At 36.2% G+C, this 72,089-nt stretch overlaps 1 protein-coding gene across 2 annotated transcripts; it reads right to left on the bottom strand.

Annotated features, from left to right (window-relative positions):
- Positions 1-24,555: 24,555 nt before the first annotated feature.
- Positions 24,556-57,363, bottom strand: SLC35F5 (solute carrier family 35 member F5). Of its 2 annotated transcripts, XM_032479326.1 has the most exons (16): positions 57,073-57,363; positions 56,127-56,217; positions 55,831-55,972; positions 51,950-52,093; positions 49,445-49,507; positions 48,360-48,441; positions 47,379-47,569; positions 44,169-44,250; positions 43,327-43,414; positions 41,312-41,376; positions 38,788-38,892; positions 35,310-35,469; positions 32,592-32,682; positions 28,906-29,060; positions 28,298-28,391; positions 24,556-25,407 (listed from the first exon to the last, which is right to left on the bottom strand). In XM_032479326.1, the coding sequence occupies exons 1-15, from the start codon at positions 57,110-57,112 to the stop codon at positions 28,316-28,318; spliced, it is 1,575 nt and encodes a 524-aa protein (XP_032335217.1). In that variant the 5' UTR covers positions 57,113-57,363; the 3' UTR covers positions 24,556-25,407; positions 28,298-28,315. The 2 variants fall into 2 exon arrangements, with proteins under 2 accessions (XP_032335217.1, XP_032335216.1); XM_032479325.1 differs by lacking the exon at positions 38,788-38,892 and having other exon boundaries at positions 57,073-57,262.
- Positions 57,364-72,089: the final 14,726 nt, after the last annotated feature.

The raw sequence follows: 72,089 nt of genomic DNA, 5'->3' as shown, positions 1-72,089 counted from the left end.
ATTTTCCTGGATCCTGGAAGTGCTGGTTCTTGAAGACTCAGGAGAGTCCCTCCCCAGAAATTGTTCTCAACAGAATGAAGCTGCCTGCTCAGGCGATGCTGTTTCCTGGGGCAGCGCACATACAGTGACTGGTCCACATAGGACCAAGAAGGCTGGCCCCTGAGTCAGTGGACGACAACTCTGAAGGCCCGCTCCAGTTCCAGGTGACCCATGATTTGGCTGAAGCCTCTGCTGAACTGCATCCTGGCTCAAATTTCGCTCTATCCAATCTTGCTTCCCTTATCTCCTCCCAGGCGTGGTGTCTGAGACTACTCCCCATAAACTTCCTGTATGCAAAGCTCCATTTCAAAGCCTGTTTCCCAGGAGACCTGACCTTAGATGTTCACTTATAAGAAAGAATTCAAAATACATGTCCCATCACTGTAAGCCAGTACTGTCCAGGATAGGCTTTATGGAAACTTAAAGGCACACAGAACTGTGATTTTGGAAAAGCCAACTTGAAGCATGCTGGATAACGAACCACCAGGAAGCCTCAGGTCAGAAGCATAGATGGTCATAGTGAGCTGGGGAACCACTGCTCAGATTGGTCTAACCAGAGCAGAGTGGCTCTGCTGGGAAATAGAGACATGAGGTTTCAGAGGCCAATTAGGGCTGGTTGGAAAAAAAAGCCTTGGCTTGAAATTAACACAAGGAACCTGGGGTGATTTTTCAACAAGTGCTTGACAAAGGTAAAGCTGCTTTCGGATGAATCTAGCAGCGAGGTACAAGGCTAACTGCAGGTGAGAGTGACAGCTTGACGGCCAGCATGGCAGCTGGGGCCACAGTCCCGGGGAAAGGCACAACATGTCCTTCCTGCACACAGCCCACAGGGTGTCCCTAAGATGAGAGCTTTCCTTCCCATCTGAAGGAGAAAAAGGAATCGGCCTTGCTCAGCGGGGCAGCACCAAGCTATTGAGGAAGCAAACATCAGTGAAATGCAAGGAGACGCACAAAACCAGAGAGCTGCCAAAGCAGTGCCTTTCTTTGACAGAGGTGAGCTCCCATCCCTGGAGATTTTTAAAAAGAGGCTGGTGGTTTCTTATTAAAGATAAGAGGAAGCCTGCAATGAGTAGAAGGTTAAACCAGAGTCCTTTAGTCTCCCTTTTAAGTCTTCTGCAAAAATGAAAAGAAAAGCTTAACTCCACCAAGAGGAAAACAGCCACATCTTACTGACACATGGAACTAGCGGGTGAAAAAGTGTCCTCAATTGCCTCCAAGTTTTCGAACCCAGGGAAAGAAATGCAGTTGGTAAAATTGACCCCAATGTGAAAGTTAAATGATGGGCCTCTCCTTTTTTTAATAAGAAAGTATCCTTATTAAATTATTTATTTGTTATTTATTTTTCGGAGGCGGAGGGATTAGGTTTATTTATTTATTTTTATTTTTTAGAGGAGGTACTGTGGGGATTGAATCCAGGACCTGGTGCATGCATGTGCTCTAACCCTTGAGCTAAGCCCTCCCCCCACCAAGGGCCCTTTTTTTAAACAGTAAAGTAGAAAGTCTGACTCAAGTTCCCGTTGAAGTAGAAATGATGCATGTGGTGTCTTGCCTCAACCACAAGACAGGAGTGGCACAGTAAGGTTATACGCCTCACTTCCACCCAAAGCTCACTCCCAATTTGCAAAATGGAGCTTCCAACTGCCAGCCGGCTCACAGCGGCTCTTTTCCCCTTCATAGCTTCTGCTCCGTTAGAGGAGAAAAGGGATTCCTAGCAGCAGCAAGCCAGGAGTTCATAGTCTCCCACTAGTCCCTTCACCCTCACAGCCCCATGAAGGATGGGGAGTATCCAGTACTTCCATCATGAGAAGGTCGGCATCTTCAGGCTTAGCTAAACAGCTTTCCTCCAGGTGCTGGTTACAACTGGGCTCACTCATCCCAGGTCTTTTAAAGAAGCCATTAATTTGTTGAGAGCATTTTTGGGGACTCGGTTTTACTCTGGAGTTTGTCTTTTGAAAATGTAACTTTATCCAGAGTTATCCAGAGGATGTTATTTTATTATATTTATAAAATATTTTTATTGTATTTCTAAGATCGGTTTCTTTCTTTTTGCTGAAGTTCTTTTGCTCTCTCAAGTTGGGTTTTATTATACTGATCTGCCCTGTCCCCTTTCCCCAACCACTTCTCCGAGGACTGTAATTCTTCATGGTTTCCCACTTATGGAGCTGATATGTTTGGTTCATATTCAAAGGAGGATAAAAACAGAGGGAATTTGACTCACCCCTATTTCACAGTGTGCCTCCATCTTTTCCATGTAAGACTTTTGTTCCCGGAATGCCAGTCCCATTTGCAGTATCGTTCAGAATCACAGGAGAGCACAGGTCATCTGGTCTACTACACACTGAAAGGGTTAAAAGGCACACAGGCACCATTGTGTATTTTGGGGTTTCCTGCCTCCAGTTTGCATGTCTGAGACCAGTTTTGCTCCTGCCGCAGAGCTAACCATAGGCGTCGAAAAGGGGAAATACATGTTTCAATGGAGAATATCACATTGAAGAGGAAGGCACCATTTCAGCGAAAACAGAATACAACCACAACTGTTTTTCAAAGGGTTGAGAAAAAATCACCAAGAGACAGCTTTAGAAATGTTGAAAGACAAGAGCAAGCTCTCCAAAACTGCCGTGAGAGTCAACTGGGGTAGAATATCCATGGTGAGGTTTTCATCTCTGTCTGGTTGCTCCAGGCTAAAGGACAGATGTGCACGTGGTAGGGAGGGTCTCGGCTTTCAAGGGCACCTACCCGCCACTGCCCTGGGCTAGGAATGTAAGGAATCCAGTGTTAGGGTCCTTGCTGGTAAAATGGTGAAACGGTGTCTTCACAAGTGTTCGTGTTCTTTCCATGGGAGAAGTTCTAGAACAACTTTTTCCTGTAGAATCCTTGAAGGGTAAACCTTCTGGGTGATGCTGGCTCATTACTGTGTGAATGAGGTCAGGGCTGTTAGTTCCGCATCCGAGGGACCAGTTTGCTGCTCTGTTTCATGGCCGAAGACCACAACTCCAACCTCAATCAGCAATGGTCTGACTGTATTTAGGATGTTGGCAGTCACGAAAAAAACTGGCAAGAAAATACTTGTGTTTCAACTGGAGGAAACTTTGTGCAGTCCTCATGACAATGTGACTTTCTTGCCACATCCTCTTTTTCTTCAGAAGGTACTTTTTACAAAATTTAACATGTTATTTATCCAATCATTTGGCACTACATTTCCATTTTTTAACAACTGTGATCAAATGTAGACAGGAATATGTCTCTTCACTTGTCTACGCACCCAGTGTCCACTTGTGCTACAGGAATCTACTATACTTGATTTTTATGAAAACTTGCAGTTTTTCTATGTATATAAGCATACATAGCATATAGCATATCTACAATTCTATGTAGATACATATTACAGTTTTTATACACAAAAAATTCGGTTTTTCATTGAATTGTATTTGGTGGGGAGCATTGCAAATCAGCACACAAAGCCTTGTATTCTTTTCCATGGCCTCATAATATTCCATTTGGTAGCCATTTAGGTTATCCATAATGCTTTGCATTTTTTAAAAAGGTGCAGTGAATAACTTTATACATACATCCTTAGGATGTTTCTGTAGGGTAAATTCCTAGAAGTGGAAATTGAGAGGGATGTGCATTTGTTATAGGTATTGCCAAATTGATTTTCATGATCTTAAACATATGACATGGAATTTTAAGAAAGGACTTACCCTTACCTCACACTAGATAAAAAATTAAGATGGAACAAAGACCTAAATGTAAGAGCCAAACTATAAAACTCTTAGAAGAACTCATGGAGTGAATCTTCATGATCTCAGATTTGGCCATGCATTCCTAGATATGGTATCAGAAACATAATCCACAAAAGAAAAAAATAGATAAACTGAACTTCATCAAAATTTGAAACTTCTCTGCATTGGAGAAAACTACTAAAAAAGTGAAAAGACAACCCACCAAATGGGAGACAATATTTGCCAACTACATGTCTGCTAAAGAGCCATGATCCAGAATATATAAAGTATAGTTTACAATTCAACAATAAAACAGCACGATTTAAAAATGAGTAAAGAACTTGTGTAGACATCTCTCCAGGGAAGATACACAAATGGCCAAGAAGCCAGGGAAAGATGTTCAACATCATTAGTCATTGGGGAAATGCAAATCAAAGCCACAATGATGCACAATAATTGAATATACTTTATAGCCCTGAACTGGACACTTAAAATGGTTACAATAGTAAATTTTATGTTATGCATATTTTGCCACAATAAAAAAATTAAAGCATAGACCCTTAAAAAAGAAAAAAAAAAGCCACAATGAGATAGCAATTCAACCTACTATATGGCTATAATGAAAAGAAAAGAAAAAGAAAAAGAAAAACAAGTGGTATTGAGGATGTGGAGAAACTGGAACACTCTTACCTTGCTGGTCAAAATGTAAAATGGTGCAGCCACTCTAGAAAACAGTCAGGCAGGTTCTCAAAACATGGAACAGAGTTACCATCTGACCCAACAATTCTACTTCCGTGTATACACCCGAGAGAACTGAAAACATGTCCACACAAAAACTTACATGCAAATATTCATAGCAGTGTTATTCATAATGACCAAAAGGTGGAAACAACCCAAATGCCCATCAACTGCTTAATGGATAAACAAATCGTGGCCTATTATATACAATGGAATATTATTTGGCCATAGAAAGGAATGAAGTACAGATGCATGCTATAACTTAGATGAACCTTGAAGACACTGTGTTGACTGAAAGAAGCCAGTCACAAACTACCACATGTTATGTAATTCCATTTATATGAAACATCCTGAAGAGGCAAACACATAGAGACAGAAAGGAAATTAGTGATTGCTTAGGCTGGGGAGGTCGGAGGAGGAGAAGGTTAACAGCAAAGCGGTGGATGAAAAGTTCTAAAACTGACTGTGGTGATTGATGGTTGCACAATTCTGAGAATGCACCAAAAATTGTGAATTGTTCACTTTAAATGGGTGACTGGGGTAATACATGAATTATATCTCAAGCTGCTACAAAACAAATGTCATCTAATTACAAAGGAATCTAGTTACCTGTTCATGGTGGGATAGTGAAAGTTGAGCTTTCATGATGATCCTCACTTGAGAACCTGTTGAATCTTATCAGCCATCACCGTCCAGCACGACCTGGACAGTCTCTGAAAACGCTCCATTTGAAGCACTGGGAATTCAAGAGCACTCCCTGCCATTTGGTAATTTTCAACCAATAAAAATGTGCCAACCACCACCTTCACCTGATCTGTCACCATTTAACTTTTGGCTTTTCTCTATATTGAAACGAACTATAAAATGAAAGAGATGGGCACTCTTGAGGAAAACACTTCTACACAGTACACCACCCAAAGGTGTTTTAAAACAGTAGCATTACTTTATTTTATTTTTTATTTAAAAAATTTTTATTGATATGTAGTTGACTTACAATGTTACTTTCAGGTGTACAGCAAAGTGATTCAGTTATACATATACATATATTTTTTTTCTTTTCAGATTCTTTTTCACTATATGCTGTTACAAGAAATTGAATATATTTCCCTGTGCTATACAGTAGGTCCTTGTTGTTTATCTGTTTTATACATAGCAATGTGTGTCTGTTAATCCCCAAGCCCTAATTTATCCCTCCCCACCCTTTCCCCTTTAGTAACCATAGTTTGTTTTCTATGTCTGAGAGTCTAAAGCAGTAGTTTTAGACGCATGTCAACAAGTTATGTGATTAGTGAATTAAGTGAGTAGGTAGGGAGGGGAATGCTTTGAAAGCCATGCATCATTTATCTCCGAAAAAGCACAATTCACTTATTCTATTGTTAACTAAATCTTTTGACTGACCTCATAAAAAAAAAAAAGCTCCTAAAAATTAATAAGTAGAAGACTAGTAATCCATTGGGGAAAGGACAGGAAAAGAGTTTTCAGAAACAAAAAATGTAAAAATAAGATTTAGATGTGAAAAAGTGTCTGTCCTCCCACAAGAGAAAAATGCAAGTTAAAACTATCCCCACATCCCATATTTCCTCTGTCAGAGTGGCAAATATCAAAAAGCTTACTGATACGGTGGGTTTTCAGAGGTGTGAGGAAATAGGAACCTCGGATTATTGATAAAAAAAAATTAATTGGCACAGTCCCTGGAAGGCGATCGGACAGCACCTAACAAAATGTACAACGCCCGCATCCTGTGACCCAGAGATTCCCCTTCGAGGAGTCGTGCTACGAATGCATTTTTCTCTTTCCTCTGTCTTTTCTCCTCTCTCTTCTAATACCCGCTCCATGCCTCAAGTGAAGTCAATAAATAGTAATAATTCCCTTAAACTCTACAGAATTAATTTCTTTTCGACTACAGGAATTGGCAGCTCAAAAAAAAAAAAAATCCCCACAAAACTAGATGCCTTAGTAATTGAAGAGAAACCTTAAAGGTTCCCTCTATCAAGGTTCACAGCTATAAAAGCATTAGATGAAGCTCCCAGTATACTGCACTGTAGGTCGGGTTAAGAATCCTATTCAGTAAGAGCTGGCATGACTACTGGGTCCAGGAAGCTGAGCCCAATTATCAGCATATGTGCTACCCTAGTGCCCCCTGCTGGTGAGATGCAAAAACAAACGTATGTGGTAGTTTTAACACTTTCTTCAATCGCTGCTCTGAAAACTCGGCATTTCCTGCGACTTCTGACTTACTGATTATTACCTCTGCTCTCTCCATCTCACACCTCTTTCTTGAATCAGACAGGCTTGCCTCCTACGTCTCAGTGAAGAGCGAGATCCCTTGATATCCCACCTTCTAAGGCTCTTTTCACTACTCTTTCCTGGCTGTTTCTCCATGGGTCATTGTAGCTCTACCTCTTCTTCTCCTTCAGTGTGTCTGTCTGCCTCTGCATTGGCCACGCCCCATGTACCCACGTGGCCCCTTGGCCTCCCACCCACAGAGGACCCGCCATCCCCTCACTCACTGCCCAGTCTCATCTACACTTGCTCGCTCCCCACTCATTCCTTAATTCAGGGTTTCTTACAATGAGATCTGTGGACCATCTACATACTATTCACCTGACTGCATGTTAAAAATGCAGATTCCTGGCTCCTGGCTCCCTGAATAAGATCTTCTGGAATCCTGGAACCTACAATTATAACAAGGAACCCAGAGAATTCACACACACACACACACACACACACACACACACACACCCATAAAAACCACCCTGATTTTTTTACCAAAACATATGCTCTTGTCCAGAAACTTACCATACCTCCTAACCATCTAAAGAGTTAAGTGCAAAAGATTCATTCTTGGCTTTCAAGGCTTTTGGTAAATTGTTCAAAAGATCTGCTGTTCCTTCCTGTAAGAGGATTATATATTCCTACCCACCAATGGTAGGCTTGGCCGTCTGATGTGCTTTGGCCAATGAATGTGGGCAGAAGTAACACAAGCCTCTTTCAAGCAGATGCTGGGAGAAATGTCGCAGAGTTCTGCCACATTCTGTTTTCCCTCAGCCAGAACTGATGCCACTTCAGCTGGAGCCCAAAACCAAGATGCGAGGAGCAGACAGAGCACAGGCGACCCACAGTGGAAACCTGATGTAAGTGAGAAATAAGCTTGTTGCATCACTGCAATTTGGAGTCCTTCGTTACTGCAGTCTGACTTTGCCTAAGCTGACTAATACAAAAACTGCACAAGTTGCTTTCCAAACTTTATTCCTCATTACTCTCCAATACTTAACTCCAGCCAACTCCTGCCAAATTGGGTGACTTGCTTTTCCTCACTCAAAAAGTATGCCAATTCTACTGTTCACTATCTGCTGTCTACCAACCACACTTCTGAAAATTTGACTTCAACCTTCAAAGTCCAGCTCAATTGTCATACCAAGTGAAGTAAGCCAGAAAGAGAAAGAAAAATACCATATGATATCACTTATTTGTGGAATCTTTAAAAAGGAGACAAATGAATTTATTTACAAAACAGAAACAGACTCACAGACATAGAAAACAAGCTTGTGGTTACCAGGGGGATAGGGGAGGCTGGAGGGATAAACTGGGAGTTCGAGATTTGCAGATACTTAGTACTACATATAAAATAGATAAATAACAAGGTCATACTGTACAGCACAGGGAACAATATTCAATACCTTGTAACAGCCTATAATGAAAAAGAATATGAAAAGGAATATATATATTGAATCACTATGCTGTACACCAAAAACTAAAATTATAAATCAACTGTACTTCAATACAAAACAAAAAACACACTCAAAATAAAAACAAAGTCTATCTCAAGAGTCACTTTCTGCGTGAAGCCTTTCCTCATCTCTGGATGAGCTAGGAACGCTCCTTTCTTTCAGCCCTACACAATGCCAACTACTGTAACCTGTTTGTTCTTGTTGGTCTTTTTTAATACTTTAAAAAATCATATCTCCCCCATAAATTCCTTGAGATTAAAGATCATCTTATTCAGAATTGTATTCACTGAAGCTTTGCCAATAGCAGGAACCCACACATACATTTGTTGAATTATATCAGCACTTTCAGTTAGAGAACTGCTGTTTAATACATTCTGATGTTTTGAAAGGTAGACTTTACCAAACATTTAACATACTCATTGGGGAAGCAAAATTAAGAATTATTTCTAATAGCAAATGTTCCTGCTGAATGAAGTATGGCTCAAAGTTTAATGAGCCTCTGTGTGTGTGTATGTGTCTTGTAGTCGTCTGCAAAAATAACCAGGTCTTGACCTTTATCCCTTTCTCTCTCTTTAAACCCAAAAGGTTGCAAAGCAAAGCTTCATCAAAGAAATATAATTTATATAAAGTTATTATTCCTATTGTTACATTCCATGTGCTAAGGGCAATTTTTATACCTATAGCCCAAATTAGCTATATATTATTTTCTCACATTCAGGAAGATGTATTTGCCTGCTTATGATTAAAATTCCACAAATATAATTCCAATATCAAGACAAATACACTTACCAAACCCCAATAAAAAAGTGCTGCCCCTACAAACCCTTGGAGCAAAAGGAGTCCTTATTCTTGGTGACGAGCACCTGTCTCCTCTTCCATTCCTCTCCAGCTTCTATTAACCCAGTGCCCTCTGAAATATTTTCGCAGTAATTGCAATCCCTTTTCAGGTTTTTCTGAATCTAATTTTAAAAGGATAGGAGACATTATTTTTGAACTGCTCATCAATTTCATGCGGCGTGAGGTTTTACTCTGAGCTAAAGGTAAAAATACTTTATACTTATTAGAGACACGAAGTTGCTTGCCAGAGCACCTCAAATTGGCCATCTGTGCTGGGAAAAAATGCCATCCATTCAACCTCTTCAATATTGCAGGAAGGGAAACATTTCTTCTACCAAAAACTCAAAACGCCACAAAAACACATAGATTCCTGACCTTCTGTTAGTCATTTTGCTATCTTCAATATGAGCAATTTCTAAACCATATGCTGTGGAACAGAAGCTATCTCTACATATAGAGATAGATGTTTAGTGAAAAAAAAAAAGCAAGGGTTTATGAGGGGGATCAATGATCAAATCAATTTGAAGAAAACTGCACATTGGACCTCAACCCCGTTAGGAAGTTGTTTTTTACTTAGGGTATTACATCTCTCATGCGATCCTGCAGAGAGGCAGGAATGTGTAAGCATACTTCTCAATTTATCCAACCATGGGATCAGCTTCTGTTTTTATGGGATTTTTTTATTTTGGAACACACATTGAGTTAATCTTATGGGACACTGGTATTAGTAGGACTTGAATTGAGAAATAGTTTCAGCCAGGTATGCTTAAGAATCCATCTAAAATAAGTGTCAAGAAAAAAAAAATGACCTGAGTTGAAAATTCAGATTTACACAAGCACATCCAAGATTGAGTAGTTTCTCAACACTATCCGAGAAAGTAGGGTTAATAGTTCTGGATTAAATGCACTCAAAAGAAAGGGTTTCATGGTTATGTCCTTAGCTTGATTTTTTTTTTTAAATGGACATACTGTGGATTGAACCCAGGATCTCCTGCATGCTAAGCACACACTCTACCATGCAGCTATACCCTCTCCCCTTAGCTTGACTGTTGAAGTGCTTCAGAGCATTCTTGGTTGAAATTCCGAGATTTTTTCAGATTGGGTTTAGTGCAGCTCAGACTAATGCTGATGGTCAAGGCCAGTCTTCTTTTTCTATCATATTTATAGAAGTTTCATAATTGAATTTTGGGGGGGTAGGGAATTAAGTTTATTTTTATTTATTTATTTTCTTTAATGGAGGTACTGGGGATTGAACCCAGGCCCTCCTGCATGCTAAGCACACACTCTACCACTGAACTCTACCCTCCCCCCTCATAACTGATGTTTTTTAAAGCACACTCCCCACACTCCTCACTGGATACATTACTCATGAGACTCTTTGCCTGTATAGGCTCATGGAATTTATCATCTGGTATTAGGCCTAAATATTTGCTTTCTTTGGGGGCATATACCAGAAATGTTTCCTGTCCCAGGAAGTGATAACTACTACCTCATTAAAGCAATCTTTAAATGCACCAACCAACATCATATTTTTTTTAAGGACTCATCATCTTGATTAGGGTCCAGATCATCCTGGAAGAGTGCAAGACACTTAGAGATGATATGGTAATTGGCCATTTAACAAAAGCATGATTACTTGCTATATTTTTCTTTTAAGGCACAGTGACTTATCTGTTAAGGCTTTTTTCTTCATCATTATGAAAGCAGTACTTGTATATTTTAGATTCCCTTCGCTCTTGGGGTGATTTGGGTCTATGTGGCTAGATTTGATTCTGATGTTTCTCCTCAATACCATTTTAAAACTAAATGTGTGTGGTAGCCAGCAAGATCCAAATGGAGGTGCTCAGACAAGGAAGTCCTGAGCAGCCCAAAGGCCCCTTAAGAATGTCACACAAAGAACATCACCAAGAAGGCTAGAGGGGAGGCTCCAGACCTATAGTAGATACACAAAAGATAAAAAAGAAAGGAAGAAAAATATACAACTACAGAAAAATCATCAAATCATGAAAGAAGAGAGCAAGAGAGAAGGAAAGGAACAAAAGAACTACCAAAAAAGTCAGAAAACAATTAACAAAATAGCAATAGTAAGTCCATATCTATCAATAATTACTTTAAATGTAAATAGACTAAATTCTCTAGTCAAAAGATAGAGTGACTAAATGGATTTAAAAAATAAAAATAATAATAACAGTTATATATGCTGCTAAAAAGAGACTCGTTTCAGCTTTAAAGATACATATAGACTGAAAGTAAATGGATGCGGAAAAAGACTATCTCATGCAAATGGAAACCAAAAGAAAGCAGGGGTAGCTATACTTACATCAGAAAAAATAGACTTTAAGTGAAAAACTGAAGAGAGGCAAAGAAGGTCATTATGTAATGACAAAGGGGTCAATTCATCAAGAAGGACATAAGGACTGTGAATATTAATGTACCCAACATCTGACTGAATAGGTATCAATATTATAATAGCAGAGAACTTCAACATCCCACTTTTAACAATAGATCATTCAGACAGAAGATCAATAAAAACTGCACGTTACAGATGAACATAGCAAACATACAGAACATTTCATCCCAAAGTGGCAGAATATAAATTCTTCACAAGTACACACAGAATATTCTCCAGAAATTAACAAACGTGAAGATTAAGTGTCACGCTCATGTACAACTGATGGGTCAAGGAAGAAATCAAAAGGGCAATCAAAAAATATCCTGAAACAAAGAAAAATGAAAACACAACATACCAAAACTTATGGGATAGAAAAGCAGTTCTAAATAAGAATTTTATAGCATTAAACGCCTACATTAAGAAAAAAGAAAGATCTTAAATAAACAGTTTAATCTGATACCTCAAGGAACTAAAAAAAGAACAAAATTAGTAGAAGGAAGGAAATAACAAATTTCAGAGCCAAAATAGATAGATTAGAAACACAACAGAAAGGCTCAGTGAAACTAAGAACTGGTTCTTTGAAAAGATAAACAAAATTGACAAACCTTTAGCTAGACTAAGAGGAAAAGAGAGAAGACTCAGATAAATAAAATAAAAACAAAAGAGAAAGAGAAAACATTACTACTGATACCACAGAAATATTAAGGAACATAAGAGACTACTGTGAACAATTACACACCAACAAACTGAACAGCCTGGAAGAAATGGATCAATTCCTAAAAACACACAACCTATTAAGACTGAATCATGAATAAATAGAAAATCTGAACTGACCAATTACTAGTAAGGAGATTGAATCAATAGTCAAAACCTCTTGATAAAGGAAAATCCAGGACCAGATGGTGTCATTGGTGAATTTTATCAAACATTTAAAAGAAGTAATACCAAGCCTTCTCAAACTCTTCCAAAAAATAGAAGAAGAGGAAGCACTTCCAAACTCATTTTAGAAAGCCAGCACTACCCTGATACCAAAGCCAGAAAAGGACACTACAATAAAATCTCCTTACCTAATGTCCTTGATAAAAAGAGATGCAAAAATTCTCGACAAAATGTTAACAAATTGAATTCCAGGGTGCATTAAAAGGATCATACATCAGGATCAAGTGGGATTTATCCCTGGGATACAAGGATGTTTCAATCAATAAATATGATACACTACATTAACTGAATGAAGGATAAAAATCATACGATTATCTCAACAGATGCAGAAGCAGCACCTGACAACACCCACTATTAATAAAAACTCTCAATAAATTTGGTATAAAGGAATGTACCTCCTTAATAAAGGCCATTTTTGACAACCCACAACTAACTCCATAGTCAACAGTAAAAAGCTAAAGGCTTTTCTTCTAAGATCAGAAACAAGATAAGGATGCCTACTCTTACCACTTTTATTCAACACAGTACCAGAAGTTCTAGTCAGAGCAATTAGGGAAGAAAAAGAAATAAAATGGCATCCAAATCAGGAAAGAAGAAGTAGAACTGTTTCTGTTTGCAGATGACATGATCTTACATATTTTAAAATCCCTAAAGATTCCACCAAAAATTTGTTAGAAATGGTAAATGTTTTCAGGAAAGCTGCTGAATACAAAAATTAATACACAAATTAAATATACAAAAATCAGTTGTGTTTCTACACACTAACAATGAACTATCAGAAAGAGAAATTAAGAAAAAAAATCCCATTTACAACAGCATCAAATATGGTAAAATACTTATGAATAAATTTAACCAAGGAGGTGAATGATCTATATGCTGAAAACTGTAAAACATTGATGAAAGAAATTGAAAAAGACACAAATAACTGAGAAGATAGTCCATATTCATGGACTGGAAAAATTAACTGTCCATACTTGCCCAAAGTGATCCATGAATTCATTGTGATCTCTACCAAAATTCCAATGTTGTTTTTCACAGAAATAGAAAAATCATTGCTAAATTTGTATAGAACCACAAAAGACCCTCAACAGCTAAAGCAGTCTTCAGTAAAAAAAGAGCAAAGCTGGAGGCATCACATTTATTGATTTCAAACAAGATTATAAAAAGTGATAGTAATCAAAACAGTATGTTATTGACATAAAACATAAAACATAAAATAGACACACAGATCAATGAAACAGAATGACCAGAATAGAAACAAACCCACACACATCTGGTCAATTAATTTTTGGCAAAGGCACCAAGAATACACAGTGAGGAAAGGAGAATCTCTTCAATAATTGGTGTGAGAGAAACTGGGTATTCATAGGCAGAAGAACAAAATTGGAACTCTATCTTACACCAGACACAACAAATCAACTCAAAATGGATTAAAGACTTGAACACAACATCTGAAACTATAAAACTCCTAGAAGAAAACATAGGGAATAAGCTTCAAGACACTGGTCTTGACAGTGAGTTTTTGGATTTGACACCAAAAGCAAAAGCAACAAAAGCAAAAATAAACAACTGGGACTACCACCAAACTAAAAAGATCCTGCACAGCAAAGGAAACCATCAACAAAATGTAAAGGTAACCTATAGAATGGAAGAAAATATTTGCAAACCACATATCAATAAGGAGTTAATATCCAAAATATATGAGGAACTCATACAACTCAACAGAAAAAAAAATTAATTTAAAATGGGCAAAGACCCTGAATAGACACTTTTCCAAAGAAGACATACAAATGGCCAATCGGTATATGAAAAAGCAGCTCAACATCACTAACCATAACGGAAATACAAATCAAAATCACAGTAAGATCACCTCACACCTGTTAGGATGGCTTTTTTATAAGACAAGAGATTAAAAAAAAAAAAGGCTGGTGAATATATGGAAAAAAGAAAACCCTTGTACACTGTTAGTGAAAATGTAAAATGGTACAACCACCACGGAAACAGTAAAGTTTCTCAATAAATTAAAAAAATAGAACTACCATATGATCCAACAAGCCTACTTCTGGGCATATATCTGAAAAGACCCAAATCACTATCTCAAGTCGATATCTGCACTCCAGTGTTCATTGCAGCATTATTCACAAAGGCCAAGGTATGGAAACAGCCTAAGTGTCCATCAATATATAAACAAATGGATAAGGAAGATGTGAAATATTATATATATTATATATACATGTAAAATGGATTATTATTTAGACTGTAAGAAGGAAATCCTGCCAATTCCAAAACAGCTGAAGCTAGAAGGCATTATGCTAAGTGAAATAAGCCAGACAGAAGGAAGACAGACACTGCACAGTATCACTTATATGTGGAATCTAAAAAGGAAAAAAAAAAAGTCAAACTTATAGAAACAGAGAGTAAAATGGTAGTTCACAAGGGCTGGGGAGGTAGGGAAAATGGGGAGAGGATGGTGAAAGGGTACAAACTTTCAGTTATAAAATGAGTAAATTCTAAGTATTTAATGTGTAGCATGGCAACCATAGTTGATAATACTTTATGGTATAATTGAAATTTGCTGAGAGTAGACCATAGGCTTTCTCACAAAAAATAAATAAACTACATGAGGTGATGAATGTGTTAACTTTATAATGGAAATCCTTTTACAGTATATACATGTATCAAATCATCACATTGTATACTTTAAATATATTAAAACTTACTTTATCAATTATACCCCCAATACACCTGTAAAATGAAAATAAAAACAAATATTTGCTGGTTAATTTGTTTCTTAATAATAATAACTGGCTTATGGCCCTAGGAACAAAAATTTGGGCCAACTGAGTAAACCAGATAATCTGGTTCTTCACTTACCTTCATGAAGTGTCTTAACATTCTACTCTAGGAGGAAAACTGATTCAAGGTAGGAGTTATATTCTGATCAGAAGACCCAAAGACTGTTGGCCAGTATTGTTTCCTTTATGCAAGCACACAGGTCTAGTGTAAAGAGCACTAGATTGGGAGTCAGAAACTGTGAAATTTGCCAGCAGCCTAGTTGTCAGGAAACATGGAGTACATTAGGGTGGTCATATAATTTACTGGATGTAAATTAGATTCTTTATTGGAGCACTGTCAGTGACTATACTAGGACAACAGTCGTAAACCAGGACTATCCTTCAAAAACTGGGACACACAGTCATCCTAATTCTGTCACTAGATATTCTCTAGAGATGCTTCCAATTGTAAAAAATGATCTTTTTTTTTTATTGAGTTATAGTCAGTTTACAATGTTGTGTCAATTTCCAGTGTAGAGCACAATTTTTCAGTCAGACATGAACATACATATATTCATTGTCACGTTCTTTACTGTGAGCTACCACAAGATCTTGTATGTATTTCCCTGTGCTATACAGTATAACCTTGTTTATCTATTCTACATATGCCTGTCAGTATCTAGAAATTTTGAATTCCCAGTCTGTCCCTTCCAACCCCTCTTCCCCCGGCAACCACAAGTTTGTATTCTATGTCTGTGAGTCTGTTTCTGTTTTGTATTTATGTTCGTTTGTCTTTTTCTTTTCTTTCTTTTTTTTTTTTTTTTTTTTTTTATTTAGATTCTACATATGAGCAATCTCAAATGGTATTTTTCTTTCTCTTTTTGGCTTACTTCACTTAGAATGACATCCTCCAGGAACATCCATGTTGTGTAAAACAATGATCTTATGATTAGTGAGCCAGTTAAAAATTGTTCTCTCTCATGGTTAGAACTGACAAATGCTCAATGACTTTTCAAAAGAATTAAGATGAAGAGTTTTAAATAGTCAGAGCAAGGTTTGGGGAACACTATCTCCTTCAGATTCTATTTTGTCTTTCATGAGTCTTTCAAGAAATTAAGAAATTATTGTTCCTTGAAATTTGCAGATACTAATATATAAAATAGACGAACAACAAGTTTATACTGCATAGCACAGGGAACCATATTCATTATCTTGTAGTAACATATGGTGAAGAACATGAGAACGAACATATGTATGTTCCTATATGACTGAAGTATTGTGCTGTACACCAGAAATTGACACAACATTGTAAACTGACTGTACTTCAACAAAAATATATTTAAACTTTAAAAAAAAGAAATTACTGTTCTTAGTTCCTCTTTTCCAACACTTCCATGATACACTATCCTGAATGCTTTAGCTCTTATCCTCTCAGTCACTAAAAAAATATTTTTCCTCTTCTATTTTTATGTTTGGTTTTAAAGAAGCCACAGAGGAAAAGGGAAAGAATGGTGGCAGGAAGTAGAGGAGGAGGGATGGGAATGATGATGGAAATCCAGGGCAGGCATTTCTCCTCAGTTCTCTTTCTGGAATGGACTTGAGATGGACAAAACCAATCTGGGTTTCAGAGTATTTCTACAGTGATATCTTCACAGATTGTGGTTCTGTTGTTTAAAGATAAGTGTTTTCCACACAATCTTGCCTCCAAATGCAAGCCAGCTACTAGTGCCTGTGCCAGCCCTGGGTCTGATCCCCCTCTGCTCTCTGACTTGGAGGAGTTGATACCGTAAGGCTCCATTTCTCAAGCTCCGGTGGCAGCTGGCTCCCAGTCAGGTCCTGCAGTGTGAGTCAATGGCAAAAAGAAAAGGAAAACCTCAACAGCAGGAAGAAAAGGAAAACCAGAGACTGCTTTTGTCTTCCAGGCCTCAAGCTGCATCCCGGGCCCACCTCCTGCTCTTGGGGTCTGAGGTTCGCCTTCCTCTTGTGACCCGGCCATGGGCTTAGCCCCACTTTCCCCCTTTGCCCCACCTGCCTAGGGAGAAGATTGGCTTCCTGCTGTTGCTAATTTCTGAGCTGCCTCAGTCTTTTGCTTGTCCTCTCAGCTCTTTTTACATCTGAGCAATCAATTCTGTTTTAAATTCCCTGATAAAAATACTCAAGTTGTTTTTGTTTTCTTGTGGAACCCTGACTGCTATAATACTCAATACAATAGCAAGCTGTTCCAAGTTTGGAAGGGCCTTATCATGAGATGGAAAGTAGCTCTCCTACTTGGAACCTTCCAAAAAATACTTCAATTATTCAAAAATTTCAACTTTTATGTTGGCTTTAGACCTTAACAAGCATAATATTCAACTTACTGTGCTTAATGTTTGGTCTCTCAAAGCTAGTTGTTCCACAGGAAGATCTATTTTATCAAATACCTGAGATACATTTTGGAGATTCAGGCATGAAAGAATGAACGAATGAAAATGCTTTAGTAAAAGGAGACTTTCGAAATCACCTTGGCATATATCCAGAGGAAACTATAATTCAAAGACACATGCACCCCAATGGTCATAGCAGCACTATTTACAATAGCCAAGACATGGAAGCAACCTAAATGTCCATCAACAGATGACTGGTATATATACCATGGAATACTACTCAGCCATAAAAAAGCTGAAAATAATGCCGTTTGCAGCAACATGGATGGACCTGGAGAATGTCATTCTAAGTGAAGTAAGCTAGAAAAAGTAAAGACATATATCATATGATATCACTTATATGTAGAATCTTTAAAAATGAGACAAATGAACTTATTAACAAGACAGAAACAGACTCAGAGACACAGAAAACAAAATTGTGGTTATCAAGGGGGAAGGGGAGGGGTGGAGGGATAAATTGGAAATTTGGGATCTGCAGATACTAACTACTATACATAAAACAGACAGCAAGATCCTACTGTATAGCACAGGGAACCATATATTTAATAACTTGCAATAGCCTATAATGAAAAATAATAAGAAAAGGAATATATATGTATATGTATAACTGAATCACTATGCTGTACACCAGAAACTGACACATTGTAAACCAACTATACTTTGATTTTAAAAAATGAATTAAAGAAAAAAAAAGAAATCAAATACTTATTTGCACAAGGATAGATCTCAACTTTTCGTGTATTTTTACTGAAATGGAAAATACACAATATAATTATATAAGTGGAATATACAATTGATTTTACACAAATGCATTAAAATAAATCATACATATTTTACATTAGATTATTCATAATCTGTAAAATAATCTTTCCCATATTATATAGTACAAAAATAAGCAATGTTTCAAAATGCCTCCAAAACTGGGATTGTTCTGGCCCCAAATTATAGCGGAATTAGTAACATAAGAGGATATTAGAATTAATTTTATAATTATGTTTAAATTTAAAATATGCCAGGATCTGAAAATATTTATTTTATTAAATAGATGGAAGAATAAAATTATCAAGTTTAATAACAAATCTGAGGTAAAAATCTGCATTAAATTACTCACACCACGGAAAATATATCTAAAAGATTGTTTTCTTAACTTATTAACATTTCATCTTTCTTAAGTACTCTTTCATTACCTCTGGCCTTCTGGATCTAGTAATTAAGGTGACTTATAGAAAATGATCTCTACTACAAGTTTGGGAGTATTTGCACGCAGCTACTTATCACTCAATACAGACCTATCAGATGATAAAATTAAAATTTGCAACTTGATCAGAATGACGCATCTTGCCTTATGTAAAAATACAAACATTATATGTTGACACTTGATAATTTCAACTGTAATTTACTAGCCAAAGGGGATTAAGAATATACTATAATTTTTAGTACAGTTGACCTTTGAACAACTGTTCAGGTTTGAACTGTGTGGGCCCACTAATACATTGCTATTTTTTCAATAATAAATACTAACAGGACTACAAGGTCTGTGGGTGGTTGACTGTACATTTGGATACGGAGGTCAACTATAAATTATACTTAGATTAACCCCCATGTTGTTCAAGGGTCAACTGTACAAAAAATACCTTGGGTGCAAAACAAACCTTCACAAGAATTTACCAGGATGACAATAAAGAAATGCAAAATAACTATATATACCTGGTCCCACAGAAGTATTGCTGCCTAACCTCTTACACTAATCTGAATATTAAGACTTACTTCAGATTATACTAATTGAAATTTATCCTACGTTGTATCTTGGCATTTGACTTTTTTTTTTTTTTTTGCCACTATTAGATATTTCATGTTATACTAACAAAAGGAATTAGCATTTTCAATGTCCTGTCTGTATTGTTTCTAGCCTCTTCCTGCTCAAGTATTTTAAAAATAGATATTTCAAATGCAGTTGGAGCTTCCAATGTATGGGGCAAGCTCTCCCACCCATGTCTCCTTTGCTCATTCTGCAGGCACTCAAGCAGTCAGCAGTTAAGGAGACCTTCCTGGATGAATGCAAATGCTTTATTCAACTTCCACATATGTTTCCAGACCCCAACCAATTAGCTACATACACTTTTCGTTGTATGCACTAATCCTCATATTTACCGTATAGCAGATATAGATGGCAGGGGAAAGGCTTTTAAAAGGACCCCACTTGTGATTATTTTCTTTAACAAGATGGAATTAGACAATGAAAAAAAATTGAGTAGTATTTTAGCCTAGTACATTTAGCATCCCCAGTTTTTAAGATTATAAATTCACAACAGTGAATAAGCTAGTGACTATTTTTAAATAAAGCACTGAGTAATTTCATGCTATAAAAAGTATACGCTCACAATTTTAGCTTGGATTTGTTTTGCAGCTTATTTATGCTGTCTGAAAATCAAGCAGGTAATGAAAACTATATATTTGAACACGCATTGTAGGATTCAATGCAGTGGAGACTCTAACAAGGCCAGTCACTGAGAAAAGTGTGCCCATTTATCTGATATACTTAGCCTCCAGAAAATGATTATGGATTCCAATATAACTTCCTCAATGCTGCTTTACAAGTTTGACCAAAACTTCTTTTTTAGACACTGAAAATCTTATTTCATTGTTTGGTATTTTTATTGTTTTATACTGTTCTGAAACCTTTTAAAGACTCTAGATGCTAAGCCCTGACAAGAGCAAAAATGAAGCTACGGTCTATGCAGGCTCACTGTTAACACCCCACCACCTTCACTATGAAACCCCAAACACGCATATGGTGTTTGGCACTGTCTCTTGCTTGAACTAGAGAACTGTCAGAATTACAGAATTTGAAAGCTGAGAAAACTTGGAACACACTGAGTTTAGTTTCTTATTTTCCACGAATAGGAAGGGGAGGACTGACCAAGGGAATCAGCATTTATCAAGCACCCAGGCACATGGGACTGAGCACATCCAACTTTACTCTCTCATTTCTCACAGTCTTAGGTTGTAGCATCAAGTTCCATTTTACAGCTAAGGAAATGGAGACTTACCTGGATTAAATAATCCCTCCCCTGACCAATAAATCCACTAACGGGGAATAGGGGGATTCCAGCTTCAAAGTTACTGCTCTTCCCCCAGGGTAATGATTCACAAAATGTGGTCCGTGGACCAGCAGCAGGGGCGTTACCTGGAGACTTGTTAAGAAATGCAAATTCCTCAGTCCTCCTGAATTGGAAGCTCTGGGGTCGGGCCCAGCAAGCCCTCAAGGTGCATCCTCAAGTTTGAGAGCCACTGGTGTTCAGCACGTTTTCTCCCTGAAACTTTGCTTGGAACATATATATTAAAATACACATAATTTTACACTAAGCTACTACAGAGGTCAAAAGAACTTAGTATATTATACTTTATACTAGACTATTGTGACAAGGATAGCTATCAACAAAATTTTGCTTTGATGTTACATGGTCTGATATTGACACTGAATTTTCTCATAAGAAAGAAAAAATGCGAGAGCTATTCCAAATAAACCAATACTGGCAGTAAGATTCTAAAGAACTGTTTTCACCTTAGGTCCAAAATAAGACTCTTGAAAGAAAAATCTTCTGCCTGCCTTACAGGGACCCACTGAAATTAACAAATACCCTTGCCTGACTGACTTTGTTATTACTTGACATAATTCATACTAGGTATAGGGAAACCAAGTAGGGATATACTGAATGTTTGGCACACAAGGATCTAAGTTAAAGTTAATAAAAGTACATCTTAAGAAACAAACCACATGTAAAACTAAATTAAAAATTGAATGAAGTGCCTTGTTAAAAGTTTCAATTTGGAAGTTTTACTTCAAAAGTTCCAATCTGGAAGGTTTTCTTTTCCAACTTCAAAATATCATGAAGGAAATGTTGTCTTCATCTGAGTGCTTCTCCACCCCAAATCCACAAATGAAAAATAAAGTCATTCATGTTAGCAAAAATTCGAAAATGTTCTCATTGAATATTTTGCCATTTCATATTAGCCTTTCAGCAAATATGCCTAACCAGTGAATATTAATTACTTTTCAAATGTAACTTTTCCTTATACATGTCAGTGATTTAATCAGTTGGCATTCTACTATGTATATTTCATACAGGAAATTTTCTAGGAAAGCATTGTTTTTTTAACTGCAATGACATTAAAATTATGCTTAGTTTCTAAGATACATAAGCCACAATTTTTTTTTTTAGAAAATCAAAAAGTCAGAATGAAAGTTATCTAAATAAAAATTAAAGTTAAAATAAAGATATCAATTATCATGTAATCTTGATGCCTCATGGCAAAACAAAAAAGCTTCATATTAATATAACAGTATATTCCTAATGGTCATTATTCGTTTCAAATTTATAATAGACTCCTTTTCTGTCCTCAGCTTTTTAAAGGCTCCTAATATCTAAAGGGAAATTTCCTGTGTACTATAGCACACAAACTATGAAATACTATAGTATCTATTTTTCTACAGATGAATGAGGCAGATAGTATAAAAAAAGGAAATGTGAGGGGTCTAAAAATACAAAGTCTATGTAAACAATGAACCTCAATTTATCTAAGTGGATTTTTGGTATATGACATACCAAAACAGAACCCTAACTTCAAATTCTGTAAACAGAAAATCTCATATACGTCATGTCACCATTAAAATCAGCACACAATTATGTTAGCTATATATGCTAAATCTGCAGATGTCATAGGTGACAGTCATCTCTTAATTCTTTGAATTCTTCTGGTAATATTATTTAGTAACAAAGACTATTTCAAAAGGAAAGTAGGAAGAAATGATGCAGGTTTATAACAATTAGAATTGCTTAATATAAAAATAACATTTCATTTACTTGCTAAGATGATTCTGGAAAAAAAATTTTCTAATTCCTATTTTATCCTTCTTTAAAGATATTTTGTTTCTGCAGCCAGCACACTGAGGATTAGTGCTACAGACCTTACCATTGTGCCTTATGAAAAACCCTGGCTTCCAGAGAAGTCATACCTTGCAACCCCAAACTGGCTCTGCATGATTGATTGTAAAGCAGGCATCAGCATTATTGCTGAAATAAGACTGTATACTTTTGAGAACATTCATTTAACCTTGTGAGCTCACTTCTATAGAAACAATGAATTTTATTCATTGGCTGCCAGAGGGAAAATCAGTTTAATTTAAGGAATTAATTAAGTCAGGCTGATAGAAGCCAACATACCAATTTTTTTATATCAAAATTTATTTAAAGGAGTAAGTATAGATGTATTACATATATCTAATGGCTTTTCTAAGCTCCAAAAAGCATTCATCTAAGCATTTTTAAGGCTGCCTCATTTTTCAGCTTTGTTTTAGTAGAGATTCTGATGTTCATCTAACAAAGTCTGACAAAACAGCAGACTCCCTTTCATCAAGGTCATAATTTGAAACATTATACAATAATGGGATTTAAATTATGTATGGGAAGAAAAGTAGGAGCCTGAAACAAGGTATTAGAAATCCCTACTTAGGCCTTTAGATTCAGAAAAATATAATCACGAGCCAACACTGCCCTAACAGAGATGAAGGACATTAGCACTAACTTGAACGTAGCCTCTCCCAACATTTTCAAAGGCCTGCAATGTGGTTGCTGTGGTTCTAGGGCCCTGAAACCTAGATTTCTGGGTAATCACAGAATGGAAGTAATCTCCCATAGCTTAATTTCTTGAGAAGATGAACCCTTACTACAAAGGCAGCAGAAAGGAAGTCTCCAATTGCGCACCTGCCATGGCTACAGTATTCAAATACAAAAATCACCAAGATAAATAACCTGGGAGAAAAGACAATATGCAGGTGGGCAAAGCAGCAGTAAGTCAGGTAAACAATGTAATAGTGCTTCCTTCTAAAGAAGTTGCTCTTCAACAACAAGCACCAGCCTACTGGAAGAAGACCCTCTCAAGATTTATCTCGCATGTTAATGAGGCTTACTACTTCTGGAATCCTGAGTGACAATGATCTGTATGATGTGAACATAGAGCACATGGACAACCAAAAAATTCTAAGTTCAACATCTTTTCCCACTATATTTATAGAATAATTTAAAGCTTGAATTTCACCTCCACTGTTCTGACTCTTTTACCCTGTAAATTGCTGAAAGGTACTGGTGAACTGTCAAAACAGCCAAAACAAAAAGTAGAGGAGTATGCAGATAATAAATTTCAACCAAACTTAGTCTCTGAGTAATTAAAATGTTACTTCATTAAGTTCTTTTTAAGAGAAAATTTCCTAGAAGTCCACATTCTTTACATGCCTTTAACCTGTGTCAAACTAACAAAATTAATATTATTTTTAGCTTAAGAATTATTGGTGGCAAATAGGAGAATGGCTGTCTATTTCTTTAACTTAACATTATCAACAAACAATCTTTTAAATTAATATAATATAAAAGGACAAGCAGAAAGATGGATAAACTTCATTTTAGACTTACAGTAACACCAAAGCAATTTTAAGAATGTGAGTAAGACAAGCTGAAGCTAAATACTACACAGGGAACTGTTAAAAATCAGATTTGTTAAAAATCCTGAAGAGACATGATCTACTGCCACAAATCTTGAAAAGGAAATGGGTTCTAATTAGTCAAAAGCCTGGAAGAATCCTGAGACATATATTCATTCTCTGAAGTCTACAGTGAATAGAGTTCACAATAAGGACACACAAAAGACCTAAGTTTAAGAGTTAAACTTATAAACTTATTAACTTATGTAAGTTAAACTTGTAAGAATATTTTATATTTTAACTTGGTAAAGGAAAAATTCAAATGTAATTTTTAATAAAAGTAGAATTTCTTCTCACCTTCCTTCTTTGGTTATTAACCAGAAAAATTTATTTAAGAAAACTAAAATTATTTAAAGACATGGCATCCAGTTCTAGAATAATATTGCACACTTATATGTGAAAAAAAATCAGATACCAATTGATAGGTCTATAATACACACATATATATAAACACTTTATTTTAATAATACTCTTTATCACTTCAATTTACATCATTCCATTATGAAAATGTTTAGAGAATATTTTTTCAAAACTCTAAATAAGCAGAGCTTTATCAATTAAATTTACAGCAATTCAGCCTTTAGAAATACATAATTCTTTATTTTACAATAATACTTCTCCTTTAAAAATCTGTCACGGTTTGTCACAGGTTTAAAGTACAAGGCACCTAATGCTATGAAAGGAAAATACAGTATATGTAGTGTAAATGATCCAGATCTCTTGTCAAATATCAGTTCTTTCTAAAGTTCAAATTTGTGTGAACATATTTGTTGCATAAATTAAACACTTTGTGTTGTTAATTTGTAATATTCTACAAAACTCAAAAAAGTAATCCATACCTATTATAGGCAGCTTATTTTAACATTTTACCTGTAAGAAACATTGATCTATATAGGTAAATGATTTCTTGAAAACATTTTCATAATATAGTCTAGCATTTAACAAATCATATGTGAAAATAAAGTCTCCAGAACATTAAAATTTTATTCCTTGATTAATTCAAATTATTTCATCAGCTGAATTCCTTGAGATGTGTAAGGCAGGTTGGTCCTTTAGATGGACTGTAGACTGAAACTTCCTATAACTGTAGTGATATGTACACAGCTACACAGCAAAGTACTTCATTATGAAAATGAAGAAATCAGATATGAGGAAAATATATTTTAGAGTTCCAAAGAACTGAAACTGTTATTTTTCAGACTAGGCACTGAAACATTTTTCTACAAAAACTTGCCAGAGATTGTCTCTTCGCTGTATATTGTTCCAGTATCAAGCTAAAAAATAAAACAAACACAATCACCATTAGATTTCAACTGTCATAGCTTTAGTTTTCTATAGTTTCTATTTTCAAAAGCAGATTATCTTAACATTGATATATGTATATATATCAAACACCATACATAGTTAATAATCATATACTAGAACTTGAGGTGAGTACTGAGAACTCATGAAAGTGAGTTCTACAGCACTGTCAAAGGCTGACATCCAATACTACTTCAAGATCACACAGTAACAGTTTCATTCAATTCCACCATTAGCCTTGTTGAGGCTGACTCATGCCCAACCTGCCCTACTTTATTCTACTCTACTGGAGTTTATCTCCTTTAGTCTTCTCTATCTCCCCTTTATTCAGCACTCACTTCCAAATATATCTAGGTGAGGGTGGGTATGAGTGTGAGGATCAGAATAATGCCCAGTATACTAGGGAGGGAAAATGCATTGATTATAGTATAAAAAGCTTTAAAGAGTATGTATTTGCATTAAAAAAAATTAAATATGACATAAAATACATATTTAGTTCTACTCTGTCCCCAAAGCCTCAAAAGACAATAAAGAGATTTGTTTTTAAGGAATAAACCACATGGACAAAGAGAAGAACAGACAAGAAAATAGCAGCTCTTAACTAGCAATGAAGATATACAATCAGATATCTCTGTAAGGAGGAGTAAGGAAACAACTAAAAATAGGCAGATCGGTACAAAGTTTATAGAAGAAGCACTTGGACATTCAGATATCCCCCCCTCACTTTTCACAGCTGATCAAGTGCCTCTTTATTTCAGGAGATCTGAGGTTTATTCTCTAAAAAGAATATTAAGAGAGGGTTTCTGGACTGGGGAAATGCCAGGCACAATCCTACATGGCTCAGGTAAAAGTAATATTTACATGGTCATAACCATGTAAACATTGATTACATGTCCATCCAAGACCACAGGATAACTGTACCGGGATGATGAGGATGTAGGAATGATACAGGGTTGCAAAGCAGGCAAGCTGGGTGGGAGCAGAGGAGGGGAAATTGCAAATAACCTCTCCTCATGTACCACAGTGGGAAAATCAACTGAAGGCGCCTGAAACTGAGAAATAAGAAACAGAAGTATAATCGTGGTACTTAGATGGGGAGGAAGATATCAAAAGAATGGATGAAGAGTTTAAAGTGTTTTCTCAGGGCAGGAAAAGAATGAAAGCAATATAGGCAGGGCAGGGGAAAGCTACATTGTGTAAGAAATTTTGCAAAACTCTAACCTTCCAACTATGTGCATGTATAGCCATCATAACAGTAAAAACTAGAATAAAAAATAACCAATCAAAGAAAAACACAAAACTAAGCCAAACAGTCTTAGGTTAGAAGTGAATTTACCATGAAGATAAGCTTAAGCTTCATAGCCAATTTGAGTGCAAAGAGTTGAGAGAAGTTGTTCAATGTTCTGGATGTGGAGAGGAAGCCCAGTTGTAATCAGGAAACATTTCAATATAAATTGTCTAAAGTTATCTCAGGAGAAAGTGACCAGAATCTACAGAATTTCAGTAATTTATTGTGATCCCTCACCCTAAAAGAATTTGCTTTTGTACCTAACAAAAATATGTGTTGGATATATTTCAAGCACGCATTAAGAGAAACACAAACTATCATGTACTGTCATGTAAGAAATACAAAAGACACTATTTCTTAAAATTCAAAAAAATGTGGAAATGTTCTTGAAACATTGTTAAGTGAAAAGCATAGTTAGAGAATCAGGATATATATTGTGCCAGTTAAGGTAAATACACACACATGCATAGAGAAATGACTGGATATACACCAAACTACTACATTTTTTTCTTAAATTTATACTCAGAGAAAAAAATATTTTTCTAAAGTATATCATTAAATAAAATGATTACCCTAAGCATGAGTCTAAGTAATAGTTAAAACTTGGGTTCACTTGTGGTGATCATTTTGTAATGCAGAGAAATACCAAAATCACTATGTGTATACCTGGATTTAATATAGTGTTGTAGGTCAATTACACATCAATTTTAAAAAAGCAGTAGCTAAAAATTTTTAAATTGCTTTGATTATTTGATGGCATCATCTTGCCAATTTCTGCAAGAAAGCCTATTAGAATATTGATTGGATTGCATTCAATCTATAGATCAATTTAGGGACAACTGACTTCTTAATAGTAGGTCTTAACGGGTTGAGTTATTCAGTCCATGAATACATTATTATATTTCAGCATTTGTTTAAATCTCTAAATTTTTCTCTGAATTGTTTTTGTTTTCCATCTACAGGTCTTGCACAATGTCTCTTAAATGTATCTGTAAGTATTTTTAATAAAGTCTATTGCTTATGGAATAATTTTTCTTAATTTCATTTAATTACTGTTCACTACTACATATAGAAGGATTAGGAAGATATTCTATATATTGACACTGTATCTGTAACCTTGCTAAACTCACTCCAGTAATCTTTTTGTAAATCCCCTAGAATTTCTAAATATAATTGTGCAATCTGCAAATGAAGATAATTTTACTTTTTCCTTTTCAAAAAACAACAACAAAAACTTGGGAATCATTTAATTTGAGTCAGGTACTATATTGTTTGTATTTTAAACCTACCAAGTATTTAGTACTTCTCACAACTTTGTGAGGCGTATTTTACTGCAACCCTATTTCACAAATAAGAAAACTGAGGCACAATGAGGTTAAGAACCTTGCATAGGGTCACAAGCTAGTACACAGAGAAGCGGAAATTGGATCCCAGGCAGTCTGACTTCAGAGTGGACTCCCTTAGCCTCTGGCTATACTGCCTCTCAAATGACTAATTATAGAAAATCAGTTCTGTATTTGAGCAGCGTAAGAATTAGAACCTTACTCAACACTAACGCCAGCCAACGTACAAACCTGGACTACAGACAACAGCTAACTAGCTCCATCCTCCTGAGAAACACCGTGCATAGGAATGAGACTCTCACATTGTTCACTATCTTCTGGAACCCTTAAAAAAAAAAAGGCAGTAGTTAAGGAAAACTTTAGAGCTGAAAGGAACTCTTAAAAATGATTTATTCCACTGGCTGAGGCTTGAGGTCAAAACTAAGACTAGGGCAAGATTTCTAAACAAATTATCCCGAGTTTTTTTAAAAAGTAGAACATAAAAAGCTTTCTCTCTTAAAAAGAAAGAAATTGAAAAAAGAAAAAGTTTGAGGCAATGTTATCATATTTCATTATGAATTTTGTTCAAACCAATAAACATTTTCTACATTTAAATTCATTACAACAAAATAGTAAGCACTTTGGTTTTACCTATGAATCAAAACTTTAAAAAAAAGAGCAATTATGAAGGAACTATCTTATCACCCATAGAATCTGAACAAATCATTTTATCTGACATTGTATATATAAAATTTTAGTAATTCTTCACAGAATCGCTAACAGCTAGGCCAGCATGACATGATTCCCGATTTACTCAGCAAACATTATTTTCCAACAATTTAAACGGGAGCTTAACCTACCTCTGAATTCGATGTTTCCTGCATATAAAGGCAAAAATTCTTCTGATTCCTACCATCACAGGATCCCAATTATTATAATGGCATAGAAGAGTTACAATAAAAAATGAAAAAAATACAGGGATAGCGCCTGCAAAAAATAACCAAGAAAACTGCACCTAAAAATAAGAGATAGGAAGAAAAACCCCACAATTAACAATAAGACAATTTCCCCTTGAACATAAGTTTTCCATTTGTGAAAACTTTCAGGAATAAAGTAAAACAAGAAAATAATACTAAGCATTGACAATATATTAAATATATTATTATTACATATTAAGATTCAGGACTTCGACATACTAACCACTTGCTTAAATTACCTACAAAAATACTTCTCTCTTGAAATACAGCCTAAAGGAAAGGCATGCTTTTCACTTATTAGTCAATGTACATCGGAACCAGAACTATGAAATTTTAAGCTTTTGTCTTACACATCACGTTGCCCATTTTTTTCTTTACTGCTTACTGCCAATTCTCAAGTTGATGCTTCCTGTTCAGTTTCTGAAGTCATCTTCCAAAATTCCCATTTTAAAAACGAGGTTATGCTATTCTGTGATATGTTGTGTTATGTTACAGCTCTTTTCTTAAGACATAAAACTCCTAAGTGAAACTTTTGCAAACCTTTTATTGATGAAATATAGCTTGATTATCTAGCAACAAATGAAAAAGATTCAAAAGGAAATCATGACAAAGTCTACAAATAGAAATACTTTTCCTAGGAAAACTGAGAAGAGAGGCAGCAGGCGGAGCCTCAGCAGCGAGGGTGAGAAGTCCTTGGATCACCAAGCCCGACCCTCCGATCCACCATTTTATCAGGGTTGTCAAGAAAATTAAAAATAATGAGATGCCAGAAAGTTACCAAAAAAAAAAAAAAAAACCCCAAAAAAACACTCTTTCCTTTCACTAGTTTACCTGTACCATCTAGATTCAACAAAGGAAGAAAAACAATTGCCAAGAAAGCCAGCACTGATTGACAACTGAGACGCAATACACTGGTGGTCTGCTTCCAAAATAATGACTAAAATGTAAGTCCTCTCTTTAAAATAGGGAAGAAAGTGTTTGCCTGTGCTTGCCCTCTTTAAATGTTAAAAAAAAAACAACCAAGGATTAGAATCAAAGGTAAGACTCCCTCTGGTGGGAAACATATACTATTCCATTTCATAGCACCATTAGTCAGAGCAAAGGGGCTTTGTGAGAATGTTTTTATTATGAGGGACTCATGATGCGTAACACAAGAATAACCACTGACAACATTTAATGTGCACATACTGCTTGTATGGTACATAATGGTACATACACACAGGCTATCAGCCTAAGAACACCCAGGAAAGAGCACTCAGTACTAAAAAGCCTTCACATCATCATCAAAGTATCGGTATAACATATTCTTGGAATCTTTGCCAGAATATTCTGTAATCTAGAAAAAACATGATGATCTTAAATGACCTAAGAACAGAAAAAGAATTTAAAATATGAGTGATGAGAGTTAAAAATGTGGATATAGTTGATAGAATGATTTCATGAATATTCAACTGCAAACCTATTTTATAACTGAATAAAAGCAAACGTTATAAAGGTAGGTAAAACCCTAGGTGACTTTTAAAGGCAAAGTTCACTTTTAACAATGCAGTTATTTATGTTACCACATAATAAAAAATTTTTAATTTCCAACAAGTTATGAAGGCAATTTTTTAAAATGAAGATATTCATTAACAACGAAAGTTGCCTACATAAACAGAGAAGTCTAATTCTTGAATATATCTGAATATAAAGCTGAATATGATCAGGGATGCTTCCTGCTATACCAAGTATCAATAGGTTTAAAAAAATCTATTTTGCGCACAATAAATATTGTCGATTAAAGCTAAAATTTCAGAAGCTATATATAAATATGCTTGGCTATTAGAATCAAAAAAACCTATGAATGTAGCTTTCAACTATCACATCTCTATTGCAGCCCTGGGGCACACCCTGCTACTTTTCCCAAAAGGTATCTTCCTGCGCTCAATTTCCACCAACAGCCCAGCCTACTCATTTAACTGATTGCCTAATTCTGGATGTGAAGACAATCAAGAAAAGACCGTTGGTTATGCTTTTTTTAATCAATTACACATACATACTTTTTTTTTTTCTTGTGTCTCTTCCTCTTAAAATGTTTGAACAAATAAAACAATCATTTAATAAAATTAGGTCCCCTGCCACAGTTCTTTTTTAAAATAATTCCCTAAATTTCATCTTCAAGTCTTACTTTTCAAATCTGCAAAAAAGCTAGTACTTTCAAAATATCAGTATAGTAAAGTTCATTCACATAGCCATCTACCAAAATCCTCTAATAAGCAGCACTTCCCCAGTTTCACTAGAATAATTCTAGTTGACAGTCAAGATTATGACCCTGTGATGTGGAAGGACCCAGGTATTATTTAAATCTACAAGAGAATCTAATGATGTACAACTTTAGTGTTACATATATTTTATAATATTCACATTCTTTGAAAATACATGATATATGTAAGATAATTTTCAATTATGGAGATCTCCATTCTTAACCACGAGAAATAAATAAGAACTTACTGAACCATAAAACAAAATTAAGTATCAGCACAGAATTGTTTTTTAAATAAAAGGGTACATATCACTGAAAGTATTATGCCTTTATCCTAAAAACTGCACAAAGATCTAAAGAAAAATAGCTTTAAAAATCTGATTATAACTTCTACACAGTATAAGCCTTTGAGCTTTAAATTCTATTAAACCAAACCACACACACACATCATTTTGTTACTTACTAGTTAGCATTAAAAGCTTACAAATATTGAAATGAGTGATAAAAAAACTAAACAACGTCTTTCAGCATTAGCCAGTGGTACACACCTCTTTTCTCCCTGGTACTACAGCACTAAAGAAACTTCTCCCTTCAGGCTGCTGGGCGGGACCTCCCCCACCACCCAGACTCTCTTTTCTGCAGCATTATTATCGTTATCAGTATTTATCACGAGAATCCCGCATCCAGACCAGGACTTCACAGAAGAGGGAAGGAGCATCTGCCCTGCTAGGCCCAGAGAGAGATGGGCATTCACTGAGAAACGACGTTATTCCTATGCTGCTCACGTCCACGGGATATTAGCATAGTGTTATGGAATCTTCGGGGTTTACTTAGAAATCAAAACACTACTACTTATATGATAAAATACATCCTCTGCTCCATCCATATCACTGACTTACCAAAGGATGTTGAGAACAGAATCAGCTCCAGAACTGGAGAACTACATATAAAGATATTGTCTTTAATTCAGAAATTAAGGGCAGGTGGATATAGCTCAGTGGTAGAGTGCATGCTTAGCAAGCATGAGGTCCTGGGTTCAATCCCCAGTACCTCCATTAAAAAAAAAAAAAAAGAATTTAGGAAAAAAACTGAAAAACTAAAGATGTATATAAAATTAAATTAAATTTAAAAAAAGAAAGGCTAAAGATGCAACAGATTATCCATTTCTCTGGTACTTTCTATATTTCTATGTAGTAAAACACCTTGGAAGAGAAGGCATCAAGTATTACTCATGGTCATTTCCCTTAAAATTTAGTCACATTCCTTAACTTTCATTAGCTCAGTTTTAATAATACACCTAAAATATCTAATAAATAGTTTGCCTTACCTTTTGCATACACATGTCGGCTATTATGGACAGAGGTATTGTGAGGCTTAGTGCAAGTGTGCCTATCAATGATGAGGTAAGAAAGCAGCCCCTAAAAAGAAAAAAAGAAAATTCATATTTCCACATAAAAAAAGTAAAAGAACTAAAGAAAAACAATGATCAAAGACTATCTATCCTGCAATATAGGTGAGAGAGATCAGGAGCAAAAACAACAACTTAAGATGGACTAAGACATAATAAAAAATAAAGTTACTAAGATGATTCTTAAAATTTATCTTCAAATATTAAAAATCCAATATATAATTATAAAAATTTCAAAAGACTTTATGCTACTCTCTAGTACTTACAGATGTTATTCAACTTTGAATGTATAGCTTTTATTAACATTTTTTAAAAAACTGTCAAGAGCTCTTATGGTTTTGTGACAATGATACTTAGCCAACAAAGGAAACAGCTGTACTAAAATTTCAGAATACTTCACAAGATAGATTTTAAGAAAGTAATATGCCAATAGGTGAGTCTGTCATCAAAGCAAAAATATCTCACCCTCACCAAAAACTGAAATAGTCTTTAGATGCGTATTGCTCTTTTGGTTTGGCTTAATAATAATAAAAAAAAAAACTGAATAGTTTTTATGGCTATTTCCTTGCTATTTTCCATTTTTCTAGCAACTGTCCTAACCAAAACCTAAGCTCTATTTTCACCTTGAACTATCAATATGGGTATCAAATTCTGAAATACCAACTGCATATAATTTTGTCTAGTTGAAGGGGAAAATGAAGAAAAGTATCATATTGAGTACACAAGCCATATCCATAGTATGCTCCCGTTTGTATGTTAAAAGTAAATCCAGTAGGAAGGGGTAGGATTAAGAAACTGGTATCTATGGACAATTTTGTAGAAGGCTTAGAAGTTAATCTTGGTTGCCTCTGGGGAAAAGGTATGAAAATTGGGTAGAAGGGAGATTATCTTTTATTGTAATCATTTTGTACACTTTGGTATATTATTACTCTTTAAATTTCAAAAAAGTTAAATACAAAAAAATTCTAAAACATGTTATTTATTATTTCTTTAAATGTAAAATTTTCCAAGGAAGCAAACTCAGAAAGCTCACATAACAGAAAGATTGCATGTGTCACAACTCTTATTTATTCATCCTCAAAGCCTACATTAAATTCTGCTGAATATAATAAAACTCAATTGTACATGTTCATTAAAAATACAAAGCTCTCGACAAAGAATGAGTATTTTAATATTTGTAAGTGGCAGTCCACGTTTACTGAGTCTCAACGTAATAGGAACCATACTAACCACTTTTCTAGTCTAATATCCCCCCAAAATTGTTATTTCTTTCAAATACATAAAAATTCCTTGCTTTGATTTAAACTAAACTTAGACAAGTAGAGAATACAAATTTGTATTAAAATACAGTGAGTGAATAATTATTTAAAGCATATGGTTCACTGGGTTGAACCCTATAAAACTGCCATCAGAAATGGTTGAAAATCAACAATTCCTTGCAGTTCAACTAAGTTCAATCAAAACACTACCAGGTAGTAGTTCTATCTGCCAGGAAGGAACCAGGAGTGGAGAGAGGCAAGAGAAATGACAGAACAAAAAAAGGGATAGAACAAAAGAACAAGAGACATAAGATATATATCAATATATATATCAAATCAAGTATGTAATACTTTTTGGTTAAAAAAATAAGCGCCTAAAATAATTGGAACACAGTGAGCAAATGGACTTTGATATCAAAGAGTTTCAGATCAGCAAAGGAATATAAGATAATTACATAAATTACTACAATATAAAGTAAATCTTTAAGTACTACTTGAAAGGCAGTGAGTGTGGAAGATATGAAGAAAATAGAGGTATTTCCTTCATTGGCGAGGGGAGAGAAGTGTAGGCAGAGAGCATTAAGGAAGTCTTCATGGAAAGGCTATTTCTGATGCAGTCTTTTACAAAGGAAAACTAGTCAGTAGTCTTCACTGGCATATAATAAAATTCATTTCAGAGTTTAAGTACAATTTCTGTTTCTTTTTAAGTTCCTATTAGATGGAAACAGGACTAAGTTATCAAGCGCTATATTTGAAAGCTTTCTTAAACTCCATATATGATATCACCTTCAAACTACTTTAAGATCATTGTCACATATCCACATATTTGATATTACAATATATCAAAGTATGCTAAAAATCTCAAGTTAATCAGAGTTCAGGGTTTACATATCTGCCTAACCCAAATGAAAAGCCTTAAGAATCAACAATACAAAAAAGTCTATGAACAACCAGACATTCCAAAGTCTCTTGAATAAGCAAAATCTCCTAGATTCTCACTTAGGACTCACGTATTTCTACCTGGGATATGCACCTAAGTGTGGATGTCCATTAGATAACAATGCCTTTAATTAGCATAATACTCTACTTTCTAAAACAGTCTTACAAATTTAGATCATTCACATTCATATATTGATTCAACAAATACTTATGAGCTCCTTCTATGTACAAGCCACTACTCTATGCAATGAGTACACAGAAGTTAAAACACAACACACAGCTCCCGCTCTAATGGAACTACTCTATTAAGTGGTAAGTATGTGGGGTGGAAGGTGCACAGGAGGGGTCGTCAGAAGATAGAAGAAATACAAATGCTGAAACTAGCCAAAGGTCAATAAACTCGTAACTAATAAATTACAGGGTAATAAACAGTACATACCACAACCACAGGAACTCTGAGAGAACTGTTCCAATAAGGCCATTAATGATAATGCACATCAGTACCACTTTATTGGGAAACTCAAAGTCCTCAAATCCAGTATAATGAAGTAAAAAGAAACCTGGCCATAAGAGCAGCAGATTAAAGAGACCCACAAAACCTGAATATATATAAAAGAGACAAAAGTTAGTAACTGTGATTTATCTCAATTTTCCAAACTTATAACTCTATAATCAGAAAACATTAGATTTTGCACAAAAGGCTTCAACAGGTTTCCTTAAATGGAATGTCTGTTACTTTGTTTTTAAGTAAGTCCTGTGGAGAGATGAACATGAGAAAAAACTTTTATCAAGCAACTGGTGGTCACTGAGTCTTTGAGGTTCAATTATCCCCACTGCGTGGAGTAACTATTGCAGAATAAACCATTTACAACAATTCAAAAAGAGTGGTTGTTAACCTTAGACTTAATGATATAGTATCCTAGAACTTGAAGGAATAACTGGTGTGTGTATGTTGTATATTCAGCCTAATTATTAAGAGGAACTAGATGGTTTACTCTCTGATTCAACTCATAAGTATGTTTAAAGCACCCATGCTATGCTGGGAACAATGGAGAAGGGTTCCAAAAATAAGATAAAATTATTGGTTCTTGCCTTCCCAGAGCTTATAAACTAGTTTGTGAGATTATATACATACACGTAGCTATTTAAGTCTGAAGTAAGCATGGTCTGACTATGTGTGAAGGAAGGCTATAACATTTAGTGGGTAGTGTGTGCTCTGACTGGCTTGGGTTCCAATCCCAGCTTTACCATTCACCAGGTACTATAATCTTTAGGTAAACTTTAGGCAAGATGCAGAACCTCTTTAAGCTTCAGTTTTCCAATCTATAGGTGTACAATACGATTTAATTAGGTTACTAGGAAGATTAGGTGAACATACAAAATACAGCACAGTACCTGGCAAAGAGTAAACAGTTAATAAAGGCTAGCTATGGATTATTATAGAAATGAAGCTTTAGATGACTACATACATGTGAATGTAAAGAAAAGATAAACTTTTATAGTAATTTTTATTGGACTTTCTATATAGTTTAACATCACAGTTCTACTAGGAGATCCAGTGGTAACTACAGAGCTTTCTTAAAAGAAAATTAAATTACAGTAGATAAGTATTTAATAATTGCTGCTAAATACTAAATATGTATTTAGGGTGCCTAGTTAAATCCTGATAGCACTGGAGTACACACTCTCAATCTGCTGCTTAAGACACACAGCACGTTCCTTCTCTGAAGTCTTTAGAGAGCAACCAAATCTGCCTTTCCCAGGAAGTTCCCCCAACGTCCCCACTCCACAGCCTCTGCAGCCAACAACTGATAGATGGGGGATTCACAGGGCCAGCCCTCAAATCCTAATGGCTCCAGGACAGGACAGCTCTGAGAGTGCCTAGACATACGACCCGCTCCTGTTCCCGCTATGCTCCTCGCCCTGGCACCTGCAACAAAATGGACCAAACCCCAACTGTAGCTGAGATCACATGATTCTCTCCCCTGCTCTATCCCGCTTCTCTTACTCCCCTGCCAGTCCTTCCTGGGGAGCACCCCCTCAATGCATCTCCCACACCAAATCCCCGTCTCACACCCTGCTTCTAGGAAAACCAACTTAAGACGCCTGGTGATAAAAATTTTTTAAAAACAAAACAACACACAGAAGGCTCGTATAACATTAAAAAGTTGTTCTAATTAAAACACCAAAATTTGGCATTATCAAGAACCAAATCTCTTTTCTGTTCCCTGAACTATCAAGTCTATGAGATCCCACACAAATTAACAACCTTTGGATCTAGAGATAAAAAGTCCAAATCATTTCACCTGTTCTCCAGACCCTCCAGAATGCAGCCCACATACCTTCCTATTCCTCCCTAAGGTCAACGCTCCAGCACAATCACACGGATCTACTCACTATTCCTGCTCTGCCCAGCTCACTTCCCCTGCCCACAGACCCCTCCACATCCCAAGCCTGTCTATTCTAAAGCCCAGGTCAAATCCATATTGCTTTACATATCATGTCACATATGAAGAAGATCAATCAAGCTATGTGTCTATGTGCACTCCTTTCCAATAAAAATAAGCAATTTATCCTGAAGGTTGCCAATCTTAAAAAAGAATACTGAAAAAATATTAGTATTTCATTCCATTCCAGATGGAATTTTTTTCTAGGACTCTAAAAAAAGACATCATTAAAATTATTTCCATATTTAAGGTATATTTGTTGAATTCTGTACTTGAAAGGAACTTAAGTGATCACCCCATCTGGTGGCTTTTCAAAGGTTTTATTTTTGTTAATCTTTAGGTGCAGATATCCAAACTATTTTTAGTAGAAAAATCTCCTCTACAAATTAAATTATAACAAGAAAAATCTTTTCTACAAATTAAATTATAATGCAAAGCAAAACAACAACAAAGCTGAACTGCTCCAGCAGAAGCAGCAAAGGAGTCTGAGAACCAGACTCAAACGTGCAAATCCACCTCCTTCCAGTCTTCCCAGGATCCTCCGTAAATCAGTTTGGAACTTACTAATCTAGTCCAACCTTCTCGTTTTCAAGTTGAGTATGAGATAATGAAGTTGTAACAGCTAGAGTCCAGGTCTTCTGTTTCCCTGTAGACTGTACTTTGAATTCTCATCACCAGGCTTCTTTATCTATTGATATTCAGGTATCTTATGGAAGATAATATGCTCTTCTTTTGCAATCTTAGATATCACAAGTTCTTACTGAGCTGATTTCAGGTAAAGGAGAATTCATAAATCCTATCATGTATTCACCAAAATTAAGAATTGATGCCAGAAAATGTAACTGGATATTTTGAACATCTATGTTATAAAAGAGTCTGAATTTTAAAGATAAAGTGCAAGTGGAAAACTTTAAGTCACCTAAAATTTTCAATAAAAATAAGTACACAGACTGGAACAGCATTACACATACCATTTTGGTACGTATAATGCTTCAATCCTATGCTTCTAACAATTCAAAAATGGCAAAATGTATAGTACAACAGGTATACTCTCACACGCTTCTAACAGCACAACCTGTCATATCAATGAAGAAGATACCCGATTCATGGGCTGAAGACATTAATTCGAAAAAGGTGTTAGAAGGAGTTTCTTTCTTTACTCCATACTGAGGGAATGAGTCTTTCCTCACAGGTGCACAACTGTGCAGAACAAGGTAAAAGAAAAACACTGAGATTGGATTTTACATAATCTTTAAAATCTAATGGTTTTATAACTGAATCACTATGCTGTACAGCAGAAACTAATACAATATTATAAATCAACTATACCTCAATTTTAAAAATGTTAAAAAAAATCATATTGGGGGAGTGGGGAGGGAGACTTATTCCCTATTCCCTCAAAAAAGCAAAAATGAAACCCTAAGTTAATCAATCACAGTAAAGAGCCTTACAAGTTAAATATATTCTTACCAAAAAACATTGGAATATCCAACTTATCTTCTCTGTCTACTTTTCTCTTAATCATAACAATATAGACAGCATAGAGCATAGCTCCAACAAGAGACCAAATGGAACCTGTGTAAAAATCAATATAATTTAAAGCATTTGTTCATTAACTCATTCAACACACGTTTATTTAAAATGTGACAGTCAGATGCCTATTTCAAGAAATGAATATTCAGATATGAAAAGATAAAGTATAGCCCACCTAATCCATATCCTCTAGGAATACAGGAAGGATTTTAAAGTATAAACAAATTAATGCAAAAACATTCACCTCAATGATCTAATCAATCCCTACACGTTGTAGTACCAAAGCTCATACAAAGTTAACACTTTGGTACTGAATTTTGAAATGCCTTCCCCTACATACACAATTTTGACACAGCCACCTTAACATCGCTTCTTCCCTCTCCGAGCTGTTGTCTATATTCTCCCCACTGCCATGTTCAAGTCCCTGTTAAAGTCCCACCTCTGCCACCAAGTATCCTCTTTCAACTCCACTGAATTTCCATCCTCCTTGTCTTCTATTTTAGACAATTTAATACTTACTATAGTCAAATATGGTATTATTTTATTCTCTAGGAGCTTCATTTTGTCAACTGCATAACTGATTAAAATGAAGAACCCCTTGACAAATGCAAACACATAATTTATACTTTTTAATGTTCTAAAATATCTAATATAAATGTAGGGCTCACAGTACATGCATAATAAATATTGATCCTCTTTAATACATTAACTTGTTCTCAAAAACAGTTAATTAAGTAAGCCTTTAAAAACAGCTATATAAGGTGCTATCTGCCAAGTGACCATATTCAATACATTAATCAATTATCCAAAAGTCCAATGTCTCACTAAAACTATTTATTATTACTATTATTATTACTATTAAACTTTTTTTTTTTAAAGCAAAGGGAAAGCCAGTCAACAAAATCTCACATACATGACAAACATTTATTGTTCTACACGTACAAAGCTGCTCTGGGTGAGAAAGAAGTGAGACAGTTCATGATACAGCTCTCTGGGCAGTAAATAGGAATAGTTTAGAAAGCATTGTTCTACTCAAGAAACTTTAAATATCTAAATAAAGTATTCAGAGGGAAATCAACTAAGCTGGATTATGATTACCTTTCTTTTGTAAATCTAAACAATGGATCAAAAACTGTTTACCACAGTAGTAACTGTTTCAGGTAAGAATCAAAAGTAAATGACATAAAAAGGAATTTAAAAATGCCATCTGCAGCAACATGGATGGACTTAGAAATCGTCATTCTAACTGAAGTAAGCCAGAAAGAGAAAGAAAAATACCATATAGCACTCATATGTAGAATCTTAAAAAAAAAGGGGGGGGGGGGCACTATGAACTCAACTACAAAAAAGAAACAGACTCCCAGACATAGTTAACAATTTAATGGTTACCAGGGAAAGGGGGTGGGAAGGGATAAATATGGGATTTTGAGATTTATAAATGTTAGCCATTATATATAAAAATAGATTAAAAAAAATTTCTTCTGTATAGCACGGGGAACTATATTCAATACCTTGTAGTAACCTTTAATGAAAAAATATGTGAATACAAATATCTGTATGTATATGCATGACTGGGACACTGTGCTGTACATCAGAAACTGACACACTGTAATTGATGTACTTCAATCAATCAATCAATGTAAAAAATTTAAAAGAAAAAGTGAATGACAAAATTAGCAAGTACAAGCATGATGGACAGGATATTTGTACAGTCTCAGTATCTCTTACAAGATGCCTATTACTTATAAAGGGAAAAATTAGTAACCACTCTGGAGCAACTTGACAGAGACCACTTTAAAATTAACATCACACATAAGGGAACAAATCAACTTCATGTGCCTTCTGATATGAGGTACTTATGAGGACGCAATATCACTTCCATGGAATTCTTACCAAAAATGTACAAGCTCAAATCAACCATGAGGAAATATCAGACAAACTCAAATTGAAGGACTTTCTACAAAATAAGTGGACAGTATCCTCCAAAAATATTAAAGTTATGAAAGATTAAAAGCAAAAATGCGGGACAGTTCTAGTTTAAAGAAAACTATGGAGACATGACAACAAAATGAACAATTGATCTTATACCAGAAAAAGAACATTAGTGGAAAAAGCTGGAGAAAGTTGAAGAGGATCTACAGACTAAATAAAAAATATTTATCAATGAATCAACGTTAACTCCTGATCTTTAAACCTGTACTGTAGTTATGTACATAGTAAATGGTTAAAGGGAATCTGGGTGAAGGCTATCTGAGAGTTCCGTGAACTATTTTTTAATTTTTTTACCTTATTTCCAAAGGAGAAGTTTTTTTAGAAAGGCCTTGTCAGTGCCTGTGTGTGTGTGTGTGTGTGTGTGTGTGTGTGTGAATGCCTGCCTGTGCGTGTACATGCACACACGTGATGATGTGCACAGAACTTTCTTGGACACTCTCACAGAAAAAACGCGGAGTCAGATACTTACCAATTGTGTCTCTTCCAGCAGATTTTTCAGACCCTGACAGGTTTACCAGCACAACACCTCCGATGCTAGGAGAACAATCAGTCATTACTGATGAGCAAAATAATAAATTTCTTAAAGAGACTAATCTTAAAGACAAAAATTATTTACAAATAATGAAGACTAATCTCAACTCTGGGTAAAACTATCAAAGAATTAATGATTTGATTAATAATATCCTATAATATTATCAATATAGTGTAAGTGTTCTATTAACTCGTTTAATCCACATAAAATGCCCAATATTACCTTAAAAGAAAGGTATTATTATTATTATTATTACCATTCCCATTTTACACATGCGAAAACTAATGCACAAAGAAATGAAGTACTTTGACTAAAATCACACAACTGGGATTGAAACGCAGGCAGTCTACTTCCAGAGTCCAGTGTTCTTATGTGCTATGCTATCTTCTGCCTTTCAGTCAGGAAAAAATTAACCAACTTGACATCCCTCTTCCAATCTTTTTTGGAAATATATATATATATATAAAATCCATATAAACCTAACAATGGCACTAACTCTTACTTATTGGTAAAATAGAAATTAACAGTAAAACTATCCTTAAATATTTAAATAATTAAGTTAATCTCATTACTTTAATGGATAAATATAAGACTGAATTAAAGATGTAGAGAAATCAGAGATCATTCCTTCATTATTGTTGCTTATTGAGCTAAACTCTGGGTTAAGCGATGAACAAGAGATGTGGTTCCTGTCTTCACTGTCTTTCTATGTCTATGCATCTTCTACTTTTACTAAGACAATGCAAAGAAAAGTTAGAAATAGGCATGAATTTTGAACAAAGTTGGATAAGCCTCATTATTTCCCTAAGAAAAATATACTGTATTTCCTTAATGTAAAAATATATTTGGCTAAAACATGGGCCAATCATGCAAAAGAATAAATTCCTATAAAGCCCAAATGGTAAATTAGTTGGTTCAAACAGATTGTCCAGAGAAACTACCATGGTCAATTTACCCTTACATCTAAAAAGAAAAACAGAATAATAAGGACTAGCACCTATGTGACAGCCAAGGGTCAGGCTCTATGACACTGACTTTTTATATACATCCCTCCAAACTTCAGAATGAGACTGCAAAGTGGATTATACTATTATCATTCTGTCATCCAGGAAATCCTCTCAGAGAGTTCAAGGGAAGTACCCAAGGGCAAAGAGCAGGGCTCTGATTCAAACCCAGTTCTGCTGGCTCAGAAACACTAATCTTTCCCATAAATCATCCTGCTACCTTTTCTGATTTCTGATTTTCTCTCACAAAAACAACAGCTTCATTAAACCAACACATCCTTTTTGAGTACTGACTGTGAGTGAACCCCTATGCTAGACCTTTGGTGACACAAAGAAGTATAAACAAGGCTTTTTGGCCTTCAAGGGTTTACACTCTCGTAGGGAAGACAAGAAAAACATACACAAAGTTAAATAAAAATAAAGGATTTCAATATAATTGATAATACTTACATATGGTATTATAAATACAGTAATACAAAAGTGCCAGATGACTTGTACAGAAAATAACCGTAAGACTGAGGCTGAGACAATCAGAAAAGACTGCATGTTAAATTTCTAGAAGTGGGAGAAAGAAAAACTAAAACCTAAACAAAAGAGGGAACTTGTTTTAGGAAAAGGAAACAGAAACTTGGGAGGTTATGAAGATTAAAGTGTCACATGCAGTTAAATGTGAACATCAGTACAACACTTAGTAAGTCCACAGTCCCCTGAATGGGAACCAAAGCTGCTTTGGGGTCCTCCCTCCAATTACCCTCCCAGGAAGGACTGAAAAACTAGCCAAGGATGTGATGCAGGGCTGAGTAGCATGATGTCCATTTAAAACCTTCTTTTACCCTCATCTTTCTTTGCCAATACAGTATATTATAAAGTATCCTCTATCACTACCAAAAATGTTTTAAACATCACATTTTTAAGCAGAGTAAACTAGCTATTACACTATATTCTTACCTTAAAATTACAGCTAGTAGTTTAGAAAGAGTAAACCTATCTCCACTGTTACTTGGAAACAATGCAGCAAGGATTAAGGTAAAAAGTCCTATGGAGAGAAAAGGATAAAAAAAAAAAAGATACATTAGCTTAAAGACTGTCAAAATTATTTACTACCAACTTGATTATTTAAATAAGTAAATCACATACCTAACTTTTAAACTCATTTTTGTCATTTTTAAATTACTAAGAATAAGACTGCAGATACTAAGGCTGAAATGTTCGAAGATCATACACAAACACAGCCTTTAAACGAAACCATGTTTATTTCAACCATACAGATCACATATAGTCCTATTTATTTTAAAACTAGTAAGAAAGTTAAACTGAGCACTCAGAGTAACTATGACTTCATCATAATGAAGCATGTGTGCTAAAGTTATTTTTACAGCTTCAAAACTACTTCTTTTATCTTCCAGATTTGGAAGGTGATTCAATTTTAAAAATAAAACACCTTACATAGGGCAAATTATAGTTCTGAAATAATTACATTGGCAATTACATTTAGCCAAAGGATTGAGGAAAAGATCTATATAAAGAACGTGCGAAAGGAAAGACAGCTACAATACAAAGAGTGAGCCTATAAACTTTAATATATTGTTGCATAAAAAAAACTGAAAAGTACTGGAAGGAATACAAATAGCAGGTAAAGCTGTAAAGATCAAGTAGTAATTGTAATACATGAATATACATTAGAAAGAATGAAATGATATATAAGAAGCTAAAAATGCATGCATATGTATACATATAAATCAGAAATAGATCTCGATTTATAATACAGATTTTGAAGACAAATTTCTTACCAGAAGTTGAGGACAAAATATTGACTATAGCAACCTGTGTGTCTGAAAGTGCTTCTTGATATGACAAGTTTGCCAAAAACCACTAAAGAAACAGAAAATAAAGTGAAACTTAATGAATGACATGTTTGTATCTGTCATTATAATTTATAGTCCCCTCCTTTTCTTTTCCCCCTAAACACTGTTATCATAATAAGTTTTAAAATCTGCTTTGGATTGAAAAATCACGGCCCAAAAAGAGGACAAACATTTATATCAGACCTAAGATCACCGTTATCCAATTTCCCTTATGAAATTAGTAATAGTTGGTTAAAAATGAGCACTGTTTAGGTTTTTATTAAAATGAGGGTTAATTTAATATCAAATCAACTTTGAAATCTGCTTTATCCAAGCACTGATAGCACTCTATTAAGTTTATCTAAATCAAATTTAAGTCGGGGGAAATTCTCAAACATTAAAATATATGTACAGATGAATATAGCATGACAAGAAATCAACTGACAAAGGTGATGCTTAAGAGGACAGATGGAACTAGCCAGACTGACAGACAGAAGGCCAAGTTCACTTTGGAAATTTTAAAATGTGCAAGAAAACTGGATGTTTCTCTGATTCTGTTTGGAGACATAACACAAAGAGTTCTCATAACTTTGGATATAATAAAGGAAGTCTTCCAGTTATGAGGATTTTTTTTCTTCTTTCTTCCCTTTTGCTCATCTAAGCTAGGATATTCTTATATTCCCTACCCTGTGCCTACCATGATTTAGAGAATAAGAAATGACCTCTTTTGAGGAAGTGTGTGTGGGGTGTGTGTGTGTGTGTGTGTGTACATCCAAAGTTCATTTATTTTCACTGCTATCAGATATTCTAATGGGTACTACCACAACTCATCCACTTTTCTGTTGAGGGACACTTTTTGACTATTTCAAACAATGCTACCAAGATCATTCTATTATACGCCCCCTGGGGCATATGTACATGAGTGTCATTAATGCAGTATATATACTAAGCAGCAGATTGCTGGGTCAAAGCAAATTAAATGCCTGTCTAACTGTTTTTGCCAACTCTGTTACTAAAGCAGATTGGCTAGATAATCATATTTCACTGAAGAATGATTTGTTTCCATTAAGAGAGGAATATCTCTTGATCTCCCTCAGAACCTATAGTTAAGTAAGCAGTACAATTATCAGCATTTATATTTCAAAGAAGCAGTACAAGCACAAGATCTTCGAGCACTGCTAGAAGGCAGCAGACAGCTGAGAGTCTAGAAGTCTCCATTCAGTCACGCTGTACTCAAAGCTAAAGCCAGAGTGAAACTACGGCAAAGTGATTCTGATTCTGTCTGTAGTCCTCAGACTTCCTAATTTCACTTGAATATCTAAATAAGAAAATGAGGTTAGCAATTGGCAAGATGGGCAGTATCAATATATATGGCAACAGGCGCCACAGTCTGCTTGTAGTTGAAGTGCTAGGGAAAAAAAGCAGAAGACTCTGCCCTTAATTACCTTTTGGAGATTTTTCTGCAAAATTAGATAATGCTTATCAGGTAATAATTAGCTTTCTTGACCCTCTTGCCTTATCACTTGAACATAAATACTGTGCTCATTTTTGAAACAGTCTCACTGGTCTCTGATCATGCAAGATAAAGAAATGAAAATAGATCACTCAGATGGCCAGCAATCAAAGAGCATGAGAACGCATCACTAGTGAGCTCTTTCCAGAAAAACGTTCCCATTTTCCAGCTCCCCTTAAAATACAGTCTCTGGCTCTCAAACCCATGGGATTCTTACCACAAATGAAAATCCATCTCAATTACCCTCCAATAAAAAGTATCTTTACGATGTTTCCTTTCATTATCCCAGAGTTGAGAATAATCATGTTCCAACAATTAAGCTATCACAAATAATTTATATAATACTTCATCATTTCATGACTGGTAATCCATTTTAAAATTATCATAAAAGGTATTGTTTGTAAAGCCTCTATGACCTAAATTATATTTTACCAAAAAAATTAAAACACCATAAGCCCTAAAGAGACAAAAGAATTAAAGGAGGACTAATAAATACAATACATTATTTCCTTTTAACCTGCACTGTCCAATACATTAGCCACTAGTCACATGTAACTACTAAGCAACTGAAATGTGGCTAGCCTGAATTGAAATGTTTAGAAATTGAAATTGAAATGAAAACTGAAAATGAAATAGAAAAAGAGATTGAAATGAAATAGTAATTGAAATGTTTTTGTGCTGAACACCAGAAACTGACACATTGTGACTGACTATACTTCTATAAAAAAATAAAAAATAAATATACAAATAAATTGAAATGTTTAGAAGATTTTAGTACAAAAAAAGAATGTAAACTATCTCAGCAATAATTTTTATACTGATAATATGTTGAAGTACTTTACATATAGTGGGTTAAATAAAAATATAGTATAACACTAACTTGTTTCTCTCTTTTTCTTAATGTGACTACTAGAAAATTTTAAAATACGGCTTCCACACACATTCGGATCCCACAATGGAACATGTGGAGAGGCATTCATTCATCTAGCATGAAGAGCATGGGTACATCTAGAAACACTGAAATTCATTTTTTAAATTGTAAATCAGAGTTTTCAATAACTCAGACATGTTACCTAACCCCAGCTTAGCCCAAAATAATATTTTATTTGCTATATGAATATTCCATATGAAACTTTAAGCATATTTTTTGTTTTTATATTAAAATAACTGAAAAGCTATAAACAATATTACATGAAATTCTGAAAAAATGTTTACTATGAGTACTTGTTAAAATATTTGACCACATTTATATGAAAATATATATTTAATATAAAACTGCAAAAACACTTATTTGAAGAAATAAATACATACTGTAAACTCTTATCTGGATATTACTAGTGCTTGTATATATTATAGTGTAAAATAACAATTCGTTATTCTGATCATGAGGCAATGCCAATTTCTAAAAAAAAAAACACACACATATATATATATATATATGAGTAGTCATAGTGCTACAGTATTTACTAAATTCTTTCAGGTATGACTAGTATTTACTAACTTTAATTCCCGAGTGATGGCAGACAACAAAGTTTAAAGTCAAGATTAAGCAACCTAATAGTCTTATACTTAAATAGTATATTGCTGATATGTATACTGTCTTAAAATTCAAATTCCAAACATATAATAAAGAGAAGACTTACCACAAAGCAAAAAAAAAAGCTAATTTTTGCTACTTGAGTTGCAGTAAGTTTCCCCACAGTTTTGAGTAAGGATTCTTGCTCCTTCACAGTAGGATAGGACATGCGAGACAACTTAGCTTCCAACGCATGGCTTGATGGAAGCTGTCGAATCTCCATGATGTTACTGAACCTGACACGAGACTTCTTGGGAGCTTAAAAGAAAAAGCATAGTACAAAATCATTAAGCAGTTCCCCCTTCATCCAACAAGTTATACATTTTAATTTACTGATAAATGCGTATTATTTGATCCATCTATGATTACACTTGAACAGTCAAAAAAAAAAAACAGTTATATTACTACATGGGACAGCTCTGTTCTTTCAAAAGTTTTAACAGGAAAAATGTTTCATTTATAAAAATTTTTAAAGGTTTTAAAATGAGACTGATATTCAAAGAAAGTTTCTGCAATTATGTACAAACACAACTGCCTGGTTCAGGATTATAGTATAATAATTATTTTAGGATTTATAGTAAAACTTTATTTGAATTTTTCCTCATAGATACCCAATTTATAAGAATTATTTTTCCGGTCAAGCATGTGGAACATTCTTCTATGCCCATTCCTTGCGAGAGAATATTATGGATAAATATTGTGCCTTCTGCTGAAGCTGGCATTCTTTACCATATTCACAGAACCAGCAGAATTCCTGTAATTTGCTATCAACGTCTTTAATGGCCTGGCTGAAGAGGATATTGTTCATTTAAATATATATACATAATGAAACCATAGTGATATCAGGTATTTGGAAGTTATTTCCATCGAATTAATAAAAACTTCTGGTCAGACTTCCAGAGGACTACTGGCTGAGCCAATGCCACATGGAACAGAAGAACTGCCAGGTGATCCCAGTCAACCCACAGGATGACTAAGTTTTGAAATGGCTTGAATGAAGCTAAAATGTCCACCCATTTCTAAGTTATGAAATTTAAATTTTGCTTACATTTTTCAGTATCAATGTTTGTGTTCTCAGACTTTTCACTTGGAAGGTCATGAAATTTCACAGGAACATACAGAGGTTCACTCTGGAATGTAGCAAAAACAGAAACCAATATAAACAGCAACTGTAAGAGCTAAGTGTTGGCTAGATTGAAGTGGATGATATTCAGACACAGTAGTTAGAAGAACAGGCTTCCTTCTCAACTCTGTCTCTACACTCAAGACAACTGATATTTGTCTTGCTGAGGTTTAAGATATCAGAGAAAAGAAATGACATTTTCTCCATAAATTTCCCTCTTTATAAATTCTTCACAGCACCTGGTAACCTACCTTGCTTGCACCTGTAGTTCTAAAAGCTGGACAGACAAAAAAACTGTACTGTCAATAAGGCCACCAAGCTAGCACTTCCTAAATTGGTATTCAATTTTAAACTAACTTAAAATTTTTTCTCAGATGGAATGTCACATTTGGACAACACATTTTAAAGAAATGCCTTAGTGATGGTCTAAAAAGAACAGATTTTTAAATACGATCTCTCCAACAAGAAGATAAATGCTTAAGTTGACTATGGTTAATTCCTTCATATGCTTGCTTATTATTTGTCTTCTCCCCTTCCCCAGACACACACTCTCACACACTGCAATGCAAGCCATATTTCAAGAGCCTAGAACAAGTGCTTAGCACATATCAAGCGCTCTTAAAAATGTATCCAGCAAACGAATGAACAATCCGCTTATAGAGTCTCAGAGTCAAGCAAATGTATTTGTTTCTAAGCAATAATAATACAATAATGAACATAAAGTGACAGAGTTGGTAAAGTGACAAAGGACAAAGGATTTCCTTTACTATTTTTAATCTTTAACTTATTTCCTCTTCCTTTCTCTCCCCAGAGGTGGCTGAATTGCTTACTTCTAGGCCCCAGGTATCTCTAAGGAAACAAAGTACCAAATTACAACCCTCATGGAGGGCACCGAACATTAAGATATGTCTATATCTTAATATAGCTGTGGTGCTATCAAAGCTATTTCAGTCCTTCCCGCCACAGTCAACTCCGCCCGCACTCTTCCTGAGGAGAAAAGAAATACTTACCAAAGAACTATTCATGGTTGTATCTGTTGTGCAAGCAGCAAAGTAACCTTCAGCATCTGCAAACTACCAATAATGGGACATAAAATCCAATTAAACTCATGTTATAAAGTAGAACTAGTGTGAGTCACAGCTCAAAGGAATAGAACCAGAAATGCGGAGTAGACCTAAAAGGGTATAATCATTAATAATAATGATAATAGTAGCTAATGCCAGTACTCAGCTATCCAAGGTAGGTATTATCATCATCATTTTGTTGATAAAGAAACTGAGGCTGAGAGATTTCATCTAAGTAACCCAGTCAGGATTAAAACCCAATTCAGTTAACTGCAAAACTTATGCCCTTTTCACAGTACTATTATAACATTTCAGATCAGTAGAGAGAGGATGGGTGGGTTAGTGAAAAAGACAAATAACGTCTTAGTATTATCATGATAATAACATTAATATCAAGAGCCCTCTAAATGTTTTCAGAAACTGGACCACACTTTGAGAACCACTGTGCTAGTGCTGTATAAGGCATGCTTTTTTTTTTTTAATAACTACAGCTACCCTACCATTTATCCCTGCTTAAAGTCTGAAAAGGTTAAATAACTTGCTCAAGATCATACAATCAGCAACTGATGAACAAGATTCAAACACCACAGCCCATGCTCTTGAAGAACCCTCATAAATCAGGAAGAAAGAGTCAATGTAGAAAAATAGACTAGATACAAACAACCCATAAGAGAATTCTACTGTACAACAAATATATGAAAGAGTAACCAAAAACATGCAGATTAAACAAAATACCACTGTCCCCTCACCAAACTGGCAAATATCAGGGTTTTGCTCAAAGTTCAATCTCACACACTGCTAACACACAAATTCATGTAGCGTTCCATATTTTCACACATTGTAAACTGACTCTACTTCAATCAAAAGAAAAATGTTCCAGTAATACTAAGTCACATAGAAAGTTGTTTGTGATATACTATTAAGCACAAAAAGTAAGTTATAACATGGAACATAACGGTACAATTTCACTTTTGTAAAAAGTAAAACAAAAATACACATGTAAAAGAATGGCTGTATATATGCCAAAATACTGTCAGTGGTTATTCCTTGAATGGTAGAATTTATTTTCTTTATTTTGTTCCTCTGTATTTTCTAAATTTTCAACAATGCGCATGTATTAATTACACATATAACATATTCCTACATGTAATACTACAATGAATATGTGTTTCTACAATGCATATGTATTAATTTTATATAGTAAAAAATATATACACTCATAATTTTGGTAAATTTTTGTGGACATGAATATACATTTCTAGTCTTTACCTCAAAAAAAAATTACTGAAAAAAATCTAATGAGTACATTTCTCAAGAATTTCTCAAGAATTAGCTAAGATAAGAAATGATATTATTTTACCCCACAAACAGCAGTACCCATAAAAGAAAAGGATTAATAGAGACAGAAATTAAGAGTGGTTACCAGGGACTCGGAAGAAGAAGGGATGGAAGCTATTGTTTAATGGGCACGGAATTTCTGTCTGGGATGATGACAAACTTGTGGAGATGGACAGTGGTGATGGCTCCATGGCAAAGTGCGTGCACTTAATGTCCCTGAACTATACATTAAAAAATGGTTAAAATGGTAATTTTATGCTATATATATTTTACTACAATTAAAAATAGGGGAAAAGAAAAAAATGGTTAAGTGGTAAATTTGATGTTATGTGTATTTTATCACAATTTTAAAAAGAGGGAGAGAGAATAAAAAAAAGAAATAGAAAAGCATTAATATAAGAAACAGAAATTGATACAACATTGTAAACTAATTGTATCTCAATAAAAAATATATATATACAAAATATAAGAAACAGCTTTATATTCGTCATCCTCAAAAATTCAGTTTCTGTTTTTGCAAGGAAGATACATCACTATATAAACTGCCATTTCTTTCAAAACTTATAAATAAGCATGTTATGTCACATTAATGAAAGATTATAATTTGATTAGCCAAACATCTGAAACATGCCCTGAAATATGGCACTTTCATTTAAATATATAAAACATATAAAAACTATTTTGCTTCTACAATCACCTTTATAACTAATTAGGTGATCCAGTCTATAAATAACCAAAGACTATAGAGATTCTTATCCCTCACCTTCCATCATCTTCTCCACGTTAATTGATTTGGGCTAGTTCAGTCATTTTTAACGACTCAGAGGATGTCAAGAGGTAAGGGAAAGAAAGTGGTTATGTACTTTTGATTTCTCACAAGGTATTCTGATGTCAAGTTGATCGAAAGAATAAATTTTAAAGTTTGGACAAAAAGGTTTTTCTTACATTATGCTATTTTCTTACATTAAAAAAAGGTTTTTCTTATATTATGCTATTTTCACTCATTTAACTGAACTTAATTAATATTTGACTGTCCTTCAAGAAACTATTACATCTTCAAACCGTGACAAAATTTACCCCCTCTCCAACACACATTTAAAATTTTAAACTTACAAAAGCAGCATGCTTTCCTCGAAATCCTCTTGTACACTGTTGTCTCCATGGCTTCCAAATAATAAAGCCCAAAAGGTACAGAACAAACATAGATGTTTTTGCAAAGGTGCTGAAGAATGGTTTGTTGTACTGAGTAAAAACATACTGTAGAGGAAAAAGTTACATAAGCTATCAGACTATTTTAAACCTCATTAGTCATTTCCACTAAAGTAAGGCCATTTACATGATTTTTAACTCTAAAAGTTCATTTAGAAGAAAAAGATCAAAGGGATTATAAAAATATTTTGAATTCATTTCTATTGTATTTGCCTTGCATACAAAGGATAGCTCCAAACAAAGCAGGAACAACTTGCAAAAAGTTTTGTTCAACATTCACTGAAAACCTACTATGCAACAGTATTTATACTAGGGGCTAGGGAAAAATATGACAGACTTTCCTGAGAAATAAATATACATTTGAAGAGTATGCAGAATAATGTGTTAATACCATGATGGGGATACAGGGTACCATGGGAGTACCACAGGGAGACAGACCATTTTGAAAGTAACAGAAGTTTCCTAAAAGAAGCTATTCTTGATCTGTGTCTGAAGGGCTGAATAATAGCTCAAACAAAGGAAAGAGCAAAAAGAAAGGCAATGAAACAGAACAGAGTATGAAGAAAATTCCAACAAGTTTAATGTTATTAGGAAGTTATATAAAAACCTGTAATTGTGTTTAAATTGGAAATATCAGAATGAACTCAGAATGTTTTGTTTCCTATAAACAAACAAATAAATCCTAGTTATGTGCACTGAAAAGGCCTAGCAAAAATTATAACCCAGAAGGAATGAGCAGCTCTAGAATCCAGATAGTGATCTGTATACCATTTTGCACTCAAAAAAACACGGGTCCTTGAAGAAATGGTCAAACCCAAGTATGGGGCAGGAAATACACAAGATGAGACTGGGATATCTTGTGCCAGAAAGCAAATAAGATGCTAAAGAATAATGGGGTCATATTGAAAAGACACCAGGGCCTATTTAAAAGGATTCCTACTGGCCAAAGGTAGAACAGTTTAAGCATCCAGAGGGATAATAACTACAGTTGTTTGAATCACATCAAACATACAAAAATCCATAAATGTGCAATGACACTCAAAAAGTGCTCAATGGCTACTTTGGAAGTTGCTAGGCAACATACTCTGAAATTAATAAAGGAAAAAAATCAAGATTTATTCAACCTTTCCTATATGAACCATGTTTCAGGACACCCAAACAGTAGTTGGGAAAAGTTCTCCTTAAAGAATTCCAACTAATAAATGCAGAAGGAATGACCCTTAGAAAAATCACCATTTTACAACCCCTAATGAAATACTCTTATCTGGGCAATAATCATATGGATACTCAACTACTACCTAAAGACTGATGAGGAACTTACAGTGCTCAAATTGGCATCACCCAAAATAAGATGTGCAGCCGTTATGTGCCTCATGCTGTGATGTCAAAGGAAGTACCCAATACCACCAAGGCATTTTTTCCTAAACTGAACCTGAATCAGATCAAGACTCCACATCTACCATTTTAAAGGAAATAAGAGAGAAGAAAGAAACAAGTTAAATGACACCTCAAGAAAGCAATTAGCCTATTTATACAGAATGTGTGCATTATGGACTGAATGTGTCTCCTCAAAATTTATGTTAAGGTGGGGAGGGTATAGCTCAGTGGTAGACTGTATGCTTGGCATGCATGAGACACTGGGTTCAATCCCCAGTACTCCCATTAAATAAACAAATAAATCTAATTACCCACCCCCCAAAAAAAGACCTGAAAAAATTTTTTTTTAGTTCATATTTTAAAATCCTAACCCTCAACATGATGGTATGAGGAAGTGATGCCTGTGGGATGGCATGAAGGTGGAAGGTCACGAGGGTGGATCATGAATAACATTAGTGCCTTATAAAAGAGACCCCAGAGAGCTCTCCTGCCTTGTGAGGACACAGTGAGAAGACTGCCATCTAAGAGCCAGGAAGGGGTTCACACCAGACACATCTGCCGGTGCCTTGATCTTGAACTTTCCAGCCTCCAGAACTGTGAGAAATGTTTGTTGTTACAACCACCCAGTCTATGATAATCTTGGTATAGCAGCCCAGACAGACTAATACAGTATGATATATTCTACAGGAAAAATGATTCAATTTCTCCAACAAATCAATGGCATAATTTTAAAAAAAGGGGGTGGAGGGAATATAGTTAAGGACTAAAAGTCACTTAAAAGTTCTCATAAATATATAGTGTAATCTTTATTTTAGCTCCTAACCTAAAAAGATGTCTTTGACACAACCAGGGAAATTTGAATGTGGACTGAGTATCAAAGGATTTTAAGGAATTAGAATTAATTTTGTGAGATATGTTAATGGCATGGTGATTATATTTTAAAAAATGAAAAGTCCTTTTCAGTTTGAGATGAATATGAAAGAATTTAAGTGAAAAGACAAGTGGCTAGAATTTGCTTTAAAACACTTAAATAATGTTTGGAGAGGGGTTGATAAGATTGGCATAATCTGTTAACTGTTAAAGGGCAAGTGTCGGGTACATGAAGATCCATTATACCATTCTCTCTACTTTGTGTGTGCTCAAAAATTTCCGCAACAAAAAGACCGATTTTTAATTCTCAAATACACAGTGTAGCTCAGAAATTTGATAAGCACATTTGGCTGAGGAATTAGACACATTACATGTACTCTTGGATAACAAAATTATAAAATACCCTCTTACTAACAGATTTCACTTTTTTCAAAAATAGGGAAAAGTTTGTTGTTGTTGTTATTTTTACTTTGCTTAGATATGCACTGTTAAATCATAATTAAGTCAGGTGCTCTTTTGTCCTAAATTTTACTACGTGATAAATAAAAACTAAAATATTTATTTAAAGTTTTAAAGATAGGCTTATTTCCCTGTCAATATTAAAGAGACTTCTTTGTGGTTAAACTACAGAATGTTAATCTAAAAAAAAAAGATTATAGAAGAGTGAAAAATAAATGGCCTATTGTATTCCAGAGCCTAATTCCAAAAAGGCTAAAAATTTATTTATTCATTGGATACAATGTCAATGTCAACTATTTACTTAGCTACCATGTGAGATGACCAGCAGTATCAAACAGCTTCTTTTGACACTTAAGTTCATTTTATAAATGCTAGTTTCCTTTTGTATACTAGCCTTAAGATAGCAACATGTTAAGTTAAAATGCAGTAATTTCTGAAAATAAATTTTTATATGGATCATTAACCAAACAGAATAAAGTTAACTATGCATGTAAAAAGAAAAACTAGCTTGGGAACTCAAAATACAACATTACTATCAAAAGGTCATCAAAAAAGACAAAATAAAATTTAACTAGATATGTGTACTTCACAATAATGTTTGAATCCGTAAACATATAAATGTACATACACCCATGTATGTGTACAATAGTGACCTGTACGTGAAAACTTGGATCACTTTCACTTATCTGTCCAAAAGCATTCTTAATTTCTACATAATGGTGACAAATGATTTTGCATCTTGGTTTCCACTAGAAAATAGTATTTATAGAGAAAGAAGTTAATTTAGAAAAAAGAAAAACAGAAACACCCCCAAATATTAAGAAAATGTGCATATATCTCACTTTCTAAATAACCTCCCTAAAAGATACAAGAAAACTACATGAACCAACAAAAAGAGTAGCCTTTCAGTTTCATTCAACCTGAATTGATACTTTTTCACTAACAAAGAAAACATAAATAATTCAACAATATTCCAAATACGGCTTTAAGTAAGCATGAGATAATAATGACTAGAGATACTATAGCTTAACAATACTATTTCTATAATACAACATCATTCCCAAACGAGAATTACATACCGAAGTAAGTTCTGAGGATGCGACCCATATCACATCAACAAGTAGGAGAATAACCACCCCAAGAGCCATTCGCCTGCGCTGAGTGAAACCACTGCTCTGGGAATTCATTCGGTTCATGATAAATACACACACCATTTGCAGTCTGTTTTTAGAAAACACGGATCACATTAGAGAGGGTTTTTTTTTTTTAATTACTATATGAAAATGAGAAAATTTGCATTACAGAAATATCCGACATTTGTTAAGCTAATGTTCAGTTTGAAAGTCATACCGTAAATAAAAGGTAGGGAATTTACCTTGTTTTACAGGCCTTTCTTATATCTTCAAGGGCACTGCCTGAAAACTTGGCAGAACTGAGTCTAAACGGAGGTGAAGAACTCAGCGCACCTAAAAACCACCACAAAATGATGCTTAGGAAAACAGTAACCACTCAAAATAAGATTCATAAGATCTTTTTCGCTGTTCACCTTCAAAACGAACGCATATGAAAGAACATCAAAATGTGTTAAATATAACTGACACTCTCCTCTAGACTTTCATGTTATCCACTCTACAATTCCAATCATACTCTGACAAGAATACGGTACAGAAAAGGAAAAAGCAATACTAAACAATCGGCACACTTAAGAATAGTTAACTACTGAAAAATAGCTCCACCGAGTTTCATAAATACAGAATTCCATTCGCCTCTCTTGCCTCTCTCCAGAGGAATCCACCCCGGGGACAGGGTCTAGACACGCGCCTGTTTCCTAGTGTCTTTTCTGTCCCTGATCTCCAGTGGAGTTGGGTGATTTGAGGAAGTGATTTGTTGTGAGTCTTGGGGACTCGTTGCCAAACATCTCACGTGGTAAAGAGAAAGGCTCTCCACGCTTCCCCACCCACCTCTGTCACTATGTCTACTTATTTTAGACGGAAACAGTCATTCACGAGGTGGGTGAGGAAACAGCTGTTAAAAGGAATCTTCCTTTTTCGGAGGAGGAAAAAAAAAAAAATTAAGCGAAGGACGCTTCCCGGGTGAAAGAGATTAAAGCCCCGAAGCGGCGGCGCACAAGCAGCTCTCTCAATTGCCAGGTTCAGGACGGGGCTCCCTGTCAGCCTCCCCTCACTCCGCCCCCAGACACTGTTACCGTTTGGGTCAAAGCACGGAGGCTTGCTACCAAGGGCTGGAGGTGGGGCTGTTCGCGGGCCCTCGGTCCCGGCTCTGGCTCCCGGCGACTGCGCGGCCCTGCCCTGCCTACCCACCTGGCCTTCCTGCCCCGCGATGGTGTCGTGGCGGCACCATGAGCGGACCCGGCCCGGATCCGCCGCCGCCCGGGGCCACGGCCGCGGCCTCGGACTCACAGAGCTGTCGCGGCGCCTGCCATTGCGCTGTGCTGGAGGCCCAGCCCCTGAAGCCGTGGTGCCCCTCGGGAAAAGGCTGCGGACGCCGCCCGGGTCCACTCGGCCCGGGAGGGCGGGGAGCGGGAGGGTAAAGAACCGCGCAGGCAGCGATGGCCGCGGAGGCCCGGAGCTGGACCCTGGCCCCGGCCCCGCCCCCGCCCCCGGCCCCGCCCCCGGCCGGCCAGCCAGCCCGCCTGCCCCGCGGCCCCGCCCCCGGCCCGACACGGCGGCGCGCGGGTTACGTCACGACGACGCGACGGCGACCGCGGGAGGGCTCCTCTCTAGGGTGGCTCGGCGGAGCTGTGCGCGGCCTTTGCTAGACGCTGGGCTGGGACCCAGGAGACACGGCTGCGGTGGCGGAAAGGAAGTGGAGATAGGAAGAAGGGAAGCAGGGCGCGGTGCAAGGAGAAGAGGGACGCGGGCGTGGGTGGCTGGGGCGGAGCGAAGGACGAGGGAGGTGGCGGAGCCTCCAGATGGCCCCGCACTAGAACAAGATCTAGCAACTCCGTTTCTTACCGCGTTCGGCCAGGAAAGTCGATATTCCTTTCTGGAGAAGAGGCTCTAAAAGCAAAGTGGCCTGGGCGAACTTATGCCTTCTGGAAACTTTTGTATATAAACTAGATCCCAGCTCTTGGAATTAGCTTTGCCCCTAGGGCAAGCTACTTAGCCGCCCTCAGTTTCCTTATCTGAAAAGTGGACATAATGATAGTATCTGCCTCATCTGTTTTTTGTATATATGCCAGGATTAGATGAGTATACAAGTGTGAAGGGTTTAGTTTATTCGTGGCATGTAGAACTCCACAAATGTGAATAATTATTAAACTGTACAGGTTTTTTCTTAATCATGTTTTGAATATCCCATAAGAAAAAAAGTCTTGGCCAGGGTCCTGATATGTATTTAGAAAACGAAAACAAGACTAAAAGGTTCTGTAACTTATCTGGAGACTTCTACCACCAGCGCATTTGTAACATCTTTATGGGATGGCGCGAAGAAATTAAATTTAAAAAATTCTGTAGTCACAATGTAGTTCATTTCTTACTTTGTAAAGCATCTCTTGTTTTCCTGAAATTGAATATGTTGAATTTTTTTCAAATGACTGGTAAAACAGTACCAATGGACATTTTTGGTATTCATCTAGTCAATTTCTAATAAACTATTAGCATCAAGCTCCTCTAATAAATTTTTCAGAACCTATCATACAGAATAGACAAGTCTTAGCCATTTGCTTAAAATTACTACTTGGGGAAATTTGGTAGCAGACATTAATCAGATTATCCCAGTACCTGCTTTATTATTTTCTTTCATTCATTAACTCTCTTGAGGGTGTCAGACTGATAATAAGCTTAAGGATTTTTATGCTATATTTATGACACATAGACCAAAAAAAAAAAATAATAGAATTATGAATACCTCCCAGGATCTGAGTCAGGAAATTTAGGTTCTAATACTTAATCTGACCACAATTTGCTGTGTAATCTTGAGGATTCTTTCTACAGTGCCTCAATTCTCAATCTATAAATATGCTGATACCCTTATCTGTTTCTTAATTAAATAATGCAAATGTCATTATTTTGTAAAGGTATGTTAATATGTTACCATTATTACCACTTTTTTCCAGAGCATCTGCTAAAGGACAGTGCCTCTAACTCTAGGTTAATCTTCCATTAACATTTTTTCCCAGCACACTCTAAGGGAAATTCCTCTGGACTACTCTGAGTCAACAGACCCTGTTGTGGTTTCTGTGCTGTGGCTCTATCCTGACCTCAGACATTTCTCTAGTCTCCATATATCTTTTTTTTTATTCATAAGTTTTTTTAATTGAAGTATAGTCAGTTTACAATGTTGTGTCAATGTTTGGTGTGCAGCATAATAATTCAGTCATACATATGCATACATTTATTTGTTTTCATATTTTTCATTATGGGTTACTACAAGATACTGAATATAGTTCCTGTGCTATACAGTAGAAACTTGTTTGTCTATTTTATATATAGTAGTTAGTATCTGCAAATCTCAAACTCCCAACTTGTCCCTTCCCCACTTCCTCCACCCCACTGCACACACACACCTCCGCAACCATAAGTTTGTTTTCTATGTCTATGAGTCTGTTTCTGTTTTGTAAATAAGTCTAGTCTCCATATATCTTGCCCAAGGCCAAGTCTTTAGTAACTTCAAAGTCTTAGAAAACGGTTTTCTGATATAACTTTAACTCTTACTCTAAGTGATTAACTCTTAACAACCTGTATCTTTACCTTCCCCTCCCTACCAAATCCCAACTGTCTACATTTTCAAAAATTCCGTAAGAGTAAGGACTTTTGCCTATATTGTCCTCCTTTGTAGCCTCAGAACCTAGAATAGTGCCTAATAAGAGCTGGCAGTCAGTGTTTGTTGAATGAACTTAAACATCCTGCTATCTCTTGACCTTTTTAAGCCTATTTTTTCTCATATCTTCATTTCTGTTGGTACCAGTGTTACCATGGTGTCACAGACTTTAAAGATTGATCTTTCATTTTCAGTCGTTTCTTTTTTACTCTTCATAGTCCTTTTGAAATCTCGAAATAGTAGACCCTTAAGATTCATCAGTTATTAAGTCCAACACCTTCAAAAAAAATCTCCCAAAATACAGAGACTACAATTTCCTCAGTAAGTACATATGTCACAATACGAATATAAAAGCAAGGTTGTATGTGTACAGGGCAGTCACTAGTTAACTAACTCTCCTGTACACCAGTGTCAAAGATTACATTTCAAATTGAAGCCTTAGTAAAATTACAAACGACTGCGTCATGAGTCTTTGGAGCCTCTAGTTAATGGTTGAAACCACGTATAGTAATTCTGTGAATTCCAAGTGTGGAAATAACACTCAAATGAGAATAAGCAAAAGATACTTACTTTGACCTTGCTATAACAAGGCAGTCAGCCCCCAGCACTTGCATTTGGCAGAAGCACAAAGACAGACAGGGAAGGGTAAAGCTTTATAGTAGAAAGCAGAAAAGTCTTCAGGTATGCCCTAGTTATTGGCGTGGGGATGCTGGAGGAAGGCTAAACAGAAGCAATGCAACCTATGTGGTTGGTGAGAGGCACAGATCTGCCTTTCTCTGGTTGGTCCTAAGTTGGAAACAGGGCAAAAACTCAGGAAGCTGGCAGTTATTGATCAAGTCCTGACCAACAGTCTACTCTTGTAGCTTGTACGTTATCATCATATTCTCTGTAGTACCTACAAAAATGCTGGACAGATAGCTCAGTAAATATTTGATTTGATTTGCATCAGTATAACACCTGGTTTACTGGATTGAGATTCACATTTTTTATTATGGTACATAAAAGACTGAATTTGAATTACTGCATTTTACAGTGTAAATCATATGCTATAATGGAAGTCATCACCTTGAGTAGTTCTGAGATACCTAAGGTTCTAAGGGCTTACTGCATACAATCAAGTCCTATATTTTAAAGGGTTTACAGGCAGGTTGGAGGAGCAAAATATCAACAGAGATCTGAAAAAAAGTTCCAAGCATCCATAGAATAGGCATTCCAAGACAGTGTTTGACTGATGACCACTCACTGCCATGCTCCTGAGGGCATGGACCAGAGTTTTGCAGGCATGGTCTTTTCAGGTAAGTGTAAAGAAGGCTTTAGAAAACAGGTGGATCTGAGCTTCATTTTAATGATGGGTAGGATTTTGATGGGAGTAGGGTAGAGAAAAGTTTTTTTTTTCTAAGAGAGTAAATGAATATGAGTGTAGGGCAGGAAAAATTCGTTTTTCCTTTTACCCTCCTTGGTTCTCTGGCTGGGGCCCTGTAAAATTAGACTGACAAAAGAAAAGATAGATTAACAAGGGAAAAACAATTTTTAACACAGGGCAAATGAAGAGTAACTCAAATGGGTGGTTAGAACTTGGGCTAATATATAGCATCTTAACAAAACAACAAAAATTTATAGAGATGTGACAAAGGATAAGAGTTTCAGACTTTCAAGTGAAGCAAACTGTGGGAAGGTGTGTGTGGGAGCAGCTAATGGGACAAGGTTGGTTGTGCAGGTCCGTCTTGGCTTTCTGTCTTCTTCATGGCCATAAGACTTGCCAAGGAGACGGGGATTTATGGCAGTCCTTATTTTTCAGAAGTTTTTGCTTTTAGTCAGAAAGGCTTCTTTCTGCATGTATTGATTCTCATTTGCCTCCAGCCCAAAATAATCCTTATGCCGAAGTGATGTAATCTGGGGTGGCACATTCTGGTCCCCTACATGAGCAAGAGGGAAAAAAATGTGTCCAGAGGCCACTTATAAAACATTTGGCAGAACACGGCATACATGGAGAGAAGTAATGGAAATTAAGACAGATCAAGTGAGTTCTGGGGAGGGTGCAGCATGTTGTGGAAACTAGTCCAAGGAGTTTGGACTTCTGATTTGTATGTGAGGAGAACCTAAGAGCTTTTCAGTAAGAGAGAAACACTTTTAGTAAGTCAGAAATTATTGAGCATCTACTTGATGTCTACCAGTGTGGTAGGATTATTGGGGTACTATGTAAGACATGGGACCTGCCCTCAAGGAAATCATGTTATAGACAAGTGATTCTCTAACTAAGGCAGATATTTGCTAAACTAGGAAATATTGAATCTAAATGTACTTGTTTAGTATCCTTTTAGGACTCTGTATCATGCCAGATGCCAAATTGATGCTCATTTAAAAAATGGTCTCCACCAGAAATTGACACAACATTGTAAACTGACTATACCTAAAAAAAAAAAAAAAAAAAAAAAGACTGAAGGAGGGAGAAGGATCAACCTGAAACAGGTCTCTTTGAAACAGTAATACTTAAGATGAGCCTGGAAAGATGAGTAATAGCTGGTGAGGAGAAGAGAAGTGGAGGGCATTACAGAGAAGGAGCAGATGGGACAAAGGACCTGAGATAGGAGGCCATTTCACTGATCAAAGAACTGGAAGAAGTCTGCTCGGGGCTGAGTGACTTGCCTAAAGTCACTGGGATGGGCACCAGAGTGGGAGTCACACCTAGGCTGCCTGGCTGTAATATCCATGCTCTTCCCTTCACTGTGCCTCCAAGTGAATGAGACCCCCAGGGCAGGGGGCCGGGGGGTAAAAGGACCAGAATCCTAAACCTCTGGGCACTCATAAAAGTTTACCAGTTTGGGATTTGCAGATACAACTGTATATAAAATAGATAAACAACAAGATCCCACTATACAGCACAGGGAACTATATTCAATAGCTTGTAATAACCTATAATGAAAAAGAGTATATTTATTTCTATTTCTATATATCTATTATTTATAACCTATTTTAATATAGAGTAAATATATTCAATTTCTATATAATTATTATATATTTATGTATATGTATAACTGAATCACTATTCTGTACGCCAGAAACACAACATTGTAAATCATGTATGGTCTCACTTGAGTATTGCTTCCTTTTATATCTTACTGGTGAAGGCATAATTGGTAAGGAGCTAGAGGAGACAATAGAAGCCCCATCTAATTCATGCTGAGGAATTTACAGTGGCACTGTACATGCCCACCCAGTGTTTTCAACCAGCTGAGTGGTCTAGGCCAGCAGGTTGAGCATTGACAGCCACATCCATTCCCCAACATGATCTTGACCTCCTCAGCTGCTCACTTGTTCTCATCTCCCATCTTTGTCTCGTGCTCTGCTCCTGATACTCTATACCTGGTACCACTCACCCGCTACAACCTTGGCTCTACCAACACCTGCACTCCCATCTACCGTGAGGCAGGCAGTGAACAACCCAGACTGAGCCTCACAGTTCCTGGAACACTTCCTCAGCCCATGCAGCTCATGAACAGCCCCGGTTGCCTCAACTCCTAAATGAGAAAATTTGAAAAAAGCAAACTGAGGCTATGATCTGTCTAACAGGTTGTTAGATGTGACTCTTTGTATTGTCTCCTGCTTTAAGCAGGGGCCCCAAAACACAGACTAAACAATAAGTAGCAAGGACAGTCCTGTTCTAAGGTGAGGTATTAGACTGTAAAGGGGGTGTCCTAACCCAGTTTTACTGTCAGCGCCTCACTCGTATCCAGGCTGTATATGTAGACTAAGAATCCATGAGGAGAGGCAAAAGATGGGAAACGTATTCGTTTGCAGAGAGTTGTCACGTGATCTGAATATTCCCATCAGCATCCCCATAGGGATTTGGGAGGTTGCCTCTCCCCACCTCAAGGCAAGCACGGGGGCAGTCAGGCACTTCAAGAGAGCATTCAAAGGTCTTGGCCCATGTTCTCTTGAGTGTCAGCAACACAAGGACTAGTGCTTGAGTCTGGGGACAAAAGGAGGCAACTAGAGTCTATAGGAGGCTTGCTGCTCTGTCTTCAGGACAAGGAAAGAGAATCATCATGAGAATGGCCTATACTTCCAGGTGGGAAAATGAAGATGAATTTCTCCGGGGCCAGAAATGGACTATGTAGGAAGGAGGCATACTGGGTTTCTTAAGAGTGACTCTATCAACTGGGGCTGCCTAGAGGGATGGGGTATTCCTCACAGAGAACTACTCAGGGGAGAATTGTAAGTGGTCAAGTAGGCAAGACAGGACAATGCTGAGGAAACTACAGGGAACATTTTTCAGCAGAAGAATCCCATGAGAATGAAGATCCTGTTTCAAATATACCATGCCACTTGTGATCTAGTAAAGTTTTAACAACCAGATCTCCTGGAAAAGAGTCCACATTTGTAGTGTTTCTGACTTATATGGTATGATTCCTTGGATTCTGACTCCCACCACAGCCAACCTCAGGTGATCAGCGTGACATCACTGAACATAGAGTTGGAAAAAGATGCACAATAGGACACCATTGTAAAGTGTTTCCACCATGCTGTACAGTAGACATAAATACACTCAAGATAGGAACATAGATAATAGTAAAATGTAGTTAATTAGGAGGTAATTAGTATTATCTTTGATTTTAAAACATTTATTTAATTGTAAACTTGTATATAATTTAATTTTTAATGATGGCTGGATCTAACAACCACTCCAAATTCCTGATAATTGAACAATTAGCTCTTGAGAGTTGGTACAGGCAGATTCCGGCATACCACTGTACCATTTCCAGAAGGCACAGATGTCATGTTACAGCCAGTCTCTTCAGGTAAGACCTTTTCTGTCCCTCACCTGGCATCCTTCTTCTGCCGTATTTCCTAACAGACATAGTCTGGTGGCAGAGAGAAAGTAGAACAAGATGGGGAAGAAGGAAACCAGCCAAGCTCCCCTCCCAACTGCAGGCTTTCGGTCCTGCAATAGCCCTGGGCCGGCAGAGGGGTGAAGCTTAAATTGAATGAGAGTTAGGAGTTCTATGATTATTAGACTAAAATAAACTTTTTAATATCTGAAAGTATCTAGAGCATGAGTTGTCCACATTTAGTAGTTCATGTCACAGAAGCTCCATTTGTCCAGTCCCCGCTTGACTTTTGAGTCTCTGTCAGGTGGAGGCGGGATTATATATTTTAGAGCCATGAAAGAGCCCCTCTCCCCTCTGGTAAAATTAACTAATGAATGAGAAGACTCCACCTACTATGCTAGGAACCCTAAGAAAAAGGAGATTTTTATACATGGTGACCTGAAAGAACTCAGCCTTTTCCTTAGTAGCTAGCAGCTCTCCACGAGCCTTCTTACCACTCTGATTTGCCTGGTTTATTCCCAAGAGTGTTCTGTGGCTACAAGAACAACCCTCTCACCTGTCTAACCAAGCGAGAGAGCACTTCCTGGGAAGCAATTCTGTGGAAGGGGGCTTGCTTCCGTGGCCAGAATTACATCCCTGAGAAACCCTAAGATGAATCTGGGATCTTGTCTGCAGGCAGGGCTTCAGGGGCCTCCTTTTTGCTCCTGGAGCTCACAAAAGACATGTTAATAAGCAAGGTTTATTCATAATGTAATAATTTTTTAAATGTTTAAAGGTGCCTTTTTATGCACAGGACACCTTTTACAAAGTGTGCAGTACAGGTTTGTATATATTATTTACTATACTAAATATTGCACAATGTAAGTTTATATAGCACTGTAATTCTTCATACAAAATATTCTGAAGAACAAACTGTAACTCAAAGATATTATAACTCGGAAAAGGTGTTGTTCCCTATCATAGGCCTTCATATGGCAATTGATCAAAAATTATTTATTGATGCTCCCTTATATGACCATTGCTGGACAACATGGGGAATATATTCATTGACTCCATAAATATTTATTGAGTTTTATTGAGTGCCTGCTGTGCTCCATCCTCTATTCAAGACACTGGACTATCTTCGAATGACCTTAACTTCAAGGTACTGGAGGATACAGCAATAAACAAAATAAATAAGGCCCTTATATTCTGAAGCTTATTTTCTAGAGGTGGGAGGACAATAAATAAGCAAACAAAAACAAAAATAGAACATATAGATTGTGAGAAGTGCTCTGAAGGAAAAAAAAAACCAAAACATGGAGATGTGATAGTAACTAGGAGAGATCAGTCTTCAAAAGTCTTTTAGGAAAGGCTTCTCTAAGGAGGTAACTTTTGTTTGGAAGACTGAGACTGAACTAGTAACATAAACAGCTGTAGGAGCAAACAACAGGTTATTTAAGAGAGAGGACCAGGTGTGGCTAAGGCCTTGGTGGACAAGAAGAGGTATAAGATGGGAGTGGAGAGGTTGACTCTCTGTCAACATGCGGAGTTCTGAGTCTTGTGGAAAAAGTTGGAATTTTCTTCTTGGTGCAATGGGAAGCTATTGACTAGTTTTAAGCAAGGGAGTGACAAAATTCTGGGTGTTACATTTAAAAAAAAAATTACTCTGACTACCATTTGGAAGGGTGGAGACAGAGAAAGGGAGAAATCAAAAGTTTATCTGGGGAGTCCTGAGGGAGATGACAGTGTCTTGGACTTGATAAGGAGTCCAGCAAATGTAGAGAAATGGGCAGATTTGAGCTAGGTTTTGAAAATAGAACTTTCTGATGAATTGGATGTGCTATTGACTTGAAGGGTATGAAAAATCCTCTCGACAGTGGAGCCTATGTATCTTCAGTGCCTATAAGATTATCCTGAATGTGCACATGTTTGTTGAGTGCATAAAAGTTGCTGAGCATGCAGGACCATAGGGACCAAACAGGAAACACAGAACAGCTGTTATCGAACCCTACTCTATGTGCCATCTGTGACAGCTACTAGAGAATATCAAACTAGTGGTCAGCTATTCCAGGTGGGCGGCAGGTGTGGCAGGATAGGATTAACAGGTGGCAAAATGAAGAGGAGAGTTGTTCCAGCTGGAAAGTGGCAGTGACTCAAGAATCAACTAATGAAAGGGTGTGGCAACCAAAAAACTGCCTGACAGGAGGTAAGGGCGTGTAAATCCTGTTGAAAATACCCTAAAAGATACATTTAAACCTCTCTCATTTTTTAAAGCCATGAGCTATTTGCTTCTATGGATGTTAGGGTAGATTTTAAAAGCTAAACCTTGGGGCCGGAGTGCGAGGCAGGGGAAGCAGCTTGGTGGCAGAGCGTATGTTGAGCATGCACGAAGCTAAAACTTGCAAACTCTCAGATACCCAGAATGCTGTGTCACCTTCCCAAGTCCTCTGTGTTGTGCTTTCCGGGGTTTAGAACTGCAGTTCAACTAAGATATAAAATAGCTATCTTCAAAATCAAGAGTTTGTGGGTGCTGCCAGGCAGCTAAAACTCTCAGAAAATACTCATCTTAGAATGACCTTAACTTCAGCTTCTCCCCCTGCCAGGAGTTTGCCTCATTAAGGTCTCCCTGGAGCAGTTGTTATCACTGAATCAGTAAGACTTCTGACGTTATTAAGTGCAAGACAGACACATGAAATAGGAACATTTGAAAAAATGTGGTTAGAGTCTACTAAACTTAGCATTAACATCTTAGCAAATGTTAACATTTTCTTCAACAGATTGTATTTATTTTTTAAGAACAGTTTTAGGTTTGCAGCAAAATTAAATGGCACGTCCAAAGAATTCCCACATATTCCCCCCTACCCAACTTCCCCCTCTACCAACACTCCTAATCAGATTAAGACAGTATTTTAAACATGGTGATTCTGCACGCACACAATTTTTTCACGCTTCTTTTGTCTGACAAAAACAAACAAGTTAAAGATTATTTTTCACAATGTGCATTTGTTGCAGCTAAGACATCTCTGATGGTTTAGCATGACTGACCCTTCAATTTTCCTCACAGACCAAGTCGATCACTCCCTCATGGGCACCAAAAACAGCTTCTCTGCATATTTCACAAGGGCTTTCCTCTTGTCGGCGGGATGTGTCAGCTGCCTTCATCCCACCACCTTCCCTGCCAGGCTTAAACTGTCAACGATCTTTTTCCTTAAATAAATGAAAAGAATAAATCTTCTGAAACTAACTGCATACCCTGCTGGATTTATCTGTCTGTGTTTTATTATTGGTAAACTAGGGCTTTGAATTTTGATTGAAATGTAGTTTCATCATAAAGAGTGGAGTCCACCCAACCCTTTCTCATGCGATTCCTGAGAAAATCTGCAATGGAGACAATTCAGTGCAAACATAGTAGGAATAATTAAGCAAATTAGCAGAAATCTAGTGCTTTGATTCATTACCTTGTATCTTTATCACATACTTACTCTGTGCCAGATAAATGAAATGGCTCCTGTTCTTATTTTTTTAATTAAAAAAATTTTTTTAACAGAAGTATCAGGGATTGAACCTAGGACCTTGTGCTGATCACTGAGCTATACCAACCCCCCTAATTAAAAAAAAAAAAATTATGGCCCCTGTTCCTGAGGGGCTCAGTTTAATGTGGCTGTTCTCAATGGGCTGATTTGACCCCTCCCCCACAAAGGACACTTGGCAATGTCTGGAGATACTTTTTTCATTGTCACTACAGGAAAGGTGCTACTGGCCTCCAGCAGGTAGAGAACAAGGGAGCTGAACACCTCTGATACACAGGACCACTCCGTAACGAAGAATGTCAGTGGTGCCCCAAATAGGCACACCCCAAAATGTCAGTAGTGCTGAGGTTGAGATACTTCGGTCTATTGAATGAAAGTATATTACAGATTTACTGAACAGTAACCTAAATCCTCCCTGGAGGATTCCACCTGCTGGGAATCCTCACTTAGAATGACGTGCTTGGGGGTTTATACAAACATCTCAAACCTGCAAACAGAAATAGGTCCAGCCAACATCAGAAGAATGCACAAGTGTGCACAGACGGTTTTGCTTTCTGTGATGTTTTCTAGGGCAATGATTCTCAATCTAAGGACCAATGTAGCATTCCACAGAGAGTTTAAAAAATTTGGTGACCAGTTTGCACCTCTACTAGGGATCCAGTAGAGAAATGTGGGGCTTGGTACAGAGAGTTGGGTGCTAGCCCAGACTCTTCAGTGCTCTTTTTCTCTTTCTTTCTTTCCTTCTTTTCTTCTTCCCTTCTTTCCTTCCTTCTTGCTCTCTTCTCTAAATTCACCGAGTGCTTAGATACACTATTTCACATTTCACTATGTATAGCTTTAAAGATATAGTCTAGTCATTTCATGAATGGAAATATTGTTTTCCTAAGAGATGACACAATATGAAATTTCACCTCTACTTCTTTTTGGCCTCCTTTGGCTTAATGTAATGCTAACCATTTAAGTGCTAAATAGTTGGTGCTCAGTGATAAATAAGGGAAGGAAAGACTCATATCTTAATATAAAATCTCCAAATATAGAGATAGGAAGAGAGGGGGAGGATCAAATATGTCATAACATGACAATTAAACACAATGCAATGGATCAGAAGGGGAAAACTCTATAAAGATTATTACTGGGACAATGGTGCAATCTGAATATGGACTGTACATTAGATGGTAATATGTATCAAAGTTAAATTTACCTGTGGGGAGGGAAATAGATCAGTTGGAGAGCACATGCTTAGTATGTATGAAGTCCTAGGTTCAATCCCCAGTACCTCCTTTAAAAAAAATTAGATTTACCAAATTTGGTCATTGTTTTGTGGTTACATAAGAGATTGTCCTTGTTCCTAGGAGATCCAACAGGAAAGGGTAAAGGGTTAAACTATCTGTAACTTACTCTTAAATGGCTCAACAACACAAATAGTAGTAATAATAATACATGTGCGTGTGCATTTATATGTATACATAGATGTAAAGAGATGGTGATAAAGCCAATCTGGTGGAATGCTAACAATTAGAGACTCTAGAGGAAGGATGTAGGACCGTATATTGTACTCTTCTTAGCCATTGTTCTACAAAGTTTTCAAAATAAGAATTTTGAATTTAAAATTTACATTTATATAAAATATTGTGAGCAATATTAACTTAGGCTTGGCAGTTGTTTGAATGCATACAGCAAAGAAGAGTGAAAGGTAGTTTCCTGCAAGTTACACCTTTGCCATCTGCTATAAACATGAATTACTTATGTGGCTGAGACAAGGTTCCTGTGTGAGATGGAATCAAGCCAAGTAAAGAAGTGTTGTGCTTTTCTGATTAGGCAACATATGCTAAAGCTTCAGTTGGATGGAAGCCTGTAAAACTTGGATGGAGAGATTCTCTAGCTCCCTATTCCAGCTGAAGGAACAGTGTCCAATTCCTTATTCCCACACTGTCAAGAAAAGTTTATTTTTCTGTTCCTTCCTGCACCTCTAATGTGATAAATCAATGGAAGAATATGGCCAAGGTATAGGTCAGAGGCCTAATTTTTTTTTCATTCCTCACCTCAAGCCCTGAAAATATTCTAACTCCAGTCCAATGCTAATTCATTTAGACTACTAAGTTTTATTTTTTTCCTCCCATGGCACTCCTAAATACTCTGTATTTCTTCAAAGGTTCTATACCCCCAACACCTGAAAATGTACAGACACTACCATGATCTAGAGAGATTCCAGACTATTATATACGCTTATCATCTCATAACCGTGAAGAAGTGAACAACTTATCATCCCCATTGCCCCAAATTTGAAACATCACTCATTGTTTTGTTATCTTGGATAATCTAACAAATGCTGAATGAGTGCCAAACCTCCTCCTCTCCCAGCCTTTCACCATCTCGGGAAATCCCGGCGGCTGGGGCAGTGCTACCCTTATTCACCCCTTTCTTTACCCCTAAGGACATCAATGAGTTCTGCAAGTTCCACTTTCAAAATACATTCTGATGTAGAGAGCAAACTTATGGTTACTAGGGGGAAAAGGGGTGGGAAGGGATAAACTGGGAATTCGAAATTTACACCTGTTGGGGAGTGATGGAAATGTTAGGTATCTTGACTGTGGTGGTGGTTTCATTGATGTGTGTACATCTATCAAAATTCATCAACTTGTACACCTGAAATATGTGTCATTTACCATTCAGGAACCATACCACAATAAAGGTGTTAAAAAAAAAAAAAGGGAGAGAAAGTAACAGGGGAAGCAAAAACAAACAGCAACAAAAAATGTCCTGAGTCTAGCTGCTTCTCACACCTGAGTTCAAACCACGATGACCTCTCACCTTGACGACAAAAACTGCATCCTTATGGATCTGCTCCCACTCTTGCCCTAGACAGTCATTCTCCAAACTGCATCTAGAATGATCTTCTAAAAATATAAATCAAATTATATCACTTCCATTTTCAAAATCATCTCACAATTCCCATCACACTGAATAATCCAAGATTCTTTTTGAGGCCCTAAATATACTGGCCCCTACCTACCTCTCCTACCATTTACCACACAGTTCATAAGATCCCAGCCCCACCAGCTTCCTGCTGTCCCTCCCTCCTTCTCCCTTATCCTCCTGGGAGCTCTTAAAGGCCAGGACTATGAGAAGGTCAAAGAGATTAACATTTTGGAAAACCTCCATTCACTTTTCACTTTTCAGGTTTGGCATTACACATTGGTGGTAGGGCAGGTGCCCATCTGAGATGATAGGAAAGGCAACTGTGCCAAAAAATACCTTCTCTACTGGACTATTACATAGTCTGAAATTCTGCTTTTAAGGATTAAATTGTTAGTTTTTTTTTATCAAAGTATAGTTGATTTACAATTTGTTAGTTTTCAGTGTACAGTGTAGTGATTCAGTTATATAATATGTATATATATATACTCTTTTTCATCATAGGTTATTACAAGATATTGAATATAGTTCCCTGTGCTATACAGTAGGACCTTGTTATTTATCTATTTTATATATAGTAGTTAGTATCTGCAAATCCCAAACTCCTAATTTATTCCTCCCTGCCTTTCCCCTTTAGTAACCCTAAATTTGTTTTCTACATCTGTGAGACTTTCTGTTTTATAAATAAGTTCATTTGTATCATTTTTTAGATTCCACATATAAGTGGTAGCATATATTTGTCTCTGTCTGACTTACTTCTTACTATGATAATCTCTAGGTCCCTCCATGTTTCTGCAAATGGCAATATTTCATTATTTTTATGGCTGAATAGTATTCCATTGTGTATATATACACCACATCTTTACTCAATCATCTGTCAATGACATTTAGGTTGTTTCCATGTCCTGGCTTTGTAAACAGTGCTGCTATGAATATTGGGGTGCAAGGATTAAATTATTAAGTCATCGACATCAAGGTGTTGCTTCTTCTTTAATTATTCAGACCATTAACAAGTTCTTAATGAATAATGTTCTTCCCTGTCCTCAGTGCCTAGCACATCACTTGCACGTGTAGGTATTCAATTAATATTTGTTAAGTAAATGAATAGACTCTCCTCTTTGAGTTGACTACCTCATCTTCCTTGTCAGGCACTCAAGTCTCTATTCTGCATGTCTTTCCTTTACCACTTCAAACTCTGATAGTTCTTTTAATTATACACCTGGATTTTTTCCAGAAATAAATATGCTAGCTACTGGTTAACAGCAAAGACCTTGGCATCTGAGATGAAGGGCACAGATG

Source organism: Camelus ferus, chromosome 5, assembly GCF_009834535.1.
Source record: "Camelus ferus isolate YT-003-E chromosome 5, BCGSAC_Cfer_1.0, whole genome shotgun sequence".
Lineage (NCBI taxonomy): Eukaryota > Metazoa > Chordata > Mammalia > Artiodactyla > Camelidae > Camelus > Camelus ferus.
The sequence above is the reverse complement of the archived record's forward strand: the minus strand, read 5'-3'. Positions and strand labels throughout refer to the sequence as shown.

Bases quoted from the DNA above. Each gene is read 5' to 3' on its own strand.
- SLC35F5 (XM_032479326.1), bottom strand. From the start codon at position 57,112: ATGGTGCCGCCACGACACCATCGCGGGGCAGGAAGGCCAG. The intron at 48,442-49,444 runs GTAAGTATTTCT...GCTACATTCCAG, and splicing joins CAACCATGAATAGTTCTTTG to AGTGAACCTCTGTATGTTCC. The intron at 44,251-47,378 runs GTAAGTCTTCTC...CTGTTTCTTTAG, and splicing joins GCTTTTTTTTTTGCTTTGTG to TGGTTTTTGGCAAACTTGTC.